Source organism: Ipomoea nil, unplaced genomic scaffold (assembly GCF_001879475.1).
Source record: "Ipomoea nil cultivar Tokyo-kokei standard unplaced genomic scaffold, Asagao_1.1 scaffold2845, whole genome shotgun sequence".
Taxonomy (NCBI): domain Eukaryota; kingdom Viridiplantae; phylum Streptophyta; class Magnoliopsida; order Solanales; family Convolvulaceae; genus Ipomoea; species Ipomoea nil.
Window position 1 is genome coordinate 3706475 of NW_017619273.1, and position 61531 is coordinate 3768005.

Below are 61531 nucleotides of genomic sequence, written 5' to 3' on the forward strand. Positions count from 1 at the left end.
ATATAAGAGATAGGATGGGGCCCTCCCCCAAGCATGAGCCTTGGGCAAGGGCCCAGCCTGCCCTTACCCCAGGGCCGGCCCTGCAGGGAACTAGATCAAATCAAGAATTCATTTCTGGCGGGAGTGGCAACAAGAGGAAGCATGGATCACACCAACTAGGGTTTTGTGTTGCAAAAATTATGCTTAGGTTACTATCCAATACGAGAGAGTTCTTCCCTCTAAAATTGCTATTGCACCCGTTAATCTAACATTTCTGCCATAATATAGGTCATATTTATTCATTCTTGAAATATTTACTTTTATGAAAAATTTGATAATCTTGCATTGATATATGCCAGGATACCGAATGATATGTACTTTGATAAATTCTGAAACACTAATTTAAAAATACACATTGAACATCAGACTATTCACGCAATGCGGGTATGGTAACTAGTATTATATTATAAGTAGAAAATTTCTACACCTGGAAAAAAAAAATAGTACTGATCTACAACGACTATAAGTTGTACATATCAAAAGCATACTGTTACATATGATAATAATAGTTGAGATAATGAAGACTAAATCAAACCAATTGACTTAGCTTAGCTTGTAGTTGATGAAATGAGAGTTTGAAAAGTTAATTTAAAGCATATAATACCTGAGGGAGTAGACAATTATTGAAGCAGTCCAGCCAGTCCTGATTTGCAGGCAACACATGCATGCATGGTCATTAATTAATTAACTCATTCAAACTCAACTTATCTATAAATACCACCCCTTCCCCTTTCTCTAATCATCACTTCCACAAATTATTACATCCATTTCACCTTAGCTTCCATCTCTTAACTGCATATCCTTCTCTACTAACTAATTAAAATGGGTCTTAGATTACTTATAGTTGCCATTGCCGTTTTGGCATTGGCATCTTCATCTGCACAAGCATCAGATCCTAGCCCTTTGCAGGATTTTTGTGTTGCTGTTAATGACTCCAAGGCTGCCGGTATGTACCATAACTAACACAATTCAAATTAAAGCGTGTGGTTCACTTTACAGCAACAATGTTTGTGACTTAATTACTTTTGTTTCTTGTTGTATTGCAGTGTTTGTTAATGGAAAGATTTGCAAGAACCCAATGGAAGTTAATGTTGATGATTTCCTCTTCCGAGGCCTTAACAAGCCCGGGAACACATCAAATCCACTTGGATCAGCTGTCTCACCTGTGAACGTAAATAATCTACCAGGACTGAACACTCTTGGTATTTCACTTGCTCGTATTGATTTTGAGCCCTACGGCCTCAACCCTCCCCACACCCACCCTCGTGCAACCGAAGTCCTCACAGTCTTGGAAGGCACCCTCTATGTTGGATTTGTCCTTTCTAATCCAGCACCAGGAATGAAGAACAAACTCTTTACCAAAGTACTTAACGCAGGCGATGTTTTCGTATTCCCAGAAGGTCTCATTCATTTCCAATTCAACATCGGACATTCAAAAGCCATTGCTTTTGCTGGCTTGAGCAGTCAAAACCCTGGAGTCATTACTATTGCCAATGCCGTTTTTGGTTCGGATCCACCAATCAATCCAAATGTTTTGACTAAAGCATTCCAAGTGGACAAGAATGTGATTAACTACCTTCAATCACAATTCTGGTACAACAACAACTAGTGAACCGAATCAATGCTGATAATACTGACCAAGGATTTTCCTTCATTATTTGATAAAGTACCCTATTTCTGGCGCTCTCATGTTGGATTGATATTTTAACTTTTATATTTTGTATCTTGTTAGTTTCACCTTGAGTGGATTGTAATGGAATAAATTATTTGATTTGAGTTGTTAATTGGTGCGTACATGCATGTGGATTGTGTGTATTTTGTGTTTTATTTTCAATTTATTTTATTTAGTTGTTCATTTATTTTCCCTCAAAATAATTGCCAATTAAATAACATTTCTAAAACGTACACGGGCTCATATCATTGCTGGAAATTATGAAATTTCCGTCCACCTAAAAGTTATCTTAAATCAGGTCGAAAGTAAAAAGTAGTCGGAAATAGCAACAAAGATTTTCCCAAATACCAAAAGTCATTTAAGGGAGGGGGGGGGGGGGGGGGGGGGGGGGGGATCTGTATTGGGAGTCAAACCCGTGACGCATAGTTGTTGGGGGTTCTATTATTGGACCTCGAACCCGTGACCTGATGACTCGAATAGAACTTTTTAAGATCAAGTATTTATTACTATACCAAAAGTTATATCTCATAACAAATGCACAATTTTATTTCTTTATATGCCGCCATCATATTTCGAGAGGTAAACAGGGTCCTGGATTTGCTGGACTTACCTCTTTAATTTGCCGGCCTTCCCCAACATTTAGCCAGGTGTTATTCGCTATATTTGTTTATCATCATTCTGGTTAAATCTCTTTAATTGAATACTTCACTTTAATCTCCGAAAGCAAATCTCTAGTCCCCCGACGTCAAAGATTCTTCAAAACTATACATTTTTAATAATCTAGGCAAACAAATTTAACTATAAACGACCTTAGCCAGCCATTTTGTGTGGTCTGCTAATACAATGAATAATATATTATCAGAACTTTAATGAATAAGAATTCTCACTTAAGACTGCTTTCAGTGGTAGGGTGGATGTTGGATTCCTATCCACTACAAATATTGGGGATTTGGGTTTGGATTGGATTCATTGTGCATATATAAGTATACAGTTTGGTGTTAAATCTCGAAACTAGCTAGATTGACTCAATTTACTTCCTCATGGGCCTAGAGACAAATTTATGGATTCCTAATATAGTTCAAAAAAGCCGTGAAACCTAGGTTACCAAAAAAAAATATTATATTATTGCATTACAACAATATCCCGATTCCCTCACATGTTAAAAAAATAGTTAATTCTAGTAGAGGTCCCTTGTCTTTGTTGACAATTTTAAATTTAGTTACAAACTATCGTCTTTTCTATTTAACATTGTTGGTCCCAGTAGGGTCGAAAGAGAGTCTAGAGGGGGAGAAGGGGGGAGGGGTGAATAAACTCTACTCGAATTTTTGAAAACAACTCTCGGGGAGTAACGCACAGCGAAAAGTATGTGAGTTCGTTTTAGAATATTCTTTACACGCTTTCGTTATGAAAATTATGGTTTGATCAATATGGATGCAATGCAAGGCAAATAAATAACCGAAAGTAAAGAGAGAGTGAGAGAGAGATTTTTATAGTGGTTCGGCTATTAACAAAGCCTACTCCACTCTTCTTTCACAACTTGTGAAAGGGTTTGCACTATCACTCCTAGTACAAACTAAACAAGCTAGCTTCCTTGATCACTAAGCTAGACAGCTACTTGCGTAGGTTTTTCAACTCCTAGAGTTTACTCCGCCTCTATCAACGTCTTCTTCAGAGTTGAGGGTTGGAAAGAAATAACAATATTCTCCAACTTGTGAAATCTTGTCTTGATGTTGCTTGAATCTTCAAATATAAGTTGCAAGATTTCCTTGTGTTGTGAAGACTTGAAGTCTAGATGATCTTTTTGAAAATGCTTCACAACAATACACTGGTTTTGAAAGCTTTAGGATGATACTTGTTGAAAAGCTTTTGTAGATAATAATCGAGTGAAAAACCAGCACCTTCTTCAAATGGAGAAGAGAGGTATTCATAGGAGAACAAAATCCATCCGTTGGAGGGAGATGGAGATTCAAACCTATTGGCCAGCGTGTAAAGACCACTGAGCTTGGAGCATTTAATGCAGTGTACTGTGTAGCTGTTGGCAACAAAAAGTTGTTTGTCTTTTTGTCTTTTTCTACTGACAAAAGTACCAATCATTTAATGCTCCTTGATTTTTGAAAATATCATTCCTATGACTCATTTTGTCTAGGATGATTTGCCCAGCTATGAGACTTTGACAAATATACTTCTGTATTATCATGTAGAAGTTGTCTTTTCAAGTCTGACTTTGACTCTCAGTCTCGGGATCAAGTAACGAAAGATTGTCCTTATCTTTTGTCTTCAAATCAAATGATATTCCTTATCATTTTATGTTTACACGAGAGTTAGACCCTTCCATCTTTCGGTCTAGGTTGTTCTCTCGGGCTTCTCTTGATCTTCTCTTCTTCTTCTTCAAAAGCATGACTCGTGTTTTCTTTCGGCTGAACACGAGTCGTTCTCTAAGTTACAGACCCATTTCGTTAATCAACGAAAGATAAAAGAAACAAAAGAAAAATAGGGGTCTAACTTCCTAAAGACTTGGTATCATCAAAATCTAAATACATTTATTCCTAACAAACAACCTAGACTAACATATTTTGGACACTTTTGGTCCTTTCGATGACTTCTCCCGTGAAACCCTATGTTAGACAAGGGTATTTTCGTTTCTTAAAAAAAAGTAAATTTCACAATGAGTTTATTTCAAAGAAAGTCCATTGTCTTTAGTGACATTTCCAAATTTAATCTCAAACAATCGTTTTTACCATTTAGCACTCCAAACTTTATGTCAATTTATTGGAAGCCAATTTTTAGTGTCTATGCATGGTTCAATAAAGGATTGAAATGCATTTGATTCGGTCAGTGTACGTCCTTATCCATCTTGACAAAATCTTGGAAATGAATATGAACTGGTTCCCTTCGAAATTAGATTAATTATACTCCGTTTTAGTTAAGGTTGGTGTTTTCCTTGATCCATTCAAATGATTATTATTTTATTTGGTGGACCAAATTAAAGCCTAATTGTTACCTGTTCTTTTGAGTTTTGGCTATACTAATACTAAACTTGGAATAATAGATGAGATAATGAAGATTAAATCAAACTATATATTTGACTTGGCTAACTTGTAGTTGTTGAAATGCAACTTTGATAATTATATAAAAAAAAAATCATATAATACTTGAGGAATTGAAGCAGTCCTAGCTAGTCTTCATATAATATTGTGCACGCAACACGGTGTCATACTGCTTCAAATTAAACCCCAATAAACATATCTATAAATACCCACCACCCCTCCCTCTTTCTCTAATCCATTCTAACATCGTCTCTTAGCTTAACTGCATTTATATTCTCAGTTTAAAATGGCTCTTAGATTACTTATCATTGCCGCTGCGGTTTTGGCATTGGCATCTTCATTTGCAGAAGCATCAGATCCTAGTTCTTTGCAGGATTTTTGTGTTGCTGTTAAAGACTCCAAGGCTGCTGGTATGTACCCTATCATATCAATCAAAAATCTTGTCTACATTATATTATTTAACTTAATTTTCAGTCAACAATTAATGTTTGTGACTTTTGTTTCAATTCTCTTGCGACTATATATGCAGTGTTTGTTAACGGAAAGATTTGCAAGAACCCAATGGAAGTTGATGCTGATGATTTCCTCTTCCAAGGTCTTAACAAGCCTGGAAACACATCAAATCCACTTGGATCAGCCGTCTCAGCTGTGAATGTCAATAATCTAGCAGGACTTAACACACTCGGCATTTCATTAGCTCGTATTGATTTTGAGCCCTACGGCCTCAACCCTCCCCACACGCACCCTCGTGCAACTGAAGTCCTTACAGTCTTGGAAGGCACCCTCTACGTTGGGTTCGTCCTTTCTAATCCGGCGCCAGGAATGAAGAACAAGCTCTTTACCAAGACATTATATCCCGGAGATGTTTTCGTATTCCCAGAAGGTCTCATTCATTTCCAATTCAACATTGGACATTCAAAAGCCATAGCTTTTGCTGGCCTAAGCAGTCAAAATCCAGGAGTCATTACTATTGCCAACGCTGTTTTCGGATCAGATCCACCAATCAGTCCAAATGTTTTGACTAAAGCATTCCAAGTGGACAAGAATGTGATTAACTACCTCCAATCACAATTCTGGTACAACAACAACTAATGATCCAAACTTAGGATGGATTTTCCTTAGCTTCATAATTGGATTCGTAATACATATTCATATTAATACTTTTTGTAGTATTAATTTTATAAACCGCCTATTTCTGGCGTTCTTATGTTAGAATCATTGATACTTAAACACATATATTGTATCTTTTTATATTTACTTGGAATGGATTTTAATGGAATAAACTGATTGAGTTATTGATTAGAATACATGTATGGATTGTTTGGCTGAATATTGTCAAATTGGCTCATCTACTACTCACAAATGCTTAATTAACTTTTTGGTCTAAAATAAGAATTAATTTGATGCATAAACTTCCTATTATTCTTTTATTTACCATTTTTTCCAGGTTTTATCAGATTGCCAATTCATATTAAACTCATATGGAAATTTAATTAAAAAAAAGTTGTTGACATGAATTTTTTTTTTTTTTTTTGAATACTATTGACTTGGTTACAATGTAGTATCTGTTCATAACTATTTTTTCAAACCCACAACCTCCCATATAAAGGAGGACAAATTTTTGTGTGGACCATAGTCCACACAGTGTTATGTGGACCATAACAAAAGGTACATTTTTAATATACTAAATGTATATTATTTTTGTACTGTATGCACATTATACAATATAATGTATAGTACACTCAGTACAAAAATAATGCACATCCCCTGAATACAATGTACATTATTTTTGTACTGAATGTACTTTATTTTTGTACTGAATGTACATTATTTTACTGTGTACAAAATATGGTCCATGGTCCACACAATAACAATTGTTTAGCAACTCGGTGCCATTGGACCACAAGGTCCATGACTTGTTGACATGAAATTTATTAAGGCTATAAATTAAAATAAAGAAAACTCGACCTATTAGTATGTTCTTCATCTTTAACTTCTCTCTTAAACTTTGTCTTCTTAAAATCATCTTGGACTTCTTTCTTCAGCTTCGTCTTCTCAAACCCATCTTCGACTTTTCGGTCGTTTGAAGGAATTCCACTGGAAGGTGGAATTATATTCACCGAAAATCCACCTTTTCGGTAGATTGAAGTAAATCCACCGTACCGAAAGGTGGAATTATATTATAATTTCACCTTCCGGTGGAATTGGAGCCACTGAAAAGTGGAAAAATCACGATTCGGTGTATGAAGCAAAATATTATTTTGCTGGACGCCGGTTAGGAACAAGTGTGTTTAGATTTTGATGATACCAAACTTACTAGGAATATAGACCCCTCTTTTTGCTCTCTTCATTTTGTATCTTTCGTGTTAGACAAAAGTAGTCACAACTCACCATGTGATTTGTGCTTAGTAGCACATTTACACGAATCAGAGTTGTATTTAGAGAATTAGGTCTACTTGAAGAGAAGAAGATCAAGAGAAGGCCCAGAGAATAACTAAGACCGAAAGATGGAAGGGTCTAACTCTCGTGTGAACAACAAATGATCAAGAAATCATTTGACTTGAAGAGAAAACGAAAGATAAGGACAATCTTTCGTTAACTATTTCCAAGACTTAAAGTCTAACACAGACTTGAATAGACAACTTCTACATGAAAACACAAAAGAATGTTTGTCTATGTCTTACAACTGGGCAATCATCCTAGACAAAAGGAGTCCAAGGAATGAATTTTTTCAAATACCAAGGAGCATTAAATGATTTTTACCTTTGTCAGTGGGAAAGGACAAAAAGACAAGCAACTTTTTGTGCCAACAGCTACACAGTACAGCCGCATTAAATGCTCCAAGCCCAGTGATCTTTACACGCTGGTTAATAGGTTTGAAATTCTCATCTCCCTCCAACGGATGGATTTCCCTCACCTATAAATACCCCTCTTCACCACTGAAGAAGGTGCTGGTTTTTCACTCAATCTTTATCTACAAAAGCTTTGTTAACAAGTACCATCCAAAAGCTTTCAAAACCAGTGTGTTGTTGTGAAGTTTTTCAAAGAGATCATCTAGACTTCTAGCCTTCACAACACAAGGAAATCTTGCAACTTTTATTTGAAGATTCAAGCATCATCAAGTCAAGATTCCATTAGTTGGAGAACATCATCAATTCTTTCCAACCCTCAACTCTGAAGAAGACGTTGATAGTGTGAGCATATAGCCATTACTGTGCAATCCAACTATAAGCTTAAGCTTGTAGTTGAGATGGAGCACATGCTTCAATTTGGTATCAGAACTAGACCAAAGGTCATGGGTTTGAATCTCAACGCCACCTGTAAGCGACTATGGTTTACCGGTCCACGTGTTGCTTGGAACCCACCGCACACGTGAGGGGGCATATGAGCATATAGCCATTAATGTGTATCCAACTATCAGCTTAGGCGTGAGGGGGCGTATGAGCATATAGCCATTAATGTGTATCCAATTATCAGCTTAGGCTTTTAGTTGGGATGGAGCACACGCTTCAATTTGGCGTGTGAGCATATAGCCATTACTGTGCAATCCAACTATAAGCTTAGGCTTTTAGTTGAGATGGAGCACACGCTTTAATTTGGCGTGTGAGCATATAGTCATTACTGTGCAATCCAACTATAAGCTTAAGTTTTTAGTTGAGATGGAACACATGCTTCAATTTGGTATCAGAGCCAGACCCAAGGTCATGGGTTCGAATCTCAGCGCCACTCGTAAGCGACTATGGTTTACAGGTCCACGTGTTGCTTGAAACCCACCGCACATGTAAGCTTATCATGGGTTCGAATCTCAGCGCCACTCGTAAGCGACTACGGTTTACCAGTCCACGTGTTGCTTGGAACCCACCGCACACGTGAGCTTAAGCTTTTAGTTGAGATGGAGCACATGGGCTCCGGCTTAGTGATCAAGGAAGCTAGCTTGTTAGTGCATACCCTTTCACAAGTTGTAAAAGAAGAGTAGAGTAGGCTTCGTTAATAGCCGAACTACTATAAAAACCTCACTCTCACTCTCTCTTTACTTTCGTTTATCGATCTATCTGGCATTGCATTCATACCAATCAAACGCTAAGTTTTTCCATTACAAAATCGTGCAAGTAACATTTTAAAATCAATTCACATTTTTCCGCTGTGCATAAAATTTTGGAGTAGAATCTATTCACTCCCCCCCCCCCCCCCCCTATAGACTCTCATTCGACCCTACCGGGACCTACAACGTCATGCCAACAAAAAATTATTTTGCCAGCCACATTAGCTCAACCTGACGGCGGAGGCCATGTCATCAAAACCGGATGTAACCTGAAAAAATGGTGAATGCAAGATTTTAGGCAATTTATGTATAAAATTTGCTCTTATTTTAGACCAATGAGTACGCTAATTTAGCACTTGTGAGTAATAGATGAGCTTATTTGACCCTTTTGCTGGATTATTTTAATTTTCACTCCTGCTCAACGAAATTTCTATATTGATAAGCAGATGTCAATCTCAACTACAGAACATGAGTTCAACTCTGGTAAATTTTCACCTAGCTACTTTCATAATGTCTTTTCTTTTTAAGAAAAAGTTAATTGAGGACATTCATTATTACCTTTGTCCAACATATTATGTATTAGTGACCTAACCATACACATTCTTTTGAGGTCTCATACAAAGCAATGATTTTAGAGTGATTCGATGAGGTAGCTACTAGTGTCTGTTTAACATATTTCTATGAGATAGCAGTACCTCCATAAAGGAACACATATCCGGTCTAGGATCTAGCATTATGTGGACCGGACATATAACCAGCATATTAATATCCCACTAATGTGGTGTCTTGGTGTCTTTGAAATAGAAGCCCAAGATCCTTTGTTCCTTGTAGATATCTGAGGATATGTTTTATGTCAATCCAATGTCTTATGGTTGGAGCAACACTAAACCGAGCTAACATATTTACTGAAAATGCAATGTCATGTCTAGTGCAATTAGAAAGGTAGAGAAGTGCTCCAGTAGCACTTTAGGTAAGGGACTTCTAGTCATAGAATATCCTTCGTTATCCTCTTTTGGCCTGTATGGGTCCTTATCAACTTCAAGTGATCGAACCACCCATGGAGTATTAAGTAGATGAGACTTATCCATATAGAATCTCTCCAATAATTTGTTTGTGTATTTGGATTGATGTATGAAAATCCTTTCAGGGAGGTGCTCGATCTGCATGCCGAGACAGAACTTGGTTTTTCCCAAGTCTTTCATTTTAAATTCCTCCTTCAAACACAAACATGCCTTTTTGACATCCTTACATGTTTATATCCTTAAATTAGTGTGATATACATGTAAAAATTACCACCGAACACGTAGGACCATTTCGCTTTATCTACAATGTACAAACCTAATAAGAGCCAATGAAGTTAGGTCCCTAACCACAACTAAAAAATGTTGGAGTAATTGTTGGTTGAAATGAATGGTTCATATTATTTTGATTTTAGTATTTTTTTAAAAAATATTTTTTTCCTATTATACCATCTATTATATCATCTACTTTTCCTAAATACCCTTATATTTCGTCAGGGTAAACTTTAGTAATGGAATTATGTTAATTATTTATTATTCTTAACTTACTCATTGAATTTCATAAGTAAGGTCTTAGGTTCGAACCTCATCCAATCAAAACTGACATAATTGTTAAACATATACTATGAATATGTTAGAGTGTATTAAAAAAAATAATATAAAATTTAATATGAACTTTGGTCAATTAATTAGAATCACGCATTGGGCATTGATTAAACAATACACCTAATTTATATTATACCTAATTTACAGTATATATTCAACACATATGAAAAACTATGGCTATTATCATTTCTAAGTGGAGGAGGATTTGGTTCTGTTTTTCAAGGTTAATTGTGCCAAGGCACTAAAATTGCAGTGAAGCACACCAGGGGACTAGATCAAATCAAGAATTCATTTCTGGTGGAAGTGCAAAAAAGAGGAAGCATGAATCACGCCAATTTCAAGGGTTTTATGTTGCAAAAAATATGCTTATTAGGATACTATCTAGTAATATACGTGAGGGTGCTTCCCTCTAAAATTGCTGTTACACCAGTTAATCCAACATTTCTGCCACATGTTATAGTTATGCATTTTTGAAGTATTTACTTTTATGAAAAAATTGATAATCTATCTTGCATTGATATATGTCAGGATAACGAATGATACTTTGATAAATTCTTAAACAATAATTTATAAATACGCATTGGGCATCAGACTATTCACGGGCATCAAACTATTCTACATTTTATTTCATTTTCCCAATGAGTTTATTTCTACAAAAGTCCATTGACTTTGGTAACATTTCCAAATTTAGTCCCAGACTCCCAGACAATCATTTTAACCATTTAGCACTCCAACCGCGGGACATAGGGGCCGATCACCATCAGCCGCCGACGAAGTAAGAAGCCAGCTATTGGCAGCGGGGGGAGGAGGGAATGACGAAGAAGGAGAAACATAAAAACTGTTGGTTTGATTTTTTTTTTTTTTTTGGTGTTTTCTGTCTTTTATATATATATATATAAAATGGGGTGGGGGTAGGGGTGAGGGGGGCAACTGCCCCCATTGTCCCTCTCTGGATTTGCCCTTGTATGATACAATTTTTATATAAGCATAATTTCTAGCATATGCATTTTTTTTTTTTTACTGGCAATGGAAACTTGCAGTCACTATCCAAGGGTCTGTAGTCAGCTAAACAACGTCTTTTGACATTAGTCGGTAAAGGACCACAAGAAGGTAAACTAATCTAAGTCACCCACAGCTGATGACCGTTTTAAACCAAAAAGACTAGACCGCTCCTGCTGAGAGTCGAACTTAATTATAATAGTCTAACCTATGCTTATTCAATTTTTAAACAATAGAACAAGTGAAGCTAAAAATCATTCTCAATCTAAAATATTTAAATTCTAATCATTATTAAACATAAAATTTACAATTAAATCTCTAAAATTTAACATTATCATACTAAAATTAGATCACATCAATAATTTACAACACCAATATATCATCACACAAAAGAAAATTTTGATATAAATAAATTATGAAAATTTATAACATTTACCTAATTTTGATTCAAATTACCCCATCGTATTATCATATTTTAGACACTTTTGATCATTTCGATAACCTTTTCAGTGAAACCTTATGTTAGACAAAAGTATTTTCGTTTCTTCACATTTTTTTTCCCAATGAGTTTATTTCAACGAAAGTCCATTGACTTTGGTAGCATTTCAAAATTTAGTCTCAGACAATCGTTTTTACCTTTTAGCACTCCAGACTATCATATTTTGAACGTTTTTGGTCTTTCTGATTACTTTTTTTTTTTTTTTTTTTTTCGGTGAAACCCTATTTTAGGAAATGATATTTTCCGATGACAAAGAAGAAGTTTTTTTTTTTTTTTTTTTTTTTTGCTTTACAACTATAGTAGATGATTTACAGAATCATGAAAAAAAAAATACCGGTCAGACTAAAGTCAACCGAATGGTGACATCCTAAGCTTTTCAACTGCATTGCAAAATGATTCCCCGGCACCCAGAGGTTCTCACGTACTTGGTATCGCCATTGGCTAAGGACGATTTGGGACCGGGTTGAAGGAGATAAAGACAAGAATCGGGTAAAGGAGATGATGCAATCCACGACTGAAGAGACGAAATTCGAGAGACAAACTAGCACAGAAAACTGGGAAATTTTAATTTGAAAAAAAAAAAAAAGAAAAGGTCTAAAATAGGGTTTCATCTAAAAAAAAATTATCGAAAGAACCAAAAATGTCCAATAATATGATAGTCTGGATTGTTAAATATAATGGCTAAAACAATTGTCTAGGACAAATTTGGAATTCACTCGGCCAGTGTACGTCCTTATCCATCTTGACAAAATCTTGGAAATGAATATGAACTGGTTCCCTTCGGAAATAGATTAATTATACTCTGTATTAGTTAAGGTTGGTGTTTTCCTTGATCCATTAAAATGATTCTTATTTTATTTCGTGGACCAAATTAAAGCCTAATTATTACCTGTTCTTTTGGCTATATTAATTACTAATACTAAACTTGGAATAATAGATGAGATAACGAAGATTAAATCAAACTATATATTTGACTTGGCTAACTTGTAGTTGTTGAAATGAAACTTTGATAATTATAAAATAAAAATAAAAAATCATATAGTACTTGAGGAATTGAAGCAGTCCTAGCTAGTCTTCATATATTATTGTGCACGCAACAATGTGTCATACTGCTTCAAACCCCAATAAATTAAACATTGCATATCTATAAATACCCACCACCCCTCCCTCTTTCTCTAATCCATTCTAACATCGTCTCTTAGCTTAACTGCATTTATATTCTCAGTTTAAAATGGCTCTTAGATTACTTATCATTGCCGCTGCGGTTTTGGCATTGGCATCTTCATTTGCAGAAGCATCAGATCCTAGTTCTTTGCAGGATTTTTGTGTTGCTGTTAAAGACTCCAAGGCTGCTGGTATGTACCCTATCATATCAATCAAAAATCTTGTCTACATTATATTATTTAACTTAATTTTCAGTCAACAATTAATGTTTGTGACTTTTGTTTCAATTCTCTTGCGACTATATATGCAGTGTTTGTTAACGGAAAGATTTGCAAGAACCCAATGGAAGTTGATGCTGATGATTTCCTCTTCCAAGGTCTTAACAAGCCTGGAAACACATCAAATCCACTTGGATCAGCCGTCTCAGCTGTGAATGTCAATAATCTAGCAGGACTTAACACACTCGGCATTTCATTAGCTCGTATTGATTTTGAGCCCTACGGCCTCAACCCTCCCCACACGCACCCTCGTGCAACTGAAGTCCTTACAGTCTTGGAAGGCACCCTCTACGTTGGGTTCGTCCTTTCTAATCCGGCGCCAGGAATGAAGAACAAGCTCTTTACCAAGACATTATATCCCGGAGATGTTTTCGTATTCCCAGAAGGTCTCATTCATTTCCAATTCAACATTGGACATTCAAAAGCCATAGCTTTTGCTGGCCTAAGCAGTCAAAATCCAGGAGTCATTACTATTGCCAACGCTGTTTTCGGATCAGATCCACCAATCAGTCCAAATGTTTTGACTAAAGCATTCCAAGTGGACAAGAATGTGATTAACTACCTCCAATCACAATTCTGGTACAACAACAACTAATGATCCAAACTTAGGATGGATTTTCCTTAGCTTCATAATTGGATTCGTAATACATATTCATATTAATACTTTTTGTAGTATTAATTTTATAAACCGCCTATTTCTGGCGTTCTTATGTTAGAATCATTGATACTTAAACACATATATTGTATCTTTTTATATTTACTTGGAATGGATTTTAATGGAATAAACTGATTGAGTTATTGATTAGAATACATGTATGGATTGTTTGGCTGAATATTGTCAAATTGGCTCATCTACTACTCACAAATGCTTAATTAACTTTTTGGTCTAAAATAAGAATTAATTTGATGCATAAACTTCCTATTATTCTTTTATTTACCATTTTTTCCAGGTTTTATCAGATTGCCAATTCATATTAAACTCATATGGAAATTTAATTAAAAAAAAGTTGTTGACATGAATTTTTTTTTTTTTTTTTTGAATACTATTGACTTGGTTACAATGTAGTATCTGTTCATAACTATTTTTTCAAACCCACAACCTCCCATATAAAGGAGGACAAATTTTTGTGTGGACCATAGTCCACACAGTGTTATGTGGACCATAACAAAAGGTACATTTTTAATATACTAAATGTATATTATTTTTGTACTGTATGCACATTATACAATATAATGTATAGTACACTCAGTACAAAAATAATGCACATCCCCTGAATACAATGTACATTATTTTTGTACTGAATGTACTTTATTTTTGTACTGAATGTACATTATTTTACTGTGTACAAAATATGGTCCATGGTCCACACAATAACAATTGTTTAGCAACTCGGTGCCATTGGACCACAAGGTCCATGACTTGTTGACATGAAATTTATTAAGGCTATAAATTAAAATAAAGAAAACTCGACCTATTAGTATGTTCTTCATCTTTAACTTCTCTCTTAAACTTTGTCTTCTTAAAATCATCTTGGACTTCTTTCTTCAGCTTCGTCTTCTCAAACCCATCTTCGACTTTTCGGTCGTTTGAAGGAATTCCACTGGAAGGTGGAATTATATTCACCGAAAATCCACCTTTTCGGTAGATTGAAGTAAATCCACCGTACCGAAAGGTGGAATTATATTATAATTTCACCTTCCGGTGGAATTGGAGCCACTGAAAAGTGGAAAAATCACGATTCGGTGTATGAAGCAAAATATTATTTTGCTGGACGCCGGTTAGGAACAAGTGTGTTTAGATTTTGATGATACCAAACTTACTAGGAATATAGACCCCTCTTTTTGCTCTCTTCATTTTGTATCTTTCGTGTTAGACAAAAGTAGTCACAACTCACCATGTGATTTGTGCTTAGTAGCACATTTACACGAATCAGAGTTGTATTTAGAGAATTAGGTCTACTTGAAGAGAAGAAGATCAAGAGAAGGCCCAGAGAATAACTAAGACCGAAAGATGGAAGGGTCTAACTCTCGTGTGAACAACAAATGATCAAGAAATCATTTGACTTGAAGAGAAAACGAAAGATAAGGACAATCTTTCGTTAACTATTTCCAAGACTTAAAGTCTAACACAGACTTGAATAGACAACTTCTACATGAAAACACAAAAGAATGTTTGTCTATGTCTTACAACTGGGCAATCATCCTAGACAAAAGGAGTCCAAGGAATGAATTTTTTCAAATACCAAGGAGCATTAAATGATTTTTACCTTTGTCAGTGGGAAAGGACAAAAAGACAAGCAACTTTTTGTGCCAACAGCTACACAGTACAGCCGCATTAAATGCTCCAAGCCCAGTGATCTTTACACGCTGGTTAATAGGTTTGAAATTCTCATCTCCCTCCAACGGATGGATTTCCCTCACCTATAAATACCCCTCTTCACCACTGAAGAAGGTGCTGGTTTTTCACTCAATCTTTATCTACAAAAGCTTTGTTAACAAGTACCATCCAAAAGCTTTCAAAACCAGTGTGTTGTTGTGAAGTTTTTCAAAGAGAGCATATAGCCATTAATGTGTATCCAACTATCAGCTTAGGCTTTTAGTTGGGATGGAGCACACGCTTCAATTTGGCGTGTGAGCATATAGCCATTACTGTGCAATCCAACTATAAGCTTAGGCTTTTAGTTGAGATGGAGCACACGCTTTAATTTGGCGTGTGAGCATATAGTCATTACTGTGCAATCCAACTATAAGCTTAAGTTTTTAGTTGAGATGGAACACATGCTTCAATTTGGTATCAGAGCCAGACCCAAGGTCATGGGTTCGAATCTCAGCGCCACTCGTAAGCGACTATGGTTTACCGGTCCACGTGTTGCTTGGAACCCACCGCACACGTAAGCTTATCATGGGTTCGAATCTCAGCGCCACTCGTAAGCGACTACGGTTTACCGGTCCACGTGTTGCTTGGAACCCACCGCGCACGTGAGCTTAAGCTTTTAGTTGAGATGGAGCACATGGGCTCCGGCTTAGTGATCAAGGAAGCTAGCTTGTTAGTGCATACCCTTTCACAAGTTGTAAAAGAAGAGTAGAGTAGGCTTCGTTAATAGCCGAACTACTATAAAAACCTCACTCTCACTCTCTCTTTACTTTCGTTTATCGATCTATCTGGCATTGCATTCATACCAATCAAACGCTAAGTTTTTCCATTACAAAATCGTGCAAGTAACATTTTAAAATCAATTCACATTTTTTTCCGCTGTGCATAAAATTTTGGAGTAGAATCTATTCACTCCCCCCCCCCCCCCCCTATAGACTCTCATTCGACCCTACCGGGACCTACAACGTCATGCCAACAAAAATTATTTTGCCAGCCACATTAGCTCAACCTGACGGCGGAGGCCATGTCATCAAAACCGGATGTAACCTGAAAAAATGGTGAATGCAAGATTTTAGGCAATTTATGTATAAAATTTGCTCTTATTTTAGACCAATGAGTACGCTAATTTAGCACTTGTGAGTAATAGATGAGCTTATTTGACCCTTTTGCTGGATTATTTTAATTTTCACTCCTGCTCAACGAAATTTCTATATTGATAAGCAGATGTCAATCTCAACTACAGAACATGAGTTCAACTCCGGTAAATTTTCACCTAGCTACTTTCATAATGTCTTTTCTTTTTAAGAAAAAGTTAATTGAGGACATTCATTATTACCTTTGTCCAACATATTATGTATTAGTGACCTAACCATACACATTCTTTTGAGGTCTCATACAAAGCAATGATTTTAGAGTGATTCGATGAGGTAGCTACTAGTGTCTGTTTAACATATTTCTATGAGATAGCAGTACCTCCATAAAGGAACACATATCCGGTCTAGGATCTAGCATTATGTGGACCGGACATATAACCAGCATATTAATATCCCACTAATGTGGTGTCTTGGTGTCTTTGAAATAGAAGCCCAAGATCCTTTGTTCCTTGTAGATATCTGAGGATATGTTTTATGTCAATCCAATGTCTTATGGTTGGAGCAACACTAAACCGAGCTAACATATTTACTGAAAATGCAATGTCATGTCTAGTGCAATTAGAAAGATAGAGAAGTGCTCCAATAGCACTTTAGGTAAGGGACTTCTAGTCATAGAATATCCTTCGTTATCCTCTTTTGGCCTGTATGGGTCCTTATCAACTTCAAGTGATCGAACCACCCACGGAGTATTAAGTAGATGAGACTTATCCATATAGAATCTCTCCAATAATTTGTTTGTGTATTTGGATTGATGTATGAAAATCTTTTCAGGGAGGTGCTCGATCTGCATGCCGAGACAGAACTTGGTTTTTCCCAAGTCTTTCATTTTAAATTCCTCCTTCAAACACAAACATGCCTTTTTGACATCCTTACATGTTTATATCCTTAAATTAGTGTGATATACATGTAAAAATTACCACCGAACACGTAGGACCATTTCGCTTTATCTACAATGTACAAACCTAATAAGAGCCAATGAAGTTAGGTCCCTAACCACAACTAAAAAATGTTGGAGTAATTGTTTGTTGAAATGAATGGTTCATATTATTTTGATTTTAGTATTTTTTTAAAAAATATTTTTTTCCTATTATACCATCTATTATATCATCTACTTTTCCTAAATACCCTTATATTTCGTCAGGGTAAACTTTAGTAATGGAATTATGTTAATTATTTATTATTCTTAACTTACTCATTGAATTTCATAAGTAAGGTCTTAGGTTCGAACCTCATCCAATCAAAACTGACATAATTGTTAAACATATACTATGAATATGTTAGAGTGTATTAAAAAAATAATATAAAATTTAATATGAACTTTGGTCAATTAATTAGAATCACGCATTGGGCATTGATTAAACAATACACCTAATTTATATTATACCTAATTTACAGTATATATTCAACACATATGAAAAACTATGGCTATTATCATTTCTAAGTGGAGGAGGATTTGGTTCTGTTTTTCAAGGTTAATTGTGCCAAGGCACTAAAATTGCAGTGAAGCACACCAGGGGACTAGATCAAATCAAGAATTCATTTCTGGTGGAAGTGCAAAAAAGAGGAAGCATGAATCACGCCAATTTCAAGGGTTTTATGTTGCAAAAAATATGCTTATTAGGATACTATCTAGTAATATACGTGAGGGTGCTTCCCTCTAAAATTGCTGTTACACCAGTTAATCCAACATTTCTGCCACATGTTATAGTTATGCATTTTTGAAGTATTTACTTTTATGAAAAAATTGATAATCTATCTTGCATTGATATATGTCAGGATAACGAATGATACTTTGATAAATTCTTAAACAATAATTTATAAATACGCATTGGGCATCAGACTATTCACGGGCATCAAACTATTCTACATTTTATTTCATTTTCCCAATGAGTTTATTTCTACAAAAGTCCATTGACTTTGGTAACATTTCCAAATTTAGTCCCAGACTCCCAGACAATCATTTTAACCATTTAGCACTCCAACCGCGGGACATAGGGGCCGATCACCATCAGCCGCCGCAATTGCCGCCGACGACAGTAAGAAGCCAGCTATTGGCAGCGGGGGGAGGAGGGAATGACGAAGAAGGAGAAACATAAAAACTGTTGGTTTGATTTTTTTTTTTTTTTTTGGTGTTTTCTGTCTTTTATATATATATATATAAAATGGGGTGGGGGTAGGGGTGAGGGGGGCAACTGCCCCATTGTCCCTCTCTGGATTTGCCCTTGTATGATACAATTTTTATATAAGCATAATTTCTAGCATATGCATTTTTTTTTTTTTACTGGCAATGGAAACTTGCAGTCACTATCCAAGGGTCTGTAGTCAGCTAAACAACGTCTTTTGACATTAGTCGGTAAAGGACCACAAGAAGGTAAACTAATCTAAGTCACCCACAGCTGATGACCGTTTTAAACCAAAAAGACTAGACCGCTCCTGCTGAGAGTCGAACTTAATTATAATAGTCTAACCTATGCTTATTCAATTTTAAACAATAGAACAAGTGAAGCTAAAAATCATTCTCAATCTAAAATATTTAAATTCTAATCATTATTAAACATAAAATTTACAATTAAATCTCTAAAATTTAACATTATCATACTAAAATTAGATCACATCAATAATTTACAACACCAATATATCATCACACAAAGAAAATTTTGATATAAATAAATTATGAAAATTTATAACATTTACCTAATTTTGATTCAAATTACCCCAGCGTATTATCATATTTTAGACACTTTTGATCATTTCGATAACCTTTTCAGTGAAACCTTATGTTAGACAAAAGTATTTTCGTTTCTTCACATTTTTTTTCCCAATGAGTTTATTTCAACGAAAGTCCATTGACTTTGGTAGCATTTCAAAATTTAGTCTCAGACAATCGTTTTTACCTTTTAGCACTCCAGACTATCATATTTTGAACGTTTTTGGTCTTTCTGATTACTTTTTTTTTTTTTTTTTTTTTCGGTGAAACCCTATTTTAGGAAATGATATTTTCCGATGACAAAGAAGAAGTTTTTTTTTTTTTTTTTTTTTTTGCTTTACAAACTATAGTAGATGATTTACAGAATCATGAAAAAAAAAATACCGGTCAGACTAAAGTCAACCGAATGGTGACATCCTAAGCTTTTCAACTGCATTGCAAAATGATTCCCCGGCACCCAGAGGTTCTCACGTACTTGGTATCGCCATTGGCTAAGGACGATTTGGGACCGGGTTGAAGGAGATAAAGACAAGAATCGGGTAAAGGAGATGATGCAATCCACGACTGAAGAGACGAAATTCGAGAGACAAACTAGCACAGAAAACTGGGAAATTTTAATTTGAAAAAAAAAAAAAAGAAAAGGTCTAAAATAGGGTTTCATCTAAAAAAAAATTATCGAAAGAACCAAAAATGTCCAATAATATGATAGTCTGGATTGTTAAATATAATGGCTAAAACAATTGTCTAGGACAAATTTGGAATTCACTCGGCCAGTGTACGTCCTTATCCATCTTGACAAATCTTGGAAATGAATATGAACTGGTTCCCTTCGGAAATAGATTAATTATACTCTGTATTAGTTAAGGTTGGTGTTTTCCTTGATCCATTAAAATGATTCTTATTTTATTTCGTGGACCAAATTAAAGCCTAATTATTACCTGTTCTTTTGGCTATATTAATTACTAATACTAAACTTGGAATAATAGATGAGATAACGAAGATTAAATCAAACTATATATTTGACTTGGCTAACTTGTAGTTGTTGAAATGAAACTTTGATAATTATAAAATAAAAATAAAAAATCATATAGTACTTGAGGAATTGAAGCAGTCCTAGCTAGTCTTCATATATTATTGTGCACGCAACAATGTGTCATACTGCTTCAAACCCCAATAAATTAAACATTGCATATCTATAAATACCCACCACCCCTCCCTCTTTCTCTAATCCATTCTAACATCGTCTCTTAGCTTAACTGCATTTATATTCTCAGTTTAAAATGGCTCTTAGATTACTTATCATTGCCGCTGCGGTTTTGGCATTGGCATCTTCATTTGCAGAAGCATCAGATCCTAGTTCTTTGCAGGATTTTTGTGTTGCTGTTAAAGACTCCAAGGCTGCTGGTATGTACCCTATCATATCAATCAAAAATCTTGTCTACATTATATTATTTAACTTAATTTTCAGTCAACAATTAATGTTTGTGACTTTTGTTTCAATTCTCTTGCGACTATATATGCAGTGTTTGTTAACGGAAAGATTTGCAAGAACCCAATGGAAGTTGATGCTGATGATTTCCTCTTCCAAGGTCTTAACAAGCCTGGAAACACATCAAATCCACTTGGATCAGCCGTCTCAGCTGTGAATGTCAATAATCTAGCAGGACTTAACACACTCGGCATTTCATTAGCTCGTATTGATTTTGAGCCCTACGGCCTCAACCCTCCCCACACGCACCCTCGTGCAACTGAAGTCTTACAGTCTTGGAAGGCACCCTCTACGTTGGGTTCGTCCTTTCTAATCCGGCGCCAGGAATGAAGAACAAGCTCTTTACCAAGACATTATATCCGGAGATGTTTTCGTATTCCCAGAAGGTCTCATTCATTTCCAATTCAACATTGGACATTCAAAAAGCCATAGCTTTTGCTGGCCTAAGCAGTCAAAATCCAGGAGTCATTACTATTGCCAACGCTGTTTTCGGATCAGATCCACCAATCAGTCCAAATGTTTTGACTAAAGCATTCCAAGTGGACAAGAATGTGATTAACTACCTCCAATCACAATTCTGGTACAACAACAACTAATGATCCAAACTTAGGATGGATTTTCCTTAGCTTCATAATTGGATTCGTAATACATATTCATATTAATACTTTTTGTAGTATTAATTTTATAAACCGCCTATTTCTGGCGTTCTTATGTTAGAATCATTGATACTTAAACACATATATTGTATCTTTTTATATTTACTTGGAATGGATTTTAATGGAATAAACTGATTGAGTTATTGATTAGAATACATGTATGGATTGTTTGGCTGAATATTGTCAAATTGGCTCATCTACTACTCACAAATGCTTAATTAACTTTTTGGTCTAAAATAAGAATTAATTTGATGCATAAACTTCCTATTATTCTTTTATTTACCATTTTTTCCAGGTTTTATCAGATTGCCAATTCATATTAAACTCATATGGAAATTTAATTAAAAAAAAGTTGTTGACATGAATTTTTTTTTTTTTTTTTTGAATACTATTGACTTGGTTACAATGTAGTATCTGTTCATAACTATTTTTTCAAACCCACAACCTCCCATATAAAGGAGGACAAATTTTTGTGTGGACCATAGTCCACACAGTGTTATGTGGACCATAACAAAAGGTACATTTTTAATATACTAAATGTATATTATTTTTGTACTGTATGCACATTATACAATATAATGTATAGTACACTCAGTACAAAAATAATGCACATCCCTGAATACAATGTACATTATTTTTGTACTGAATGTACTTTATTTTTGTACTGAATGTACATTATTTTACTGTGTACAAAATATGGTCCATGGTCCACACAATAACAATTGTTTAGCAACTCGGTGCCATTGGACCACAAGGTCCATGACTTGTTGACATGAAATTTATTAAGGCTATAAATTAAAATAAAGAAAACTCGACCTATTAGTATGTTCTTCATCTTTAACTTCTCTCTTAAACTTTGTCTTCTTAAAATCATCTTGGACTTCTTTCTTCAGCTTCGTCTTCTCAAACCCATCTTCGACTTTTCGGTCGTTTGAAGGAATTCCACTGGAAGGTGGAATTATATTCACCGAAAATCCACCTTTTCGGTAGATTGAAGTAAATCCACCGTACCGAAAGGTGGAATTATATTATAATTTCACCTTCCGGTGGAATTGGAGCCACTGAAAAGTGGAAAAATCACGATTCGGTGTATGAAGCAAAATATTATTTTGCTGGACGCCGGTTAGGAACAAGTGTGTTTAGATTTTGATGATACCAAACTTACTAGGAATATAGACCCCTCTTTTTGCTCTCTTCATTTTGTATCTTTCGTGTTAGACAAAAGTAGTCACAACTCACCATGTGATTTGTGCTTAGTAGCACATTTACACGAATCAGAGTTGTATTTAGAGAATTAGGTCTACTTGAAGAGAAGAAGATCAAGAGAAGGCCCAGAGAATAACTAAGACCGAAAGATGGAAGGGTCTAACTCTCGTGTGAACAACAAATGATCAAGAAATCATTTGACTTGAAGAGAAAACGAAAGATAAGGACAATCTTTCGTTAACTATTTCCAAGACTTAAAGTCTAACACAGACTTGAATAGACAACTTCTACATGAAAACACAAAAGAATGTTTGTCTATGTCTTACAACTGGGCAATCATCCTAGACAAAAGGAGTCCAAGGAATGAATTTTTTCAAATACCAAGGAGCATTAAATGATTTTTACCTTTGTCAGTGGGAAAGGACAAAAAGACAAGCAACTTTTTGTGCCAACAGCTACACAGTACAGCCGCATTAAATGCTCCAAGCCCAGTGATCTTTACACGCTGGTTAATAGGTTTGAAATTCTCATCTCCCTCCAACGGATGGATTTCCCTCACCTATAAATACCCCTCTTCACCACTGAAGAAGGTGCTGGTTTTTCACTCAATCTTTATCTACAAAAGCTTTGTTAACAAGTACCATCCAAAAGCTTTCAAAACCAGTGTGTTGTTGTGAAGTTTTTCAAAGAGAGCATATAGCCATTAATGTGTATCCAACTATCAGCTTAGGCTTTTAGTTGGGATGGAGCACACGCTTCAATTTGGCGTGTGAGCATATAGCCATTACTGTGCAATCCAACTATAAGCTTAGGCTTTTAGTTGAGATGGAGCACACGCTTTAATTTGGCGTGTGAGCATATAGTCATTACTGTGCAATCCAACTATAAGCTTAAGTTTTTAGTTGAGATGGAACACATGCTTCAATTTGGTATCAGAGCCAGACCCAAGGTCATGGGTTCGAATCTCAGCGCCACTCGTAAGCGACTATGGTTTACCGGTCCACGTGTTGCTTGGAACCCACCGCACACGTAAGCTTATCATGGGTTCGAATCTCAGCGCCACTCGTAAGCGACTACGGTTTACCGGTCCACGTGTTGCTTGGAACCCACCGCGCACGTGAGCTTAAGCTTTTAGTTGAGATGGAGCACATGGGCTCCGGCTTAGTGATCAAGGAAGCTAGCTTGTTAGTGCATACCCTTTCACAAGTTGTAAAAGAAGAGTAGAGTAGGCTTCGTTAATAGCCGAACTACTATAAAAACCTCACTCTCACTCTCTCTTTACTTTCGTTTATCGATCTATCTGGCATTGCATTCATACCAATCAAACGCTAAGTTTTTCCATTACAAAATCGTGCAAGTAACATTTTAAAATCAATTCACATTTTTCCGCTGTGCATAAAATTTTGGAGTAGAATCTATTCACTCCCCCCCCCCCCCCCCCTATAGACTCTCATTCGACCCTACCGGGACCTACAACGTCATGCCAACAAAAAATTATTTTGCCAGCCACATTAGCTCAACCTGACGGCGGAGGCCATGTCATCAAAAACCGGATGTAACCTGAAAAAATGGTGAATGCAAGATTTTAGGCAATTTATGTATAAAATTTGCTCTTATTTTAGACCAATGAGTACGCTAATTTAGCACTTGTGAGTAATAGATGAGCTTATTTGACCCTTTTGCTGGATTATTTTAATTTTCACTCCTGCTCAAACGAAATTTCTATATTGATAAGCAGATGTCAATCTCAACTACAGAACATGAGTTCAACTCCGGTAAATTTTCACCTAGCTACTTTCATAATGTCTTTTCTTTTTAAGAAAAAGTTAATTGAGGACATTCATTATTACCTTTGTCCAACATATTATGTATTAGTGACCTAACCATACACATTCTTTTGAGGTCTCATACAAAGCAATGATTTTAGAGTGATTCGATGAGGTAGCTACTAGTGTCTGTTTAACATATTTCTATGAGATAGCAGTACCTCCATAAAGGAACACATATCCGGTCTAGGATCTAGCATTATGTGGACCGGACATATAACCAGCATATTAATATCCCACTAATGTGGTGTCTTGGTGTCTTTGAAATAGAAGCCCAAGATCCTTTGTTCCTTGTAGATATCTGAGGATATGTTTTATGTCAATCCAATGTCTTATGGTTGGAGCAACACTAAACCGAGCTAACATATTTACTGAAAATGCAATGTCATGTCTAGTGCAATTAGAAAGATAGAGAAGTGCTCCAATAGCACTTTAGGTAAGGGACTTCTAGTCATAGAATATCCTTCGTTATCCTCTTTTGGCCTGTATGGGTCCTTATCAACTTCAAGTGATCGAACCACCCACGGAGTATTAAGTAGATGAGACTTATCCATATAGAATCTCTCCAATAATTTGTTTGTGTATTTGGATTGATGTATGAAAATCTTTTCAGGGAGGTGCTCGATCTGCATGCCGAGACAGAACTTGGTTTTTCCCAAGTCTTTCATTTTAAATTCCTCCTTCAAACACAAACATGCCTTTTTGACATCCTTACATGTTTATATCCTTAAATTAGTGTGATATACATGTAAAAATTACCACCGAACACGTAGGACCATTTCGCTTTATCTACAATGTACAAACCTAATAAGAGCCAATGAAGTTAGGTCCCTAACCACAACTAAAAAATGTTGGAGTAATTGTTTGTTGAAATGAATGGTTCATATTATTTTGATTTTAGTATTTTTTTAAAAAATATTTTTTTCCTATTATACCATCTATTATATCATCTACTTTTCCTAAATACCCTTATATTTCGTCAGGGTAAACTTTAGTAATGGAATTATGTTAATTATTTATTATTCTTAACTTACTCATTGAATTTCATAAGTAAGGTCTTAGGTTCGAACCTCATCCAATCAAAACTGACATAATTGTTAAACATATACTATGAATATGTTAGAGTGTATTAAAAAAAATAATATAAAATTTAATATGAACTTTGGTCAATTAATTAGAATCACGCATTGGGCATTGATTAAACAATACACCTAATTTATATTATACCTAATTTACAGTATATATTCAACACATATGAAAAACTATGGCTATTATCATTTCTAAGTGGAGGAGGATTTGGTTCTGTTTTTCAAGGTTAATTGTGCCAAGGCACTAAAATTGCAGTGAAGCACACCAGGGGACTAGATCAAATCAAGAATTCATTTCTGGTGGAAGTGCAAAAAAGAGGAAGCATGAATCACGCCAATTTCAAGGGTTTTATGTTGCAAAAAATATGCTTATTAGGATACTATCTAGTAATATACGTGAGGGTGCTTCCCTCTAAAATTGCTGTTACACCAGTTAATCCAACATTTCTGCCACATGTTATAGTTATGCATTTTTGAAGTATTTACTTTTATGAAAAAATTGATAATCTATCTTGCATTGATATATGTCAGGATAACGAATGATACTTTGATAAATTCTTAAACAATAATTTATAAATACGCATTGGGCATCAGACTATTCACGGGCATCAAACTATTCTACATTTTATTTCATTTTCCCAATGAGTTTATTTCTACAAAAGTCCATTGACTTTGGTAACATTTCCAAATTTAGTCCCAGACTCCCAGACAATCATTTTAACCATTTAGCACTCCAACCGCGGGACATAGGGGCCGATCACCATCAGCCGCCGCAATTGCCGCCGACGCAGTAAGAAGCCAGCTATTGGCAGCGGGGGGAGGAGGGAATGACGAAGAAGGAGAAACATAAAAACTGTTGGTTTGATTTTTTTTTTTTTTGGTGTTTTCTGTCTTTTATATATATATATATAAAATGGGGTGGGGGTAGGGGTGAGGGGGGCAACTGCCCCCATTGTCCCTCTCTGGATTTGCCCTTGTATGATACAATTTTTATATAAGCATAATTTCTAGCATATGCATTTTTTTTTTTTTTACTGGCAATGGAAACTTGCAGTCACTATCCAAGGGTCTGTAGTCAGCTAAACAACGTCTTTTGACATTAGTCGGTAAAGGACCACAAGAAGGTAAACTAATCTAAGTCACCCACAGCTGATGACCGTTTTAAACCAAAAAGACTAGACCGCTCCTGCTGAGAGTCGAACTTAATTATAATAGTCTAACCTATGCTTATTCAATTTTTAAACAATAGAACAAGTGAAGCTAAAAATCATTCTCAATCTAAAATATTTAAATTCTAATCATTATTAAACATAAAATTTACAATTAAATCTCTAAAATTTAACATTATCATACTAAAATTAGATCACATCAATAATTTACAACACCAATATATCATCACACAAAAGAAAATTTTGATATAAATAAATTATGAAAATTTATAACATTTACCTAATTTTGATTCAAATTACCCCAGCGTATTATCATATTTTAGACACTTTTGATCATTTCGATAACCTTTTCAGTGAAACCTTATGTTAGACAAAAGTATTTTCGTTTCTTCACATTTTTTTTCCCAATGAGTTTATTTCAACGAAAGTCCATTGACTTTGGTAGCATTTCAAAATTTAGTCTCAGACAATCGTTTTTACCTTTTAGCACTCCAGACTATCATATTTTGAACGTTTTTGGTCTTTCTGATTACTTTTTTTTTTTTTTTTTTCGGTGAAACCCTATTTTAGGAAATGATATTTTCCGATGACAAAGAAGAAGTTTTTTTTTTTTTTTTTTTTTTGCTTTACAACTATAGTAGATGATTTACAGAATCATGAAAAAAAAAATACCGGTCAGACTAAAGTCAACCGAATGGTGACATCCTAAGCTTTTCAACTGCATTGCAAAATGATTCCCCGGCACCCAGAGGTTCTCACGTACTTGGTATCGCCATTGGCTAAGGACGATTTGGGACCGGGTTGAAGGAGATAAAGACAAGAATCGGGTAAAGGAGATGATGCAATCCACGACTGAAGAGACGAAATTCGAGAGACAAACTAGCACAGAAAACTGGGAAATTTTAATTTGAAAAAAAAAAAAAAGAAAAGGTCTAAAATAGGGTTTCATCTAAAAAAAATTATCGAAAGAACCAAAAATGTCCAATAATATGATAGTCTGGATTGTTAAATATAATGGCTAAAACAATTGTCTAGGACAAATTTGGAATTCACTCGGCCAGTGTACGTCCTTATCCATCTTGACAAAATCTTGGAAATGAATATGAACTGGTTCCCTTCGGAAATAGATTAATTATACTCTGTATTAGTTAAGGTTGGTGTTTTCCTTGATCCATTAAAATGATTCTTATTTTATTTCGTGGACCAAATTAAAGCCTAATTATTACCTGTTCTTTTGGCTATATTAATTACTAATACTAAACTTGGAATAATAGATGAGATAACGAAGATTAAATCAAACTATATATTTGACTTGGCTAACTTGTAGTTGTTGAAATGAAACTTTGATAATTATAAAATAAAAATAAAAAATCATATAGTACTTGAGGAATTGAAGCAGTCCTAGCTAGTCTTCATATATTATTGTGCACGCAACAATGTGTCATACTGCTTCAAACCCCAATAAATTAAACATTGCATATCTATAAATACCCACCACCCCTCCCTCTTTCTCTAATCCATTCTAACATCGTCTCTTAGCTTAACTGCATTTATATTCTCAGTTTAAAATGGCTCTTAGATTACTTATCATTGCCGCTGCGGTTTTGGCATTGGCATCTTCATTTGCAGAAGCATCAGATCCTAGTTCTTTGCAGGATTTTTGTGTTGCTGTTAAAGACTCCAAGGCTGCTGGTATGTACCCTATCATATCAATCAAAAATCTTGTCTACATTATATTATTTAACTTAATTTTCAGTCAACAATTAATGTTTGTGACTTTTGTTTCAATTCTCTTGCGACTATATATGCAGTGTTTGTTAACGGAAAGATTTGCAAGAACCCAATGGAAGTTGATGCTGATGATTTCCTCTTCCAAGGTCTTAACAAGCCTGGAAACACATCAAATCCACTTGGATCAGCCGTCTCAGCTGTGAATGTCAATAATCTAGCAGGACTTAACACACTCGGCATTTCATTAGCTCGTATTGATTTTGAGCCCTACGGCCTCAACCCTCCCCACACGCACCCTCGTGCAACTGAAGTCCTTACAGTCTTGGAAGGCACCCTCTACGTTGGGTTCGTCCTTTCTAATCCGGCGCCAGGAATGAAGAACAAGCTCTTTACCAAGACATTATATCCCGGAGATGTTTTCGTATTCCCAGAAGGTCTCATTCATTTCCAATTCAACATTGGACATTCAAAAGCCATAGCTTTTGCTGGCCTAAGCAGTCAAAATCCAGGAGTCATTACTATTGCCAACGCTGTTTTCGGATCAGATCCACCAATCAGTCCAAATGTTTTGACTAAAGCATTCCAAGTGGACAAGAATGTGATTAACTACCTCCAATCACAATTCTGGTACAACAACAACTAATGATCCAAACTTAGGATGGATTTTCCTTAGCTTCATAATTGGATTCGTAATACATATTCATATTAATACTTTTTGTAGTATTAATTTTATAAACCGCCTATTTCTGGCGTTCTTATGTTAGAATCATTGATACTTAAACACATATATTGTATCTTTTTATATTTACTTGGAATGGATTTTAATGGAATAAACTGATTGAGTTATTGATTAGAATACATGTATGGATTGTTTGGCTGAATATTGTCAAATTGGCTCATCTACTACTCACAAATGCTTAATTAACTTTTTGGTCTAAAATAAGAATTAATTTGATGCATAAACTTCCTATTATTCTTTTATTTACCATTTTTTCCAGGTTTTATCAGATTGCCAATTCATATTAAACTCATATGGAAATTTAATTAAAAAAAAGTTGTTGACATGAATTTTTTTTTTTTTTTTTTGAATACTATTGACTTGGTTACAATGTAGTATCTGTTCATAACTATTTTTTCAAACCCACAACCTCCCATATAAAGGAGGACAAATTTTTGTGTGGACCATAGTCCACACAGTGTTATGTGGACCATAACAAAAGGTACATTTTTAATATACTAAATGTATATTATTTTTGTACTGTATGCACATTATACAATATAATGTATAGTACACTCAGTACAAAAATAATGCACATCCCCTGAATACAATGTACATTATTTTTGTACTGAATGTACTTTATTTTTGTACTGAATGTACATTATTTTACTGTGTACAAAATATGGTCCATGGTCCACACAATAACAATTGTTTAGCAACTCGGTGCCATTGGACCACAAGGTCCATGACTTGTTGACATGAAATTTATTAAGGCTATAAATTAAAATAAAGAAAACTCGACCTATTAGTATGTTCTTCATCTTTAACTTCTCTCTTAAACTTTGTCTTCTTAAAATCATCTTGGACTTCTTTCTTCAGCTTCGTCTTCTCAAACCCATCTTCGACTTTTCGGTCGTTTGAAGGAATTCCACTGGAAGGTGGAATTATATTCACCGAAAATCCACCTTTTCGGTAGATTGAAGTAAATCCACCGTACCGAAAGGTGGAATTATATTATAATTTCACCTTCCGGTGGAATTGGAGCCACTGAAAAGTGGAAAAATCACGATTCGGTGTATGAAGCAAAATATTATTTTGCTGGACGCCGGTTAGGAACAAGTGTGTTTAGATTTTGATGATACCAAACTTACTAGGAATATAGACCCCTCTTTTTGCTCTCTTCATTTTGTATCTTTCGTGTTAGACAAAAGTAGTCACAACTCACCATGTGATTTGTGCTTAGTAGCACATTTACACGAATCAGAGTTGTATTTAGAGAATTAGGTCTACTTGAAGAGAAGAAGATCAAGAGAAGGCCCAGAGAATAACTAAGACCGAAAGATGGAAGGGTCTAACTCTCGTGTGAACAACAAATGATCAAGAAATCATTTGACTTGAAGAGAAAACGAAAGATAAGGACAATCTTTCGTTAACTATTTCCAAGACTTAAAGTCTAACACAGACTTGAATAGACAACTTCTACATGAAAACACAAAAGAATGTTTGTCTATGTCTTACAACTGGGCAATCATCCTAGACAAAAGGAGTCCAAGGAATGAATTTTTTCAAATACCAAGGAGCATTAAATGATTTTTACCTTTGTCAGTGGGAAAGGACAAAAAGACAAGCAACTTTTTGTGCCAACAGCTACACAGTACAGCCGCATTAAATGCTCCAAGCCCAGTGATCTTTACACGCTGGTTAATAGGTTTGAAATTCTCATCTCCCTCCAACGGATGGATTTCCCTCACCTATAAATACCCCTCTTCACCACTGAAGAAGGTGCTGGTTTTTCACTCAATCTTTATCTACAAAAGCTTTGTTAACAAGTACCATCCAAAAGCTTTCAAAACCAGTGTGTTGTTGTGAAGTTTTTCAAAGAGAGCATATAGCCATTAATGTGTATCCAACTATCAGCTTAGGCTTTTAGTTGGGATGGAGCACACGCTTCAATTTGGCGTGTGAGCATATAGCCATTACTGTGCAATCCAACTATAAGCTTAGGCTTTTAGTTGAGATGGAGCACACGCTTTAATTTGGCGTGTGAGCATATAGTCATTACTGTGCAATCCAACTATAAGCTTAAGTTTTTAGTTGAGATGGAACACATGCTTCAATTTGGTATCAGAGCCAGACCCAAGGTCATGGGTTCGAATCTCAGCGCCACTCGTAAGCGACTATGGTTTACCGGTCCACGTGTTGCTTGGAACCCACCGCACACGTAAGCTTATCATGGGTTCGAATCTCAGCGCCACTCGTAAGCGACTACGGTTTACCGGTCCACGTGTTGCTTGGAACCCACCGCGCACGTGAGCTTAAGCTTTTAGTTGAGATGGAGCACATGGGCTCCGGCTTAGTGATCAAGGAAGCTAGCTTGTTAGTGCATACCCTTTCACAAGTTGTAAAAGAAGAGTAGAGTAGGCTTCGTTAATAGCCGAACTACTATAAAAACCTCACTCTCACTCTCTCTTTACTTTCGTTTATCGATCTATCTGGCATTGCATTCATACCAATCAAACGCTAAGTTTTTCCATTACAAAATCGTGCAAGTAACATTTTAAAATCAATTCACATTTTTCCGCTGTGCATAAAATTTTGGAGTAGAATCTATTCACTCCCCCCCCCCCCCTATAGACTCTCATTCGACCCTACCGGGACCTACAACGTCATGCCAACAAAAAATTATTTTGCCAGCCACATTAGCTCAACCTGACGGCGGAGGCCATGTCATCAAAACCGGATGTAACCTGAAAAAATGGTGAATGCAAGATTTTAGGCAATTTATGTATAAAATTTGCTCTTATTTTAGACCAATGAGTACGCTAATTTAGCACTTGTGAGTAATAGATGAGCTTATTTGACCCTTTTGCTGGATTATTTTAATTTTCACTCCTGCTCAACGAAATTTCTATATTGATAAGCAGATGTCAATCTCAACTACAGAACATGAGTTCAACTCCGGTAAATTTTCACCTAGCTACTTTCATAATGTCTTTTCTTTTTAAGAAAAAGTTAATTGAGGACATTCATTATTACCTTTGTCCAACATATTATGTATTAGTGACCTAACCATACACATTCTTTTGAGGTCTCATACAAAGCAATGATTTTAGAGTGATTCGATGAGGTAGCTACTAGTGTCTGTTTAACATATTTCTATGAGATAGCAGTACCTCCATAAAGGAACACATATCCGGTCTAGGATCTAGCATTATGTGGACCGGACATATAACCAGCATATTAATATCCCACTAATGTGGTGTCTTGGTGTCTTTGAAATAGAAGCCCAAGATCCTTTGTTCCTTGTAGATATCTGAGGATATGTTTTATGTCAATCCAATGTCTTATGGTTGGAGCAACACTAAACCGAGCTAACATATTTACTGAAAATGCAATGTCATGTCTAGTGCAATTAGAAAGATAGAGAAGTGCTCCAATAGCACTTTAGGTAAGGGACTTCTAGTCATAGAATATCCTTCGTTATCCTCTTTTGGCCTGTATGGGTCCTTATCAACTTCAAGTGATCGAACCACCCACGGAGTATTAAGTAGATGAGACTTATCCATATAGAATCTCTCCAATAATTTGTTTGTGTATTTGGATTGATGTATGAAAATCTTTTCAGGGAGGTGCTCGATCTGCATGCCGAGACAGAACTTGGTTTTTCCCAAGTCTTTCATTTTAAATTCCTCCTTCAAACACAAACATGCCTTTTTGACATCCTTACATGTTTATATCCTTAAATTAGTGTGATATACATGTAAAAATTACCACCGAACACGTAGGACCATTTCGCTTTATCTACAATGTACAAACCTAATAAGAGCCAATGAAGTTAGGTCCCTAACCACAACTAAAAAATGTTGGAGTAATTGTTTGTTGAAATGAATGGTTCATATTATTTTGATTTTAGTATTTTTTTAAAAAATATTTTTTTCCTATTATACCATCTATTATATCATCTACTTTTCCTAAATACCCTTATATTTCGTCAGGGTAAACTTTAGTAATGGAATTATGTTAATTATTTATTATTCTTAACTTACTCATTGAATTTCATAAGTAAGGTCTTAGGTTCGAACCTCATCCAATCAAAACTGACATAATTGTTAAACATATACTATGAATATGTTAGAGTGTATTAAAAAAAATAATATAAAATTTAATATGAACTTTGGTCAATTAATTAGAATCACGCATTGGGCATTGATTAAACAATACACCTAATTTATATTATACCTAATTTACAGTATATATTCAACACATATGAAAAACTATGGCTATTATCATTTCTAAGTGGAGGAGGATTTGGTTCTGTTTTTCAAGGTTAATTGTGCCAAGGCACTAAAATTGCAGTGAAGCACACCAGGGGACTAGATCAAATCAAGAATTCATTTCTGGTGGAAGTGCAAAAAAGAGGAAGCATGAATCACGCCAATTTCAAGGGTTTTATGTTGCAAAAAATATGCTTATTAGGATACTATCTAGTAATATACGTGAGGGTGCTTCCCTCTAAAATTGCTGTTACACCAGTTAATCCAACATTTCTGCCACATGTTATAGTTATGCATTTTTGAAGTATTTACTTTTATGAAAAAATTGATAATCTATCTTGCATTGATATATGTCAGGATAACGAATGATACTTTGATAAATTCTTAAACAATAATTTATAAATACGCATTGGGCATCAGACTATTCACGGGCATCAAACTATTCTACATTTTATTTCATTTTCCCAATGAGTTTATTTCTACAAAAGTCCATTGACTTTGGTAACATTTCCAAATTTAGTCCCAGACTCCCAGACAATCATTTTAACCATTTAGCACTCCAACCGCGGGACATAGGGGCCGATCACCATCAGCCGCCGCAATTGCCGCCGACGCAGTAAGAAGCCAGCTATTGGCAGCGGGGGGAGGAGGGAATGACGAAGAAGGAGAAACATAAAAACTGTTGGTTTGATTTTTTTTTTTTTTGGTGTTTTCTGTCTTTTATATATATATATATATAAAATGGGGTGGGGGTAGGGATGAGGGGGGCAACTGCCCCCATTGTCCCTCTCTGGATTTGCCCTTGTATGATACAATTTTTATATAAGCATAATTTCTAGCATATGCATTTTTTTTTTTTTACTGGCAATGGAAACTTGCAGTCACTATCCAAGGGTCTGTAGTCAGCTAAACAACGTCTTTTGACATTAGTCGGTAAAGGACCACAAGAAGGTAAACTAATCTAAGTCACCCACAGCTGATGACCGTTTTAAACCAAAAAGACTAGACCGCTCCTGCTGAGAGTCGAACTTAATTATAATAGTCTAACCTATGCTTATTCAATTTTTAAACAATAGAACAAGTGAAGCTAAAAATCATTCTCAATCTAAAATATTTAAATTCTAATCATTATTAAACATAAAATTTACAATTAAATCTCTAAAATTTAACATTATCATACTAAAATTAGATCACATCAATAATTTACAACACCAATATATCATCACACAAAAGAAAATTTTGATATAAATAAATTATGAAAATTTATAACATTTACCTAATTTTGATTCAAATTACCCCAGCGTATTATCATATTTTAGACACTTTTGATCATTTCGATAACCTTTTCAGTGAAACCTTATGTTAGACAAAAGTATTTTCGTTTCTTCACATTTTTTTTCCCAATGAGTTTATTTCAACGAAAGTCCATTGACTTTGGTAGCATTTCAAAATTTAGTCTCAGACAATCGTTTTTACCTTTTAGCACTCCAGACTATCATATTTTGAACGTTTTTGGTCTTTCTGATTACTTTTTTTTTTTTTTTCGGTGAAACCCTATTTTAGGAAATGATATTTTCCGATGACAAAGAAGAAGTTTTTTTTTTTTTTTTTTTTTTGCTTTACAACTATAGTAGATGATTTACAGAATCATGAAAAAAAAAATACCGGTCAGACTAAAGTCAACCGAATGGTGACATCCTAAGCTTTTCAACTGCATTGCAAAATGATTCCCCGGCACCCAGAGGTTCTCACGTACTTGGTATCGCCATTGGCTAAGGACGATTTGGGACCGGGTTGAAGGAGATAAAGACAAGAATCGGGTAAAGGAGATGATGCAATCCACGACTGAAGAGACGAAATTCGAGAGACAAACTAGCACAGAAAACTGGGAAATTTTAATTTGAAAAAAAAAAAAAAAGAAAAGGTCTAAAATAGGGTTTCATCTAAAAAAAAATTATCGAAAGAACCAAAAATGTCCAATAATATGATAGTCTGGATTGTTAAATATAATGGCTAAAACAATTGTCTAGGACAAATTTGGAATTCACTCGGCCAGTGTACGTCCTTATCCATCTTGACAAAATCTTGGAAATGAATATGAACTGGTTCCCTTCGGAAATAGATTAATTATACTCTGTATTAGTTAAGGTTGGTGTTTTCCTTGATCCATTAAAATGATTCTTATTTTATTTCGTGGACCAAATTAAAGCCTAATTATTACCTGTTCTTTTGGCTATATTAATTACTAATACTAAACTTGGAATAATAGATGAGATAACGAAGATTAAATCAAACTATATATTTGACTTGGCTAACTTGTAGTTGTTGAAATGAAACTTTGATAATTATAAAATAAAAATAAAAAATCATATAGTACTTGAGGAATTGAAGCAGTCCTAGCTAGTCTTCATATATTATTGTGCACGCAACAATGTGTCATACTGCTTCAAACCCCAATAAATTAAACATTGCATATCTATAAATACCCACCACCCCTCCCTCTTTCTCTAATCCATTCTAACATCGTCTCTTAGCTTAACTGCATTTATATTCTCAGTTTAAAATGGCTCTTAGATTACTTATCATTGCCGCTGCGGTTTTGGCATTGGCATCTTCATTTGCAGAAGCATCAGATCCTAGTTCTTTGCAGGATTTTTGTGTTGCTGTTAAAGACTCCAAGGCTGCTGGTATGTACCCTATCATATCAATCAAAAATCTTGTCTACATTATATTATTTAACTTAATTTTCAGTCAACAATTAATGTTTGTGACTTTTGTTTCAATTCTCTTGCGACTATATATGCAGTGTTTGTTAACGGAAAGATTTGCAAGAACCCAATGGAAGTTGATGCTGATGATTTCCTCTTCCAAGGTCTTAACAAGCCTGGAAACACATCAAATCCACTTGGATCAGCCGTCTCAGCTGTGAATGTCAATAATCTAGCAGGACTTAACACACTCGGCATTTCATTAGCTCGTATTGATTTTGAGCCCTACGGCCTCAACCCTCCCCACACGCACCCTCGTGCAACTGAAGTCCTTACAGTCTTGGAAGGCACCCTCTACGTTGGGTTCGTCCTTTCTAATCCGGCGCCAGGAATGAAGAACAAGCTCTTTACCAAGACATTATATCCCGGAGATGTTTTCGTATTCCCAGAAGGTCTCATTCATTTCCAATTCAACATTGGACATTCAAAAGCCATAGCTTTTGCTGGCCTAAGCAGTCAAAATCCAGGAGTCATTACTATTGCCAACGCTGTTTTCGGATCAGATCCACCAATCAGTCCAAATGTTTTGACTAAAGCATTCCAAGTGGACAAGAATGTGATTAACTACCTCCAATCACAATTCTGGTACAACAACAACTAATGATCCAAACTTAGGATGGATTTTCCTTAGCTTCATAATTGGATTCGTAATACATATTCATATTAATACTTTTTGTAGTATTAATTTTATAAACCGCCTATTTCTGGCGTTCTTATGTTAGAATCATTGATACTTAAACACATATATTGTATCTTTTTATATTTACTTGGAATGGATTTTAATGGAATAAACTGATTGAGTTATTGATTAGAATACATGTATGGATTGTTTGGCTGAATATTGTCAAATTGGCTCATCTACTACTCACAAATGCTTAATTAACTTTTTGGTCTAAAATAAGAATTAATTTGATGCATAAACTTCCTATTATTCTTTTATTTACCATTTTTTCCAGGTTTTATCAGATTGCCAATTCATATTAAACTCATATGGAAATTTAATTAAAAAAAAGTTGTTGACATGAATTTTTTTTTTTTTTTTTTGAATACTATTGACTTGGTTACAATGTAGTATCTGTTCATAACTATTTTTTCAAACCCACAACCTCCCATATAAAGGAGGACAAATTTTTGTGTGGACCATAGTCCACACAGTGTTATGTGGACCATAACAAAAGGTACATTTTTAATATACTAAATGTATATTATTTTTGTACTGTATGCACATTATACAATATAATGTATAGTACACTCAGTACAAAAATAATGCACATCCCCTGAATACAATGTACATTATTTTTGTACTGAATGTACTTTATTTTTGTACTGAATGTACATTATTTTACTGTGTACAAAATATGGTCCATGGTCCACACAATAACAATTGTTTAGCAACTCGGTGCCATTGGACCACAAGGTCCATGACTTGTTGACATGAAATTTATTAAGGCTATAAATTAAAATAAAGAAAACTCGACCTATTAGTATGTTCTTCATCTTTAACTTCTCTCTTAAACTTTGTCTTCTTAAAATCATCTTGGACTTCTTTCTTCAGCTTCGTCTTCTCAAACCCATCTTCGACTTTTCGGTCGTTTGAAGGAATTCCACTGGAAGGTGGAATTATATTCACCGAAAATCCACCTTTTCGGTAGATTGAAGTAAATCCACCGTACCGAAAGGTGGAATTATATTATAATTTCACCTTCCGGTGGAATTGGAGCCACTGAAAAGTGGAAAAATCACGATTCGGTGTATGAAGCAAAATATTATTTTGCTGGACGCCGGTTAGGAACAAGTGTGTTTAGATTTTGATGATACCAAACTTACTAGGAATATAGACCCCTCTTTTTGCTCTCTTCATTTTGTATCTTTCGTGTTAGACAAAAGTAGTCACAACTCACCATGTGATTTGTGCTTAGTAGCACATTTACACGAATCAGAGTTGTATTTAGAGAATTAGGTCTACTTGAAGAGAAGAAGATCAAGAGAAGGCCCAGAGAATAACTAAGACCGAAAGATGGAAGGGTCTAACTCTCGTGTGAACAACAAATGATCAAGAAATCATTTGACTTGAAGAGAAAACGAAAGATAAGGACAATCTTTCGTTAACTATTTCCAAGACTTAAAGTCTAACACAGACTTGAATAGACAACTTCTACATGAAAACACAAAAGAATGTTTGTCTATGTCTTACAACTGGGCAATCATCCTAGACAAAAGGAGTCCAAGGAATGAATTTTTTCAAATACCAAGGAGCATTAAATGATTTTTACCTTTGTCAGTGGGAAAGGACAAAAAGACAAGCAACTTTTTGTGCCAACAGCTACACAGTACAGCCGCATTAAATGCTCCAAGCCCAGTGATCTTTACACGCTGGTTAATAGGTTTGAAATTCTCATCTCCCTCCAACGGATGGATTTCCCTCACCTATAAATACCCCTCTTCACCACTGAAGAAGGTGCTGGTTTTTCACTCAATCTTTATCTACAAAAGCTTTGTTAACAAGTACCATCCAAAAGCTTTCAAAACCAGTGTGTTGTTGTGAAGTTTTTCAAAGAGAGCATATAGCCATTAATGTGTATCCAACTATCAGCTTAGGCTTTTAGTTGGGATGGAGCACACGCTTCAATTTGGCGTGTGAGCATATAGCCATTACTGTGCAATCCAACTATAAGCTTAGGCTTTTAGTTGAGATGGAGCACACGCTTTAATTTGGCGTGTGAGCATATAGTCATTACTGTGCAATCCAACTATAAGCTTAAGTTTTTAGTTGAGATGGAACACATGCTTCAATTTGGTATCAGAGCCAGACCCAAGGTCATGGGTTCGAATCTCAGCGCCACTCGTAAGCGACTATGGTTTACCGGTCCACGTGTTGCTTGGAACCCACCGCACACGTAAGCTTATCATGGGTTCGAATCTCAGCGCCACTCGTAAGCGACTACGGTTTACCGGTCCACGTGTTGCTTGGAACCCACCGCGCACGTGAGCTTAAGCTTTTAGTTGAGATGGAGCACATGGGCTCCGGCTTAGTGATCAAGGAAGCTAGCTTGTTAGTGCATACCCTTTCACAAGTTGTAAAAGAAGAGTAGAGTAGGCTTCGTTAATAGCCGAACTACTATAAAAACCTCACTCTCACTCTCTCTTTACTTTCGTTTATCGATCTATCTGGCATTGCATTCATACCAATCAAACGCTAAGTTTTTCCATTACAAAATCGTGCAAGTAACATTTTAAAATCAATTCACATTTTTCCGCTGTGCATAAAATTTTGGAGTAGAATCTATTCACTCCCCCCCCCCCCCCCCCCCTATAGACTCTCATTCGACCCTACCGGGACCTACAACGTCATGCCAACAAAAAATTATTTTGCCAGCCACATTAGCTCAACCTGACGGCGGAGGCCATGTCATCAAAACCGGATGTAACCTGAAAAAATGGTGAATGCAAGATTTTAGGCAATTTATGTATAAAATTTGCTCTTATTTTAGACCAATGAGTACGCTAATTTAGCACTTGTGAGTAATAGATGAGCTTATTTGACCCTTTTGCTGGATTATTTTAATTTTCACTCCTGCTCAACGAAATTTCTATATTGATAAGCAGATGTCAATCTCAACTACAGAACATGAGTTCAACTCCGGTAAATTTTCACCTAGCTACTTTCATAATGTCTTTTCTTTTTAAGAAAAAGTTAATTGAGGACATTCATTATTACCTTTGTCCAACATATTATGTATTAGTGACCTAACCATACACATTCTTTTGAGGTCTCATACAAAGCAATGATTTTAGAGTGATTCGATGAGGTAGCTACTAGTGTCTGTTTAACATATTTCTATGAGATAGCAGTACCTCCATAAAGGAACACATATCCGGTCTAGGATCTAGCATTATGTGGACCGGACATATAACCAGCATATTAATATCCCACTAATGTGGTGTCTTGGTGTCTTTGAAATAGAAGCCCAAGATCCTTTGTTCCTTGTAGATATCTGAGGATATGTTTTATGTCAATCCAATGTCTTATGGTTGGAGCAACACTAAACCGAGCTAACATATTTACTGAAAATGCAATGTCATGTCTAGTGCAATTAGAAAGATAGAGAAGTGCTCCAATAGCACTTTAGGTAAGGGACTTCTAGTCATAGAATATCCTTCGTTATCCTCTTTTGGCCTGTATGGGTCCTTATCAACTTCAAGTGCTCGAACCACCCACGGAGTATTAAGTAGATGAGACTTATCCATATAGAATCTCTCCAATAATTTGTTTGTGTATTTGGATTGATGTATGAAAATCTTTTCAGGGAGGTGCTCGATCTGCATGCCGAGACAGAACTTGGTTTTTCCCAAGTCTTTCATTTTAAATTCCTCCTTCAAACACAAACATGCCTTTTTGACATCCTTACATGTTTATATCCTTAAATTAGTGTGATATACATGTAAAAATTACCACCGAACACGTAGGACCATTTCGCTTTATCTACAATGTACAAACCTAATAAGAGCCAATGAAGTTAGGTCCCTAACCACAACTAAAAAATGTTGGAGTAATTGTTTGTTGAAATGAATGGTTCATATTATTTTGATTTTAGTATTTTTTTAAAAAATATTTTTTTCCTATTATACCATCTATTATATCATCTACTTTTCCTAAATACCCTTATATTTCGTCAGGGTAAACTTTAGTAATGGAATTATGTTAATTATTTATTATTCTTAACTTACTCATTGAATTTCATAAGTAAGGTCTTAGGTTCGAACCTCATCCAATCAAAACTGACATAATTGTTAAACATATACTATGAATATGTTAGAGTGTATTAAAAAAAATAATATAAAATTTAATATGAACTTTGGTCAATTAATTAGAATCACGCATTGGGCATTGATTAAACAATACACCTAATTTATATTATACCTAATTTACAGTATATATTCAACACATATGAAAAACTATGGCTATTATCATTTCTAAGTGGAGGAGGATTTGGTTCTGTTTTTCAAGGTTAATTGTGCCAAGGCACTAAAATTGCAGTGAAGCACACCAGGGGACTAGATCAAATCAAGAATTCATTTCTGGTGGAAGTGCAAAAAAGAGGAAGCATGAATCACGCCAATTTCAAGGGTTTTATGTTGCAAAAAATATGCTTATTAGGATACTATCTAGTAATATACGTGAGGGTGCTTCCCTCTAAAATTGCTGTTACACCAGTTAATCCAACATTTCTGCCACATGTTATAGTTATGCATTTTTGAAGTATTTACTTTTATGAAAAAATTGATAATCTATCTTGCATTGATATATGTCAGGATAACGAATGATACTTTGATAAATTCTTAAACAATAATTTATAAATACGCATTGGGCATCAGACTATTCACGGGCATCAAACTATTCTACATTTTATTTCATTTTCCCAATGAGTTTATTTCTACAAAAGTCCATTGACTTTGGTAACATTTCCAAATTTAGTCCCAGACTCCCAGACAATCATTTTAACCATTTAGCACTCCAACCGCGGGACATAGGGGCCGATCACCATCAGCCGCCGACGAAGTAAGAAGCCAGCTATTGGCAGCGGGGGGAGGAGGGAATGACGAAGAAGGAGAAACATAAAAACTGTTGGTTTGATTTTTTTTTTTTTTTTGGTGTTTTCTGTCTTTTATATATATATATATAAAATGGGGTGGGGGTAGGGGTGAGGGGGGCAACTGCCCCCATTGTCCCTCTCTGGATTTGCCCTTGTATGATACAATTTTTATATAAGCATAATTTCTAGCATATGCATTTTTTTTTTTTTTACTGGCAATGGAAACTTGCAGTCACTATCCAAGGGTCTGTAGTCAGCTAAACAACGTCTTTTGACATTAGTCGGTAAAGGACCACAAGAAGGTAAACTAATCTAAGTCACCCACAGCTGATGACCGTTTTAAACCAAAAAGACTAGACCGCTCCTGCTGAGAGTCGAACTTAATTATAATAGTCTAACCTATGCTTATTCAATTTTTAAACAATAGAACAAGTGAAGCTAAAAATCATTCTCAATCTAAAATATTTAAATTCTAATCATTATTAAACATAAAATTTACAATTAAATCTCTAAAATTTAACATTATCATACTAAAATTAGATCACATCAATAATTTACAACACCAATATATCATCACACAAAAGAAAATTTTGATATAAATAAATTATGAAAATTTATAACATTTACCTAATTTTGATTCAAATTACCCCAGCGTATTATCATATTTTAGACACTTTTGATCATTTCGATAACCTTTTCAGTGAAACCTTATGTTAGACAAAAGTATTTTCGTTTCTTCACATTTTTTTTCCCAATGAGTTTATTTCAACGAAAGTCCATTGACTTTGGTAGCATTTCAAAATTTAGTCTCAGACAATCGTTTTTACCTTTTAGCACTCCAGACTATCATATTTTGAACGTTTTTGGTCTTTCTGATTACTTTTTTTTTTTTTTTTTTCGGTGAAACCCTATTTTAGGAAATGATATTTTCCGATGACAAAGAAGAAGTTTTTTTTTTTTTTTTTTTTTTGCTTTACAACTATAGTAGATGATTTACAGAATCATGAAAAAAAAAATACCGGTCAGACTAAAGTCAACCGAATGGTGACATCCTAAGCTTTTCAACTGCATTGCAAAATGATTCCCCGGCACCCAGAGGTTCTCACGTACTTGGTATCGCCATTGGCTAAGGACGATTTGGGACCGGGTTGAAGGAGATAAAGACAAGAATCGGGTAAAGGAGATGATGCAATCCACGACTGAAGAGACGAAATTCGAGAGACAAACTAGCACAGAAAACTGGGAAATTTTAATTTGAAAAAAAAAAAAAGAAAAGGTCTAAAATAGGGTTTCATCTAAAAAAAAATTATCGAAAGAACCAAAAATGTCCAATAATATGATAGTCTGGATTGTTAAATATAATGGCTAAAACAATTGTCTAGGACAAATTTGGAATTCACTCGGCCAGTGTACGTCCTTATCCATCTTGACAAAATCTTGGAAATGAATATGAACTGGTTCCCTTCGAAATTAGATTAATTATACTCCGTTTTAGTTAAGGTTGGTGTTTTCCTTGATCCATTCAAATGATTATTATTTTATTTGGTGGACCAAATTAAAGCCTAATTGTTACCTGTTCTTTTGAGTTTTGGCTATACTAATACTAAACTTGGAATAATAGATGAGATAATGAAGATTAAATCAAACTATATATTTGACTTGGCTAACTTGTAGTTGTTGAAATGCAACTTTGATAATTATATAAAAAAAAAATCATATAATACTTGAGGAATTGAAGCAGTCCTAGCTAGTCTTCATATAATATTGTGCACGCAACACGGTGTCATACTGCTTCAAATTAAACCCCAATAAACATATCTATAAATACCCACCACCCCTCCCTCTTTCTCTAATCCATTCTAACATCGTCTCTTAGCTTAACTGCATTTATATTCTCAGTTTAAAATGGCTCTTAGATTACTTATCATTGCCGCTGCGGTTTTGGCATTGGCATCTTCATTTGCAGAAGCATCAGATCCTAGTTCTTTGCAGGATTTTTGTGTTGCTGTTAAAGACTCCAAGGCTGCTGGTATGTACCCTATCATATCAATCAAAAATCTTGTCTACATTATATTATTTAACTTAATTTTCAGTCAACAATTAATGTTTGTGACTTTTGTTTCAATTCTCTTGCGACTATATATGCAGTGTTTGTTAACGGAAAGATTTGCAAGAACCCAATGGAAGTTGATGCTGATGATTTCCTCTTCCAAGGTCTTAACAAGCCTGGAAACACATCAAATCCACTTGGATCAGCCGTCTCAGCTGTGAATGTCAATAATCTAGCAGGACTTAACACACTCGGCATTTCATTAGCTCGTATTGATTTTGAGCCCTACGGCCTCAACCCTCCCCACACGCACCCTCGTGCAACTGAAGTCCTTACAGTCTTGGAAGGCACCCTCTACGTTGGGTTCGTCCTTTCTAATCCGGCGCCAGGAATGAAGAACAAGCTCTTTACCAAGACATTATATCCCGGAGATGTTTTCGTATTCCCAGAAGGTCTCATTCATTTCCAATTCAACATTGGACATTCAAAAGCCATAGCTTTTGCTGGCCTAAGCAGTCAAAATCCAGGAGTCATTACTATTGCCAACGCTGTTTTCGGATCAGATCCACCAATCAGTCCAAATGTTTTGACTAAAGCATTCCAAGTGGACAAGAATGTGATTAACTACCTCCAATCACAATTCTGGTACAACAACAACTAATGATCCAAACTTAGGATGGATTTTCCTTAGCTTCATAATTGGATTCGTAATACATATTCATTTCGACAACTATTTCTGGCGTTCTCATGTTAGAATGATTCATACTTAAACACACACACATATATATTGTATCTTTTTATATTTACTTTGGAATGGATTTTAATGGAATAAACTGATTGAGTTATTGATTAGAATACATATCTGGATTGTTTGACAAAGGTCTCAAATAGTCTCATCTACTACTTACAAGTGCTTAATTAACTCCTTGGTCTAAAATAAGACTTAATTTGATGCATAAACTTCCTATTATTCTTGCATTTACCATTTTTATCCAGATTTTATCAAGTTGTCAGTCCATATTAAGCTCATATGGAAATTTAATTAAAAAAAAAGTTGTCGACATGAAATTTATTAAGACTATTGATAGATTTAATTCACCCGGGGTGGACCCGAATAATAAATCCGGATAAAAACGTAATATAAAATAAGTAAATGTAACGAAATGATGCCGTAAGGCCACTGGGACCGTATATCGTATTAAATGTCGTAAATAGGCTATTACAATGATTTGGTAGGACAAAGTACATAAAATAGCTCAAAGAGAATGAACGTGCCTTGTTAGGACAAGGAGGGGGCTTTTATACAAGCTAAAACCCCCTAACCGCCTCCCCCTAAATCGGGGGGTAGTTGGATCTCCGAGTTGACCGCGCCCGGGTGTAGACCAGGTCTGCGGGTGTGCCGAGCTCGACATGGCCAAGCTCACCTAGCCGAGCTCATGTGGCCGAGCTCACCTTGGCCGAGAACATATAGGCGAGGCACCTTGGGCCGAGCACGGGGCTCAACCTCCGGGCCCCGGGTCCATTCCATACTTCCTTGCTCCGCTTCCCGGATCGGTTTGCTCCGATCATAATATATCCATCAGCTATAAATTAAAACAAAGCAAAACCGGCCTATTAGTGTGTTCTTCATCTTTGACTTCTCTCTTTAACTTTGTCTTCTCAAACTCATCTTTGACTTCTTTCTTCAGCTTCGTCTTCTCAAACTTATCTTCGATTTTTCGGTGATTTGAAGCAATTCCACCGGAAGGTGGAATTATATTCACCGAAAAAGTGAATTAAAAATTCACTTTTTGGTAGATTGAAGCAAATCCACTGGAAGGTGGAAAGATATTATAATTTCACCTTCCGTTTGAATTGGAGTCACTGGAAAGTGGAAAAATCACTTTTTGGTGTATTGAAGCAAAATATTATTTTGCTGGACGTCATGTCAACAAAAGATTATTTTACCAATCACATTAGCTTAACTGGACGCCATGTCGTCAAAATTGGATGGAACCTGAAAAAATGGTAAATGTAAAAATGTTAGGCGGTTTATGTATAAAATTAGCTCTTATTTTAAATCAATGGGTATATTAATTTAACATTTGTAAGTAATAGATTAGCTTATTTGACCATTCTGTCGAATTATTTTAATTCACTCCTGGCTCCTGCTCAACGGAATTTCTATATTGATAAACATATGTATGTCAATCTCAACTACATAAGTTCCACCCCGGTAAATTTTCACCTAACTACTTCCATAATGTCTTTTCTGTTCTAAAAAATTTTTATTGAGGACATTCATGATTACCTTTGTCCAATATATATAGCTAAGAATATCATAATCAAATTCCCATTCAACCTTTTTAAATTTTATTAGTCCGTATTATTTTTTGTTTGCACATATTTTAGAGGAACATATGAGATTTACTTGACTAATATTATATTATTTTGTTTAAGAAATATAAATTACCTAACCCGCCAAGGATTTTATGCTCCAATGGCACCAAGTTACCTTCTAATATAAGAGGTTCTGAGTTCGAGCCTCAATAAAAAACCTGGCCTATTTTGGTGATTTAAAGTAACTTAATAAATGACAAATTATTGTGTGGAACATGATCTACACACCCAGTATTGTGCAGACCCATAACAAAATATATATTATTCGTGTATTGAATGTACATTGTGTAAATAATATATTTTTTAGTACTACTGACTCTGTCGCAATGTAGTATCTGTTCATAACTACTTTCTCAACCTACTAAAGCACACAGAGCCACTAATATCTGTTAAAATAATATACTGTCAATACTCAAATAATATATTTTCCTTAAATAAAATGTACATTTTAATATACTAAAAGTAAATTATTTGTATATTAAATATACATTAATTATAGTATGGTTTATAGGACACACAATAATGGTTGCTAATAAGTTGCTACAATCCGCGCGTTACACACGCAACAATTTTCCGCTACATCTACCACAACTTCTCCATGGATAAATTTGGGCAACTGGCAGTCCATAAAAGGAAGAGAGATTTAATTATTTAATTAATTAATAACTCATCCAAAAATAGAAAAGTACGCAGAGAGAGTGATATTATGTCGTCGACGGAGGCCATCGCCGCCGCCGCCGCCGCCGCCCTCATCTCCTCCTCCTCCACCGCCGCCTCTTACCGCCGCTCTTACCAGTGTTACCACTGCAACCATGCTTTTCATATCACAGCCACCGCCGGCACCACGCCCTTCCGCTGCCCACGCTGCTACCAGCGCCACCTCCTCCCTCACCACACCATAGCCCTAACCACTACCTCCGCCCCCAACCCCTCTACTCCGCCCCCTCCGCTTCACAATTCTCTTGCTCTCGATTCCTCCGACTCCGATTCCGACTGGACTGACTCGGAGGACTCCTTCTTCGAGTTCAGCTCGTCGCATAACCCCCGATCCCCGACTCTTAAATCCACCATCGACTCACTGCCCGTTGTAACGATCGCCGATTCCTCTTCGTGTTCGATTTGTATGGAGGAGTTTGAAGTCGGCACCGGAGCCAGTCAACTCCCCTGCGACCATTTCTTCCACAGGGATTGCATTGTTCCTTGGCTCAATCGCAGCAACACTTGTCCCCTTTGTCGCCATAAATTGCCTAAAGAGGAGGAGGAGCCCGAGAAATCGTCCTACTCCCATTGGGGGCTCACTGCGGAGGAACTCGAGGCTATTGAGATCGCGGAATATGATCTCGAGAGATCACTGGCGAGAATCGTAGGCGCTAGTGTTGATGATAATAGTGGATGGATTGTTGATCCAATGCGCGATGCGGATGGTGATACTTTGATGCTTGATGCAGCATTGTGATGATGCTTTTGTATATTCGGTATGTGTTAATCAATTCATTTATTCCAGAATCATCTTAAAGTTGTACCAATATGCCCATATTTTTGTATTGGTTTCTTATGTTAATTTATGAAATAAAATTGCTGCCTTCAATCTATGCCTGCCCAAAAGCTTTAGTATGTGTTCTTTTGTTCATTGTAAATGCTTATTGCTTAGTATGAAACAAGGTGTCAGGTGGAATGAAATCGGGGGTAGTTGGGTATCATTCTTGAGGTGTGTCAAGAATGCAACTTTCATGTACCACTGTTATTGGTTCAAAATGTTTTTGACATTATTATAATCTTTGGTGAAATAGGGAGTTTGAACTTTATTATGGTGGTTTTGGTAATCATAAGTGGAAGCTTGTGGAATAGATTGTTAAGCTATTTCATTTTACTAATCTTGTTCCTTGAAATGCTATTGTTATTTAGGTTTGTGCAGAGTAGAAATTATCAGTTTATTATATAAAGCAACGACTTTCTTTCATTACCTGAACATTTAATATGTGTTCTTTTTGTTCATTGTAAATGCTTATTGATTAGTATGGAACAAGGTGTCAGCTGGAATGAAATCAGGGGTAGTTGGGTATCATTCTTGAGGGTGGGTCAGAATGCAACTTTCATGTACCACTGTTTTTTTTTTTTTTTTGGGTGTACCCAGGGGTTTCACCGTCTGACACAGTAACTAATCCCCTCGCTGAATGTACCACTGTTATTGGTTCAACATGTTTTTGACATTATTATAATCTTCGGAGAAATAGGGAGTTTGAACTTTATTATGGTGGTGGGTATGGAAATCACAAGTGGAAGCTTATGCAATAGATTGTTAAGCTATTTCATTTTACTAATCTTGTTCCTTGAAATGCTATTGATATTTAGGTTTGTGCAGAGTAGAAATTATCAGTTTATTATATAAAGCAACGGCTTTTTATCATTACCTGAACATTTTGCTCCACACAATTGAGAGATGAATGGTGTGAAGAAAGCCAAGAAACTGAAAAGAAAACAATTGAACCCGACTTGTGGTGTTATCGCCCAGTGAACCCCTGGTACATCGCCCTGCCTACGTATAAAGTGCACTATACTTTGGGCAAGGTTGAATTATCATAAACTTGAACTTTAGGGGTTATTAGCAAATGGAGATAGCCAGATAATTGTGTTTTATGCTGATGTACTTTTTCTAGTTTCCCCCATCTGTGCCTAGCTGCCTATGGTTGTTTCTTTTTTTTTTTTTCCGGTGGGGGTGGGGGGTTGAAGAAGTTAATTGGGGGCTGTATTTGGTTCCATGATTGTGGCAGATCTCTGGTCTTGCAATAGCTCTTAGGTTTTCTGAGATGTGAAATCACAAATGTTTGAGATTAAATGGGGATATAGAATAGGCAAACAATAATTTGTAGCAATGAGAATACTGAAGTGAGGGTGAATTAGAAGTTTCTTGGGTTGTAGTGTGAAACTACACTCTTACTCTAAATAAACATTAGTGATTCATTCTATACTCACACCAATTCAGTTCGGTAGTTCATACAGCTAACTCTAAAGACTCTGATCCAAATTGGTGGCCAAATGGTGGGGAGGTTACATTTAGATTGATATTTTGATAAAACCTAAGCCATATTAACTATTCCCAAACTCTTGATTCTAGGGTTATCTTCTAGCTATACATTCAACTTAGGGTGAGGACAAAAATAAATTTTTGCAGATCCCAAATCGCAATTTTGATAGTGAATAGTTGTCGTAAAAACCTATAGAAAATAGCCTTGCCTTTGTTCAAATGCTTTTTCATAGTATAATGTGAATTGGTTGATAGTTGTTGGCAACATTATATTGTGTATGCTACTTAAGTTTGGAGGAACATTGCTTTATATGTATATAATATATACATTCCTTAGACTTAGAGACAACTTGAAAGCTACCTTAACTCCCTATGTAACCCAACAATTGAAGCTGAGAGTCTGAGACCAATAAACAACTAGAGAAATTTAGAAATTTAACCAATCCCAATAACATAACTAAATTAGGAAAATTAATTTAAGTAATCCAAATCAACTTAGCCAAAAGATCTTGATTGATATAACTGGCTCAATTGCTTAATTGATAGATCCAAGCAATTCGAACAACACAGTTGACACAGAGTTTGAGTAGATATACAATCCAATAGAACATTCAACCCGATTGATAGGAAACCCATTTGGGTATGTTACTAAACCAATGTGATGGTAGAGAAAGAGTGATGCCGAAGTTGCAGGATCCTTCCTTCAGTACCCAATTTTATTTTTATTTTTATTCAAAGTGTTCAGCCTGCCAATGATCTTGTGGTCTAGTGGCATGAAGTGACTCTCCCAAATGGGAGGTCATCGGTTTGAGCCTCAGTGGGGGCGGTATTGACTCTTTGTGCTTCAGTAGGTTGAGAAAGTAGCTATGAACAGATACTACCTCCTTTTGATGTGTTGTGAGATTTTATATTGAATCGAGAATTGTTCGTAAAACTGTTAACTATTGTTATTTGACATCATTAACATCATCAGGTCTCTGTCGGATCTACATTTGGTTTACTACAGGCGAAGCTGACCTCGGGACTAGTTGAATAGCAATGCCAAATGCTACAGGATGAGGGATCAAGGATAATGGCTTGTTTATGTTTTTGGCTTCAATGGTACAATACTCACCTACTGTTCTAGTGAAGATAGCTCAAGAAACTTTCCTTTGGGAGTTGAGTAGTCTAATGGTGTTTGCCTCAAGCCATCAACCACAACTTAGGATGTGTTTGGGAGAGCAGTTGGAACAATCCACCACCTCAATGGCTCAATCTCACCGCTCTCCCAAATGTACCCTTATTGTTATTCGTAGAGTATAGAAGTTGATATTGAATAATGGATTGGATTGTCAATTTGTCACCCAACCAGGATATGTACATATGTGTACACATGTTTGATTGTCTGGAGGAATAAATTAAAATCATAATTTTTTTCTTAGAAGCAGCTAGTTGCAGTACATGGTTATTGGGGCATGCCTAGCACGCCTGTGCAAACTATGGTAAAATTTCCATCAACCGATCAAATCGAAGAATTTCGTTTTATTGTTTTTTAATTAAAATATTTTGGTTCGGTTAATGATTAAAAGGTTTATAGAATTTTGGTTTAATGGATGATTCGATTCAAAAATATCTATTAATCGAATTATACAATCGGTTAATTAAAATTATATATATATATATATATATAGATAGAGGATCAAATGAGGTCATGTTTCTACCTGAGGTTTGTGGTCAAATATTGACTCTTGATTTTAGTTTGATCTATGGCTATTGTTTTTTGGTTTATTTTTGGGAAGATTTTTTTAATTATTGCCGCCACTTTTGTATGGGGCTTTTTAGTCTTTGTATTTTTTTTTTTCCTTTAATTGTTTATTTTATTTTGGGTGATCTGCATGTTTGTAGTTGGCTTAAATATGGTAATTAAGGTTTCATTTGATTCCATGAGTTATTTACCGTGAACTTTACATTATATTTGACTGGTAGTAGTTTGGACTTGTGACCCTAGGAAAACTTTTCTGCATAGGTTGGAGTGAAGTCATGAGACCTCCAAACAGAAGCAGCATCTATCGTCCTAGTACTTGATTTTCCTTTTCCTCACACTTCTGCGAACTAGAACAGATTGAGCAATAATGCTTTGGTGCACTTTTTCTCCCAAAACACAAGAGTTATCCAATATTCCAATGTATTTATTTTCTTGACATTAGTGGAAGTAAAATCACAAGGATCGATAGATTTTGTTGCATGTGCTTGAATAGTTTCTACAATAATAAGGAAGTGCTTGCAATGGTTTCTTAGATTTAGATCACTCATTATGGAGACACCTCTGCAAATTGGCTTTTGCTTTGCCATGTCAACTTTTTCTTCTTCTTATTTCTCCATGGAACCTAGTTTTATTTACAACAAATAATTTTGTAAATTCTTTGGCATAAATAAAAAAAAAAAAAAAAAAAAAAAAAGGTTCAGTGCAGCAGATTCATTTGGAATTGGTTGACACGATATTAGAGAATATAATGTCATTTAAATTCATTTTGTTGCTATTCTAATGTGATTTTTTATTAGTATATTAATATAAAATTTTAAGCTATTTAAATTTAAATTTTTATTTATATTACATTTTATTTTAATTTATTGGAGAGTTTGGAAAAAAAAAAATTAAGTTAGGCATTTCGAATTCGAATATTCGAGTCGAATTGAATATATTAGAATAAACTGGTCAAATTGAATACGAATCAAATTTATGATTCGAATATTAAACGAATATGAATACGAATATTCATCTATATAGTCGAATTCGAATTGAATAGTAAGATATTTGACTCGATTCGATTTGTTTACATCCCTAGTTCATTGTGTTGAGTTTGAATGTAACTATAGATGTTAACCAGGCAAAGAGACGAACGTGCCGGCTGAGAATGAGACGAACGTGCTGGCTGATCTGCTTAACATTAAGATAACACAATTGCATTGAAATCCCAATCACAAATGCACTATATATAAAATAATAAATTCTCCATTAGACTGCTCATTTGTATAGTAAAAATACACCAAGAAAAAACACTATAATGCACAAACACTAAAACGGGAAAAAAAACGCAACCATTTATTTGTTATTTACCCTACTTTACAGTAATCTCTCCTTCTGTTTGAAATGCACATTATAGTACTTATGAAGATTTTTAAAAGTATGTCCCAACGTATGCCTTTTGCTCTTCTCATAGCGCAATGCACCCATATGCATAATCACAGTGTGAAAAGTTCATCTCAATTTGAACGGAGCCATATGCACATGAGCTCAGATATGACAGAGTAGTTCCACACGGCATAGAAATTATTTGTGAAATACATAAGACTTGAATATACCACCTAAAGCTGGAAAGTTAAATACATACAAATAACAACAATGTGTTTACCACTATCCAGATTCATACACTTCAAAAATAAGGAAAACGGTTGTCAAGATCATGTGTCACTAACCACCACATTTAAGACAATCATTTCAGACCACCGCAATCAAATAAAAATAGTTCATGTCCACAAAACCAAACGGTGTAGTGCATTTTTGTCCCATTTGCGGAGCTCACATTCTCAATTTGCAGCACACTCCCCTAGGAAAGTCTCTATGTGTCTCATGGCAAATACCTCGCAATTGACCTTATTCTTGGTATCCGTTCATCGCATCTGCATACGTTTCGACTCTAGAAGTTGCACCGTCAACGCCTTCTCTTTTTCAAGCATATCATCTAGAAAAGTGGCCGGCAATAGCGACAAGTCTTTCTGTTTGAATAAAAAAAAATAGTGTTAGTTAAGTGATTCCAATGTTCAAACCTAGTTATCGTAGACAATCCCACACTCCAAACTGTTGCCAAAATGCACACATTACTACAAATGCACAAAACCAACTGCATCACATGCACACTAAGATCCTAAACCCAAACACATTTTGTCCCTAGGTTATCATCCAAAGCCAAAGATTCGTACATACATGCACATGCATTCTAAGCACAAATGCACAATTACAAAATAACCAATTTAGACAACTACTTGCACTCTACAAACACACTCAAATGCATCCATCAAGAACATAGTAATGCACATATGCATTTGCTGGATTTAAATCGAAACAACAACCATTTACCCCACGATGCAACGTACCCTCTTACTACTCAATGCATTCTATGCAGTTGTTTATGCACCCACAATGTTACAAAAGTAGAGTATATACGCTCAAAACCTCCCCACATTAATGCCCTCAATAATCTGCTATATCTGAAAACAAAAACAAAAAAACAAAAAAACAAAAAAAAAAAACAAAAAAACAAAAAAACAAAAAAAAACAAAATGCACAAACAAGGTACACAAATACACACTATAAACAACCTAAAATGCACAAAAGAAAATATCAAACACACACATTATGGATTCTATGGTGATGGAGTTTGTTTTGTATGATAGTGCCAAAGCCAATCCAAGAAAAAGTGTGTCCTCTTGGGACAGTTCAAGCCATCATCTGATGCTTCCAAAGGAGAATCAACTGAAAATCTTCTAGAGGGTAATAATGAATCATATTGTAAAACAAAGCAAACTCCAAACTGTTCCTGCTCCTTTGAGTTTTCAATGTGTATCTTCCTATATACTCTTCTCATATTTATTATGCATTTTTCACAATCTCAGAACTGCACAGAGCTCTTCCCTATATTCCACATAAGTTCTATACTACCAGTCCTTTTATTTGGCTCTTATCGCACCACTCTAAACCTCCCCCTGTTAAACAGCAATAAAAAATACAAAAATAATAATAATAATAATAAAAACAAATACACCCAGAACCAATATCCCTTCCCGGCCTTCACCCCTTTTTTTCGACCCTCACTTTGCCGCTCTCACCCACTGGCGATACTCGAACAGAGTCCAAGCAAGTCGCCACAATTCAACACCCAAGTTCGGTCACTTTTTCTTATCCAAAAGAAAAGAAAAAAAACAAACACACACACACACATACAATACCATTGACTACAAACATGCAATTTCATAAACAATGAATCCAATTTCTCAGCCAATCGTTCCAAAAAAAAAAAAAAAAAAACAATAAACAAAAAAAAAAATTAACTTTTTGCTTACGGAGTCTACTCGGTGCCTCAATTAATGCTCGCCGGTTACTTCTTCTAGGTGTTCCGTCCGCCATAGCTGCCGTTTCTGTAGTTGTAACCACCTCTTCACCTAATCGGCTTCTGTGCTTTCGTTTCTCTCGCAATGTGATTGTGCAATGTGACACCTTCCCTACAGTTCCGTCGTTTTAACCCTACTCGTACAGACCCTCCGATTTCGCTCTTTCCTTTCTAGTATTGCACAACCTATTATACAATTACAGTTTTACCCCCTATATTAATTACTCCTTCCGTTACATGTCTTATTTACTGGCTTTTACTTTCTCTCCTTGTGCAACGGGTGCCGTTAGATTGCCTGATCTAATGGATGCAATTTGTCCACAGACCTCATCTAATACCCTGACCTCACTTGAACCTCACCCTATATATATATATATATATATATATATATATATATATATATATATATATATATATATATATATATATAGAGAGAGAGAGAGAGAGAGACAGACAGACAGAGAGAGACAGAGAGAGAGGGGGTGCGTTCAAATGAGAACGGTGTGCCCAGGAGAAAATTTAGAATGCATGACATTCGTCTACGTATCCAGATCTAACGAATGAGAAATATTGATTTTTAAAAAAATGCAGTGGTATTTTCGTAAATAATTGAATATCGAAGTGCAAATAAAATGTATTACAAGTGTAAGTAGCAGTTTCATATAGTGCACCTAAGAGCAAGTAAAATGTATAACAAGTGCAAGTAAAATGTATTACAGGTACAAGTAAAATTTACACTAAGAATCAATACTAAATGCACCTAATGTTATAACTAGTTGCACCTACGTGCACGAATGTTAACAAGGTAAATTACTTGCACTTGTAAGTGATTTGCACTTTTTACTTGCAAAAGTGCACCAAGTACTTTACTTGCATTTATAACACATTTACTTGCACCAAAGTTCGAGTTATTTACGAAAATACCACCGTGTCGTTTTTTCAAATTACATCTGATTTGCTGATCTGGACACGTGGACAGTTGTAAACGGTTTTTTATTTGTCACATGTGCAACCGTTCGCATTAGAGCATGCCCATATGGCCATATATATGCTCGCTGGTTCAGGAGCAGGGAAGGGTTCTCATGCGATTGTGCGGTTGACTCACCTTAAGCATTAAAATTGCTCACCTCCTTAAGTACACAAACCACGCACCTTAAGCACACAAACAAAACATCTTAAGAACACAAACCACGCACCTAAGGTTTTAAAATGGCTCACCTTAAGTTTCACACAATTGACGCACCTTAAGCTTACAAATCACGCACCTTAAGAAGGAAAACAACGCACATTAAGAAGGAAAATCACGTACCTTAAGTTTCAACAACTACGCACATTAAGCACAAAACTCACGCACCTTAAGTACAAAATTCACGCACCTTAAATACAAAACCCACGCACCTTAAGCACAAAACCCGCGCACATTAAGTTTCAACAACTACTCACATTAAGCATACAAATCTACGCATCTTAAGCACAAAACTCACGCACCTTAAGCACAAAAATCACACACCTTAAATTTGACCTAAATGCAAAAATTACCAAATTGTCACCACATTTTTTTAAAAAAATTTTGGTAATCCTGAACGTTGATTTAAACAAATCAATGGCTCTCCTCTCACCGCACAACTACACCTGGGCGCACCAACCGCATTTGTTTATAGCACATTTTTCCCCTGAATTATTCATGTATGCACATTAGTCCCCTTAATTATTTTAAAAGTGGCGGTTTTCTCCCCTGATATATTAAATCGACATTTCTACCGTTAAAGTAAACATTTAATATATTTTTCTTCTCCAACAAATACGTAGGGATGACCACGGCTCGGTTCGAACTGAACTAAACACTATAGCAATCAAATTGAAAGTTTCCGGTTATGATTCAGATCCAGAACCCAATATTTGGATTTCGATTTATTAAAATCATGAATCGAAAAAATTGGATCCTGAACCGTGAACCGGTAGTTCGAATTGGAACAACTACTAATATTAGCTTAAAATTAGAATTATATATAATAGAGGAAATTTTAATTTTGGTTCTGTGACTATAGGGGTCTAGTTAATTTCAGTCCACGACTTTTAAAAGTGTTAATTTAGTACCTTTTTTTTTTTTTCTGAATACTACTAACTCTATTATATTGTAGTATCTGTTCATATACTTTCTCAACCTACTGAAACACAAAAAAAGCCAATAAGACCTCCACTGAGGTTCGAACTCACAACCTTCCAAATAAAAATCCAACTCAAATACCATTAGACCACATAGTCCTGATTGTTAATTTAGTACCTTAATTATGCAATTTATATCAATTTTTGTCACTCCGACCAAATTTCGCCAAAAAAATTTAACTATCCAATTACTCTTTAATGTTAGGGGCAAAATTGTTTTTTTCTTACCAATTAATCAACATCATCTTCATCCATCTTCGATCTCGTCATCCTCATCCATCTTACGTAAAAAACATCCGACTAATATGGTTCCAGCACAGGGGTTCCTGTAGAAGATCGAAGATTGATGGGATGGGATGAAGATGATGTTGATTGTTCCGACACAGGGGTTTCAGTAAAAAACAATCAACATCATCTTCATCCATCTTCACACGAGGGTTCCGAGCTTGTTCACGTCAAGGCTGTTGGAAAAATAGCATTAAAATGATATTTTAAGTGACTATTTTCTGGTACAATTATCAGTGGGATTCACTTTCAATTGGGGCTGGGTCAAAGTTGATTCGGGTTTTTCGTAGTGAGACGAAGAGATTGATATATTGTATGTTCAAAACGGATAATGAGTGAATGAGATATTGATTTTCAAAGTAGATCCATTGAGTTGGAAAAATGAAGGGAAAAAGTGAGCTTTTGTCCCACATTGGTTTGGGAAGAGGATTTGCCCCACTATTTATATATGAGTCTTATAAAGGCTTTTCGAATGTATAGCATAGAGGCTCTCTATCGCGCGCCGGGGGTGCAAATCAAATCCCAAACTGAGATCGAAAAGGCTTAAGCTCGTGTGCGCCGGCTATATCTTTTTTCCAACGCAAAGCCACTGGTTGAAAGTTCGACCTTGGGAGGTCGAAAGTTGGCCTTGGCCGAAAGTGACCATGGTCCAAGGTCGAAAGTTGCCTTGGACGAAAGTAACCGAGCTGAAACAGCGTGAACCATTCGTTGGTTCTGGACTGTTGGAGATTCAATTCATCCGTTACGGAATTAATTTTGTATTAATTCCAATTTTAAATTTTGAATTAGACCTCACATAATGGTGGCTGTTTCAGGTGTTACAAAGGTCAGGTTTAATGGCCATAACAAATGCTATTTACCTTCAAACCTCCTATATAAGAGTGAAGTGGGAGCAGCAGATTTTTGTACAAGACAGTGAAGTAGTGAAGAACTACGGACAAAGAGACATAACACACACATAGTTTTACTCTCTCAAAACTCTGCTCCTACTCCATTCTTGAAGCTGTGTTCTGCCCGTGCTCTAGTTCGCCGGGTTCGTTCGTTTGGGTGCTCAAACGTCGAACCGTAGTACGTTTTATCTTAGGAAGCCTAGGCCACAATGCTCATAACACTTTTGGGAGGTGACAAATAAGGTTTTAAGGAAAAAGGCACTTCGCCTGACTCATACTTACCTTCTTTCTTCCTCCTTTCTTCTCATTCTTTCATGTTGGATTATGCTCTAAGCAAAAATCCTCTCTCTTTATTTGATATAGTCATTGGATTGGGATTATAATCTGAGGATTATAAGTTCCAATTTTTGGTTGATATATATTGGTATATCTTTTTCGTAGATATAAATGTATATATAACCTTTGGGTCCGTTTTATATATATTTGTGTATATATATATATATATATATATATATATATATATATATATATATATATATATATATATATATATATATATATATATTTCGGATATATATCGAATATTATTTTATATATTTTCGTGTGTATATATAAATACTATTTTGAGATATTAAATCGACTTTTGTTCATTATCACCAACAAAGACCGTCGATGGGGGAAGATGCCGATGCCATCATCATTCACGCTAGGGCTGCCGAAAAAAAAAAAAAAAAAAAAAAAGGTTCTCGCCATCCTCATCCAAGCTTCACCATTAGTAATATCATCCTTCACGTCATAGCCACTGGCGGGAGAAGAGGTCGATGCCAAAAACAACAAGAAACCTAGTCGCTGTCGGAAAAAAAAAAAAAGAAGAAGGGGACACCCAGTTGCTGGAGTGTTGCGCTGACTCGCTGCTCACATCGTCGCTGCTGGAGGTTGTCGAAGCTTCGCTGCTCAAGGTCACCGATTTTGCTGCTCCGTCGGAGAAGAACTAGCCACCGGAGGCACAAGCTGTTGCCTTTGCCGATCCGTGGCCTAACCAAAATAATGGTGTTAGCTGGTGGTTTGTGTCTTTCTTAAGTTGAAATGACTGAAATTGCTCGAGTGAGAAAGGTAGTAAAAAGACTGTGTGGTTTGTGTTTCTGTTCCCCCCAGATCCAGGTGAGAGAGGGGAGGGAGTGAAGGAGAAAGGTGGATCCAGGTGAGAGAGGGGAGGAGTGAGGGGAGAAAGGTAGTAATTGGATAGTTAAACTTTTTCAGCGAAATTTGGTCGACGATTTGGTCGGAGTGATCAAAATTGATAAAAATTTGCATAGTTAAGGTACTAAATTAACACTTTTGAAAATCGTGGACTGAAATTAACAATACCTCTATAGTAACAGGACCAAAATTAAAATTTTCTCATTATAATATTTACAAATAGTGTATGTTCTTTTTTTACATTTATTCTAATTCTAACATATAATTATATATGACCGTGATTTGATTTTGAGTTTGAACCTCTAGTTCACGGTTCCGGATTCAATTTGAAGTCTGAACTGCCAGTTCAAACTTTATTTTAAATTTTATTTTTTATTTTTAAAATAGTCTAAATTCAACAATAAATGTATTTTATTTTTTCAGTTCAGAACATGAATCGGCCGTTCTGGTTCGCGATTTTAATAAACTCTAAATATCGAGTTTCGATTCTAAATTGTAATTCGAGTATTTCGGTTTGGTTGCTATAGTGTTTGTGACTCTATTCCGTTTGAATCAAATCGTGGTCATAATTAATTGAAGAAGAAAAATATATGAAATATTTATTTTAAGGATAAATATGTCCATTTAACATTTCAAGAAAAAAAATTGTCAATTGAGTAATTCAAGAAAAAAAGGTGAAAGTATACAACTCAGAAGAAAAAATTGCTATTTTCCCGGCCCCTGCAAAATTAGTGTTTGTGCAGGTGCAAATGTGCAATACCTGGCTGATGTATACCTCAACAGTCAACATCATCGTTTACAACTTTACACTTAATTAATTCTTTTTAATACTTCTATTTAATGTTAACATTAATTGTTGATAAAAATTTCTAAAAGATAAAAGTTTTCCGAAAATAAAATTCTTATAATTCTAAATTGGTTATAGTTTCCTTACATATTTAATTTTAAACTAAATATATAACCAGTTCCTAATTCATCTGGGATTCGAAATTTAACTATAGGGAAAATGGCACTTTTTACCCCTGAGTTATATACTTATAGCACTTTTTCCCCCTCAATTATTTAGGTAAGCACATTAGCCCCCTCATTTATTCTAAAAGTGGTGTTTTTTCCCCCTAAAATATTAAATTGACATTTATACCCTTAAAATAAACATTTTATTTATTTTACTACTCCAACAAATTATTGCGTATACGTAAGGATGACCACGGCTCGGTTTGAATTGAACCGGATACTAAAGCAATCGAATTAATAGTTTACGGTTATAATTCAGATCTAGAACCCAATATTTAAATGTCAATTTATTAAAATTATGTATCAAAAAAATTGAATCTTGAACCGTGAACCGGCGGTTCCAGATCTGGTTCGCGATTTTGAACCGTCTTTATTTTAAAATTTTATTTTTTATTTTAAAATAGTCTAAATTTAACAATAAATGTATTTTATTTTTTCAGCTTGGAACATGAACCGTCCATTCCGGTTCACTATTTTAATAAACTCTAAATATTGAATTTCGATTCTAAATTGTAATTGGAATATTTCGGTTTGGTTGCTATAGTGTTTGTTTAGTTTGAACCAAATTATGGTCATAATTTGTTGGAGAAAAAAATAAATTAAATATTTAGTTTAAGGATAAATATGTCCATTTAATATTTCAGGGAGAAAAACAGTCACTTCAATAATTTAGGGGGAAAAAATGCTATAATTATATAACTCAGGGGGGAAAAGTGTCATTTTCCCTTAACTATATTATTAATTTCTAATTGGCATGGGATTGGGAAAGTTTCATATCTATATATACATATATATTCTTGTCCCATTCATCCGTCCTACCAGTGCTCTCATCATCAATTTCTTCAAATAGATATGAAAGTTTGGAAAAATCAATCTCTCCAAATAGCAACAAAGCACGTACAAGCCATACATCGTCCATCACAACATATATAGGTAACAATCGTTTTCTTGTTGATTTGAATGCTAAAGTTTTTTTTTATTAGTATTGTGGTCCTCATTTAATTCCTTAACTATTATTTTCAACTTATTCTTTAACTTCTGATTCATCCATGATCATAAGACTCATCTATTTTGTAAAATAAATATACAATTATAAGACTAATTTTGATTTAGTAATCATAAGATTCTAACTTCAGCTCCTAGTAATGACAATCATGGATTGGGATAGGTGTACTCGATCAATTAGTTGTGTTAGATAATATAAATAATCTAATTATACTGAACAATAGTATACGAGAAATCTGACCTCATATAAG

At 35.3% G+C, this 61531-nt stretch overlaps 8 protein-coding genes across 8 annotated transcripts; all 8 read left to right on the top strand.

Moving 5' to 3' along the window:
- Positions 1-861: 861 nt before the first annotated feature.
- On the top strand, positions 862-1680 carry LOC109159745 (putative germin-like protein 2-1). The gene is made up of 2 exons (XM_019307858.1): positions 862-985; positions 1086-1680. Exons 1-2 carry the CDS (start codon positions 862-864, stop codon positions 1646-1648), a joined length of 687 nt encoding a protein of 228 aa, XP_019163403.1. The 3' UTR covers positions 1649-1680.
- A 3314-nt stretch (positions 1681-4994) lies between these two features.
- Positions 4995-6063, top strand: LOC109159747 (putative germin-like protein 2-1). The gene is made up of 2 exons (XM_019307859.1): positions 4995-5168; positions 5288-6063. Exons 1-2 carry the CDS (start codon positions 5045-5047, stop codon positions 5848-5850), a joined length of 687 nt encoding a protein of 228 aa, XP_019163404.1. The 5' UTR covers positions 4995-5044; the 3' UTR covers positions 5851-6063.
- A 7062-nt stretch (positions 6064-13125) lies between these two features.
- Positions 13126-14173, top strand: LOC109160004 (putative germin-like protein 2-1). Its single transcript, XM_019308120.1, has 2 exons — positions 13126-13278; positions 13398-14173. The coding sequence occupies exons 1-2, from the start codon at positions 13155-13157 to the stop codon at positions 13958-13960; spliced, it is 687 nt and encodes a 228-aa protein (XP_019163665.1). The 5' UTR covers positions 13126-13154; the 3' UTR covers positions 13961-14173.
- A 6678-nt stretch (positions 14174-20851) lies between these two features.
- Positions 20852-21419, top strand: LOC109159854 (germin-like protein subfamily 1 member 13). The gene is made up of 2 exons (XM_019307963.1): positions 20852-21004; positions 21124-21419. Exons 1-2 carry the CDS (start codon positions 20881-20883, stop codon positions 21417-21419), a joined length of 420 nt encoding a protein of 139 aa, XP_019163508.1. The 5' UTR covers positions 20852-20880.
- Positions 21420-28573: 7154 nt separating this feature from the next.
- Positions 28574-29621, top strand: LOC109160005 (putative germin-like protein 2-1). The gene is made up of 2 exons (XM_019308121.1): positions 28574-28726; positions 28846-29621. Exons 1-2 carry the CDS (start codon positions 28603-28605, stop codon positions 29406-29408), a joined length of 687 nt encoding a protein of 228 aa, XP_019163666.1. The 5' UTR covers positions 28574-28602; the 3' UTR covers positions 29409-29621.
- A 6670-nt stretch (positions 29622-36291) lies between these two features.
- LOC109160006 (putative germin-like protein 2-1) lies at positions 36292-37339 on the top strand. Its single transcript, XM_019308122.1, has 2 exons — positions 36292-36444; positions 36564-37339. The coding sequence occupies exons 1-2, from the start codon at positions 36321-36323 to the stop codon at positions 37124-37126; spliced, it is 687 nt and encodes a 228-aa protein (XP_019163667.1). The 5' UTR covers positions 36292-36320; the 3' UTR covers positions 37127-37339.
- Positions 37340-43995: 6656 nt separating this feature from the next.
- On the top strand, positions 43996-44939 carry LOC109160008 (putative germin-like protein 2-1). Its single transcript, XM_019308124.1, has 2 exons — positions 43996-44148; positions 44268-44939. The coding sequence occupies exons 1-2, from the start codon at positions 44025-44027 to the stop codon at positions 44828-44830; spliced, it is 687 nt and encodes a 228-aa protein (XP_019163669.1). The 5' UTR covers positions 43996-44024; the 3' UTR covers positions 44831-44939.
- A 2233-nt stretch (positions 44940-47172) lies between these two features.
- LOC109160314 (E3 ubiquitin-protein ligase RNF149-like) lies at positions 47173-50993 on the top strand. Its single transcript, XM_019308635.1, has 2 exons — positions 47173-48023; positions 50547-50993. The coding sequence occupies exon 1, from the start codon at positions 47255-47257 to the stop codon at positions 48002-48004; it is 750 nt and encodes a 249-aa protein (XP_019164180.1). The 5' UTR covers positions 47173-47254; the 3' UTR covers positions 48005-48023; positions 50547-50993.
- Positions 50994-61531: the final 10538 nt, after the last annotated feature.

Coding starts and splice junctions, on each gene's coding strand:
- LOC109159745 (XM_019307858.1), top strand. CDS start 862: ATGGGTCTTAGATTACTTATAGTTGCCATTGCCGTTTTGGCATTGGCA. Junction 986..1,085: donor TAATGACTCCAAGGCTGCCG/GTATGTACCATA, acceptor GTTGTATTGCAG/TGTTTGTTAATGGAAAGATT.
- LOC109159747 (XM_019307859.1), top strand. CDS start 5,045: ATGGCTCTTAGATTACTTATCATTGCCGCTGCGGTTTTGGCATTGGCA. Junction 5,169..5,287: donor TAAAGACTCCAAGGCTGCTG/GTATGTACCCTA, acceptor CTATATATGCAG/TGTTTGTTAACGGAAAGATT.
- LOC109160004 (XM_019308120.1), top strand. CDS start 13,155: ATGGCTCTTAGATTACTTATCATTGCCGCTGCGGTTTTGGCATTGGCA. Junction 13,279..13,397: donor TAAAGACTCCAAGGCTGCTG/GTATGTACCCTA, acceptor CTATATATGCAG/TGTTTGTTAACGGAAAGATT.
- LOC109159854 (XM_019307963.1), top strand. CDS start 20,881: ATGGCTCTTAGATTACTTATCATTGCCGCTGCGGTTTTGGCATTGGCA. Junction 21,005..21,123: donor TAAAGACTCCAAGGCTGCTG/GTATGTACCCTA, acceptor CTATATATGCAG/TGTTTGTTAACGGAAAGATT.
- LOC109160005 (XM_019308121.1), top strand. CDS start 28,603: ATGGCTCTTAGATTACTTATCATTGCCGCTGCGGTTTTGGCATTGGCA. Junction 28,727..28,845: donor TAAAGACTCCAAGGCTGCTG/GTATGTACCCTA, acceptor CTATATATGCAG/TGTTTGTTAACGGAAAGATT.
- LOC109160006 (XM_019308122.1), top strand. CDS start 36,321: ATGGCTCTTAGATTACTTATCATTGCCGCTGCGGTTTTGGCATTGGCA. Junction 36,445..36,563: donor TAAAGACTCCAAGGCTGCTG/GTATGTACCCTA, acceptor CTATATATGCAG/TGTTTGTTAACGGAAAGATT.
- LOC109160008 (XM_019308124.1), top strand. CDS start 44,025: ATGGCTCTTAGATTACTTATCATTGCCGCTGCGGTTTTGGCATTGGCA. Junction 44,149..44,267: donor TAAAGACTCCAAGGCTGCTG/GTATGTACCCTA, acceptor CTATATATGCAG/TGTTTGTTAACGGAAAGATT.
- LOC109160314 (XM_019308635.1), top strand. CDS start 47,255: ATGTCGTCGACGGAGGCCATCGCCGCCGCCGCCGCCGCCGCCCTCATC.